Source organism: Phaseolus vulgaris, chromosome 11, assembly GCF_000499845.2.
Source record: "Phaseolus vulgaris cultivar G19833 chromosome 11, P. vulgaris v2.0, whole genome shotgun sequence".
NCBI classification, from domain to species: domain Eukaryota; kingdom Viridiplantae; phylum Streptophyta; class Magnoliopsida; order Fabales; family Fabaceae; genus Phaseolus; species Phaseolus vulgaris.
Window position 1 is genome coordinate 21,428,589 of NC_023749.2, and position 72,089 is coordinate 21,500,677.

The window sequence follows — 72,089 nt, forward strand, 5'->3', positions numbered from 1 at the left end:
CTGCCGCCTGATCTGTCGGTGGTAACTTGGTTACTGACCACCGATCACCTCTCTTGGCGATCGTCCCCCCGACCTCTCTGCCACCTGGTCCACGTGTCACCCTGCGAGTGGTCCACGTGGTTCTCTGATGCTGACGTCATCGACTACCGATGACCGATCGGATCACAAGCCCCCTAGTCTCGAGTCGAGAACTCGTTCTCAGCGAAGAGACTAAGTGGTCGTGCCTTCAGTCCACGTGGCAAGTGGGGCCGCCTCACGTGCCACCTCACGTGCTGCTTCTTTAACGTTTGGACTCCCTCTCTTAATCTCGCGACACGTGGCGCCATCAACGGCCAGCGTTGTGCGTCGCTAGCGCTTCTCTTATTCAAATTGGCGCGCCCTTCCACTGTTCCTTCATCTTCTTCATTCGACTCCCAGACTCTCTGCGAACTTTCTTCTGCGCACCCATCCTTCTCCAAATTCTCTGCTTCCCAATCTCCTGCGATCATTCAAAGGTATGGTTTTTCTTTCTTCTGGCCCCTTTTTGGTCATCTTTACCGATTGCGTTTATCATTCTAGTTATCATGCATTCATCTTTCCCATTTCCCTCTCTCGAACCCGCGCTAGGGTTTTTTCGGGCTCTTACTCTGGCTTCTGCTTCTTCTTCTTCTTCTTTTCATCTGGGCATCTCCTTTTCCTTTCTCTTTTCTGTTTTCACCGAAACATTCATCATTCCTCCTCCTCCCATTTATTCTGACTTTTCGTTTTTCCTCCATTTTCAGCTATCTCACGATGGCTCGCTTGAAACAAACTGCGCGCGTCATTGCTTCTTCTTCTGGTGCACAGCCTTCCGCGAGTGCGCCAGCTCCACCACCGCCTGTGGCTACCTCCTACCACGACAATGCCAGGGTCTACCAATGGGCTCCCCTGGCCTTGCTCGCCGAAACCTCCACTCTACTGCCCGAGGGCCATCTCAAGTCCCTGTTAAGTCACAACCCCAATGAGCCTTCCTGCTCCATCGACAGGGAGAACGACTTCAACATTCAAATCCGCATCCCTCCTCGAGAGATGCCTATCTGCGTAGATGACAGGGCCACCAATGGGGTGCCCTTTGTCTTCATCTACTCCGCCATTTTCGAAAGACTAAAGCTGCGCCTCCCTTTCACTTTCTTCGAAAAGGAGCTGATGATGGAGTTAAACGTCGCGCCCTGCCAACTCCATCCAAATGCCTGGGCCTTCATCCGGGCGTTTCAAATCCTCTGCAGTCATTTCGGGCACAACGCCTCCGTGGACGTGTTCCTTTACTTCTTCGAAGCGAAGAACCCTGGGGACAGGTCCTGGGTGAGCCTGAACGGGGTTGCTGGACGGGTGCTCCTGGGCCTGTACCAGCAATCCTTCAAAGACTGGAAGGGCAGATTCTACATGATATCTGCTACCCCTCAAAGTCCAAGCCTGCTCGAGGGGTACCCCCTCTACTGGGTTCCTGGAGTCGAGTTCAAGAAATCCAGGGACCTCGAAGCTATGGCCCCCTATGAGCGCGAGCTGTGTGGGCTGCTCCTGGGGGCCAAGTACAACTCTGCCCGCCTCATCAAAGATGAATTTGATGTGGTGGCTCTGAAAAAATATATAGGTAGCTCTTCTTGCACCTCTTAGGATACTTGTCTCTTCTCATGCATGTGTTTTATGTGCTTTTTGGTTTACCTGCATAACTTGGCCATCTAACCTTTCCTTTTTCCATGTATGCAGACTCGATGACGGGAAAAGATAGGAAGTTGGCCCTGCTGGAGCTTGCCAAACGTAGGGGAGCCAAGGGCACTGGCTCCTCTTCTTCCACAACAGAGCCCATCGCAGCCCCTCCACTCTCGGTCGCACCAGCTGAAGGCCCCGAGCCAGGGAAGAAAAGGAAGAGGCTGGTGAGGGCTTCCGCTTCAACCGCTGCTGCTACTGCTGCTTCAACTGAAGAGGAGAGCTCAGGCTCTCCTCTGGTGCACCGCCAAAGGAAAAGGTGAGCAGTTGAGGGGGCCTCAACTCTCCAGCCTGGGGAGATTGAGGTGGTGGAAGTAGAGGAAGGGTCTTCCCCTCCTCCCTGCGCTCAAACTGCCTCAGAGCCTACCAACCTTCCTTCTCCAGGCCAGCAGTTGCCTCCAACTTCCCAACTGCCATCTTCCCCCCCAGCAGGCCAATCACCTGGTCCACCTGCTCATCTTGCTGGGGGTCCACCACCGCCACTGCCAATCCCCACCGCCACTGCTGAAGGTGGGGGGTCCAGCTTGCGCCCAAGCACTTCTGGGGCCAACCACGAAAACTTCAGCAGGGTCATCACCCTGGTCCGACAACTCATAAGCAACCGGGAGCTTGTTGAGTGGAGTGGTGATGAGGTGGATATGCACCTGGCCAAGCAGGTGGTGCTCTCTCTGGAGTTTTCCACCCAGCATCGCAAGCAACTAGCCCTGGAGAAGAGGGTGAAGGATCTTGAGCATGACAAGGAGTCACTGCGAAGTGACTTTGAAGCTGCCCAAGGATCTGTGGAGTTGATGCGGGGCATGGTGGAGAAAGCTAGGAGGGAGTACCTAGCGCAGGTCCAAGAGACCATCAAGACAGAGATCTTGATGGGGGAAGCTGTTAGCTCCTTGGACTGCACGGCGGTGGAGCTTAAGGCCGAGACTTCCTCCCTGCGCCAACAGAACACTCAGCTGTTGGGGGAGCTCGAGTCCGCCAAAGAAGCAGCTGCTGCTGGGGAGAAAAGACTTGAGGAGGTGGTGGGCAAACTGTCTGAGGCTGCCTCCTCCCTTTTTGCCGTCACCACTGAGAGGGATGCTGCGGAGGCTTCAAAGCAAGAACTGGAGGTGGAGAAGGCCGATTTGATGAACGTGGGTGCTGATGCCCTTACAGACGGATTCGAGCTAGCACTCGAGCAAATCAAATGCGTTCTCCCGGACCTGGACCTCTCGCAGTTCAGCATCTACCATGAAGTGGTGGATGGAAAGCTCATCCCCCCTGCTCCTTAAACCCTTCTTTTCTCTGTAAATTTAATTTATGCACAATTTTCTTATCACACTGAAATTTGTATAAGACTTGACTGTGAATACAAACTTCCCATGCTTCTCTTGTTGCATAAGTTTCTTCCCTTGTATTCTCTTTGAACTTCACTTATCTTTATGTGCGCGACTAACTGCTAGCTAGCTTAGGTTCAACGCGATCTTGGGCTTTACCTTTCCTTTCGCACACAACTAAGTGTTAACCAGCTCAGGCTTAGCGCGATCTTGGGCTTCGTCTTTCACTTTGCGCACGACTAAGTGTTAACTAGCTTAGGCTTAGCGCGATCTGCTTCTCTTACTCTTTGCGCACGACTAAGTGTTAACCAGCTTAGGCTTAGCGCGATCTGCTTCTCTTACTCTTTTGCTTCTACTTGATCACGACTGGCTATTCCCTCAGCTTGGTGTTTAACAGTCCTCGTGCGCTGCTTTGCACTACTAGCCAATTACTGAAGACTCATCAGTGATCGCTCTTTAGTCTTCACTTAGCTTTTTCTGTCGCTCTAGCGCTAAGTGCATAAAGGACTTTGACATCGATCGCTCAAGGTGATGCCTCGTCTTAGGGAAAGAAAAGTGTTTCTCGCTAACCCCTCTTACTTTCCCCAAGGTCATCACCCCTTGGCGGGTTGAGTCGCTCATTCCCTGTCTCACTCCTGGGGTGAGAAGGGTTTCGGACTAAGAGTCTTACTAGGCCAATATTGGTGTATGCCAAGTGGGTAAGGACGTTTTGTCAAACCCTTTCCTTTCCCTCCCTTGGTCTTACTAGCACCCCTGGCTTTCTGTGGCTTTCCTTGCCCTCCACGCGGCCTGGGTGGTGCAGCACTTCCTCTCTTCTCAGAAACCTGTGTTTCTGCCACTATGTGCGCCACCGCACGTCGTCGAATCTCTGCAAAGGTGCTGGGATGGCTCCTGATGAGAGACTCGCTGAATGGGCTAGGCAGCACACCCTTCTTAAACGCGTGCACCAGCATATCTTCATCTTTGCTAGGCAGTCTAACCACTTGTGCCCCAAAGCGGTTGAGGTAGTCCTTCAGCGACTCACCTTGGTACTGGCGCACGTCGAACAGATCGTAGGACACCACTGCAGGTGCCTTGTTGACGATGTATTGTTCAGTGAAGAGCTTCGAGAACTGAGAGAAAGACGTGATATGCCCTTCTGGTAAACTCACGAACCACTCCATGGCGATTCCGCTCAATGTGCTCATGAACATCTTGCAGTACACAGCGTCTGAGCCCCCAGACAACATCATCTGGGTGTGGAATGCCGTCAGATGCGCCTCCGGGTCTTCTACCCCCTTGAACGACGCTTTTACCCCCACCAGGTTGGGAGGCACCATGGTTCCCATGATCTCAGGGGAGAATGGCATGGGAAATGCCCTTGGAGGTGAGGGCTGCCTAGACACCCTTTCGTCAACAACGTGCTCCCTCTGCGCCTGCAGCGTCCTTCTCAACTCTTCGTTGACACGATTCAGCTCATCGTTCCTGCTTTGCGACGCAGCCAACTCCGTCTGCATCCTTTCTTGTTCAACTTTCGACGCTGCAGCGTTATCCTGCAGCGTGCACACCATTTCCAGGACCTGCGCCATTGTCACAGCTCCTTCGTCAGCGGATGGCGCAGGTGATGGTTGTCTGTTTCTAGGAATCCTTCTCTATCAAAGAAACTGATTAAACTCTGGTAAGCTTTAAAACTGTGGTATATATGGGACAACGATTCACTCGGGTCCCACGGTGGGCGCCAAATGATCCTGCCGGCAACTCGAACGTGGACGAATCGCTTCGTAGCACTCTCTGCCCTGTCTACGCGACTGCGTCTTCTGCAGAATCACCCTCAGGACCTTCTCTTGCTGTTCCAAACGTGACCTGCAAAATACACAGACGGCGCCTCTAGCGGCCGTTTGCACTCCGACGATCAAGTTAGTCCAACAGAACCACCAGAAACTGGAAACTAGTAATGTGTGTGTGAGAAAAAACTTGCACTCTGTTTTTCGTCTCTCTTTTTTTTCCTCTTCACTCTCACTCTGATTCTCCCTTTTATCTCTCTTTCCCTGCTTCTGGGCATAACAGAATTCTGTTATGCTTTTCTGGCATGTGTCAGAACCCTGTTATGCTTTTCAGAGAAAGCGTACCTTCAGAATGAGCAATGGGGAGCGTGAGAGTCTGCGCATGTCTGCGCTTGGCTGCGCCTGTCTGTACCTTTAGTGGTACGGAGTGCTCTTTTGTCTGGACCGCACCCCTCTCAGATGATGACACGTGAAGGCCTGCAACTCACATCTAACCACACACGTGTCACTTACTGGAAGGGCTCTAGCGCCTCTCTTTGTCTACCTAAGTTACGCCCTTGCGGAGTAACTTGGGATGCTTCTCTTATCTGGGTAAATCGCATACTCTTAGGAGAACGTCGGGTGTGGCTGGTCTAGGCACACTCACCAAAAGTTACTCTCTGCGTAGGCGACTTACCCTTCACGATGCCACGCACGTAATGGGTTGAGGGAATCACCAATCACCGACTGGCTTACTAGTTCCCTCAGGCCACTCTCGTGCATGATTCCTTGAGGTGTGCTCATGCGAGGTCCATGCGTAATGCTCTCGCTGGGAACCTTAGTCCCAGTTTAACTGCGTGTAACACGAGACCCCGATGACTGATCAGTGTTTATTCGCTTATCGCGCTCTGCCTCCAAGCGCGAGTCTAGGAACTGATCTGCTGGTGGTCACTTGGCTACTGACCACCGATCACCATTCTGGGTGATCTATCCCCCGACCTCTCTGCCGCCTGATCTGTCGGTGGTAACTTGGTTACTGACCACCGATCACCTCTCTTGGCGATCGTCCCCCCGACCACTCTGCCACCTGGTCCACGTGTCACCCTGCGAGTGGTCCACGTGGTTCTCTGATGCTGACGTCATCGACTACCGATGACCGATCGGATCATATCCCAAAGACAAATACGAGTCCAAAGTGTGGCCAAAGCCTTGGTGAAACTCGCACCAGGCACCTGGCTTTGACCCCTGCACCTTGTCGCCCACCTTCTCAGGCGCTTTTAGCCTAGCAGATATGTTAGGAATGGCGATCAGATCCGCCAGTCCCATGACAAACTTGTGCTTAGGCGGGCGATTGTATTCCCGGCGTGCTGGTTGCTGGCGCGCTTGGCTCCTTCCCTTGTTTCTCCTATCGTAGGGATGGCGAGTCCTCTGGTCCTTCCTGGCCGCCGCCACTGTTTCCAGCACCCTCTGCGGCTGGATCCTGGTCTGGGCGCGTGGCCTGGCGGGAGCCACGCTGCCTCTCTTCTCGGCGACTTCACTCTCGTCGGCGATGTAAGCCACCGCAAGTCGCCTGACTTCAGCAAACGTCGCGGGGTGAGCCCTGATCAAGGCCTCGCAGAATGGTCCTGGCTGCACGTCCTTCTTGAAGGCATAGACCAACATTTCTTCATCCTTGGCCGGCGATCTGATCATCTGCGCTCCAAAGCGATTCAGGTAGTCTCTGAGGGACTCTCCCTGGTACTGCCTTATATCAAACAGATCATAAGACACCCTGGGTGGTGCCTTATTCACGATGTACTGCTCAACAAAGATCTTCGAGAACTGTTGAAAATTGGTTATGTGGCCGTTAGGCAGGCTCACAAACCACTCCATCGCCGTTCCCTGGAGCGTACTCACGAACATCTTGCAGTAGACGGCGTCTGACCCTCCCGACAGCATCATCTGCGTATGGAACGTGGTTAGATGAGCCTCTGGATCCTCCACGCCGGTAAAGACAGCCTTGACCGGAACCACGCTCGTGGGAATAGGCGTGTCAGTAATCGCCTGAACAAAAGGCATTGGGAAAACACGAGGTGGCGTCGACGGTGCCACCTCTTCAGCAGAAGAACGCCCTTGCTGCTCCTGAAGAGCTCGACGCAGCTCCTCAGTCACCTTGCTGAGCTCCTCGTTCCTGGCGCGAGAGGCGACCAGATCCTCATGCATTCTCGCCTGCTCTACGCGTGAGGCTTCCACAGTTGCCTGCAACGAACGCATCATCTCTGCCATCTGCGCCATGGTCATGGCGGCGGCGCCTTCGTCAGCAACGGGCGCAACTGGACTTGAACGATTGCTTCTCATTTTTCTCATGAACTCAACGAATCTCAGAGAGCAGCGAACGACACTTCAACCACGATCGAATCAGCGATCAATCGGAGAAAACAGTGCGAAACTGCGCAAGAAAACTCAAGAACACCGTAAGCCTTCAAAGAAAACCACAACTTCACCAGAAACCGCCGCTTCCCTGCGGACAACCAAACGAGCGAAAGAACTCGAACTTCCACCAAACAGATTACGTGTAAACAGCAGGAAACCTCACTCCACCGATCGAAAAGCCAAACGAACGGTATAAAACGCGAATTCACCGAACGAAACTCAAGCAAACAGCGAACGATGGTTGCACCAGCACACAACCACGCAGAAAACTTCGAAAACTTCCAAGAACTCACGCTGTGGATGGGAGCAAGTTTTACACGGCCCCACGGTGGGCGCCTGATGATCCTGCCTGTTGACCAGAACGCTGGAAACTGCCTCGTCAAAGGATCGACGTGTGCACCGCTTCGAACCTCCGTTCCTCTTCGAGATCCACCTCAAGAACCTGCAAAGAAACAGAGCGGCGCCGCTGCGGCCGATCGCACTCCAACGCCCAAGTCAGTGACAGTATCACCAAATACTAAGAGAACAAGAACCGTGCAAATCCTCTCTCACAGTAAGCTCTATAACTCGCAAGCGTAAAGAGTATAATCTGAACGTGCGTACCTCAGAAAGTTGGTTGAGAACTCTTATATACCTGGTTGTTTTCTCTCTCCTGGCAGTTACAGACCTAGACACGTGGCTCGCATCCAGTCGTACACGTGCCATCCTCTGGAGCCTCCTTGACTTGGCGCTGCTTCTACTCTCATTTTGGCTAAGTTACTTATGCATGGTACTGCCTAGTGCATAGCTAACTTGGGAGTGCGATCTCTACTGGAACTGGCGAGTTAGGGGCCTTCATACACCTTCCCTGTGGTCTCGCCGGCCGCCTTCATAATCTGCTTCTCTTTCATCTTTGGTGATGTGCTTGCTCTGGCGATCTCCAATGATCAGGTCGCCTGAATCTACACCTGGCGACTTCATCTTTAACCTGGTGATCGCCGATTCTGGTAAGCTGGAAATCGGAACACGCCAATATGACAACTGGAGACTAAACGAGCCCCCCGACTTCCTTCCCTTTTGCCAAAATGGCGCCTTGCTAACACGCCTATACTGTAGCAGGATGCCACGTCATCACTCCCGACCACCAGGGCGGTACACTTAGCATGAAAATACTTGAAACTAGGTTTTTTGTGGTAGTTGCATGAATATATTGTATATATTTGAAACATGTGTCTTTAGATAGTTTATAATAGTGATAGACATTGATTTACAAGAAATTACAATGAAAAGACTCGAAACTAGTTTTTTTTATGTAGCTGCATGAATTTATTGTATAAATTTGATAGATGAGTCTCACTAGTAGTCATAAACATTGGTTTTCAAGTAATTAGGAAGAAAAGAGTTGAAACCAGTTTTTTATTGGTAGTTGCATGAATTTATTGATATATTTCATAGATGACTCTCTACAGTAGTGATAGACATTGGTTTTCAAGAAATTAGCATGAAAAGAATTGAAACTAGTTTTTTTGTGGTAGTTGCATGCATTTATTGTATATATTTGATAGATAAGTCTCTACAGTAGTTATAGATATTGGTTTTCAAGAAATTAACATGAAGAAAAGACTTGAAACTAGTTTTTTTGTGGTAGTTGCATGATTTTATTGTATGAGTCTCTATGGTAGTGATAGACATTGGTTTTCAAGAAATTAGCATGAAAAGACTTGAAACTAGTTTTTTTTGTGGTAGTTGCATGCATTTATTGTACATATTTGATAGATGAGTCTCTACAGTAGTGATAGATATTGGTTTTGAAGAAATTAGCATGACGAAAAGAAATTAGGAAGAAAAGAGTTGAAACCAGTTTTTTATTGGTAGTTGCATGAATTTATTGATATATTTCATAGATGACTCTCTACAGTAGTGATAGACATTGGTTTTCAAGAAATTAGCATGAAAAGACTTGAAACTAGTTTTTTTGTGGTCGTTGCATGAATTTATAGTATATATTCGATAGATGAGTCTCTATAGTAGTGATAGATATTGGTTTTCAAGAAATTATCATGAAAATACTTGACACTAGGTTTTTTGTGGTAGTTGCATGAATATATTGTATATATTTGACACATGTGTCTTTAGATAGTTTATAAAAGTGATAGACATTGATTTACAAGAAATTACCATGAAAAGACTCGAAACTAGTTTTTTTTATGTAGCTGCATGAATTTATTGTATAAATTTGATAGATGAGTCTCACTAGTAGTCATAAACATTGGTTTTCAAGTAATTAGGAAGAAAAGAGTTGAAACCAGTTTTTTATTGGTAGTTTCATGAATTTATTGATATATTTCAGAGATGACTCTCTACAGTAGTGATAGACATTGGTTTTCAAGAAATTAGCATGAAAAGAATTGACACTAGTTTTTTTGTGGTAGTTGCATGCATTTATTGTATATATTTGATAGATGAGTCTCTACAGTAGTGATAGATATTGGTTTTGAAGAAATTAGCATGAAGAAAAAGTCTTGAAAGTAGTTTTTTTGTGGTAGTTGCATGAATTTATTGTATGAGTCTCTATGATAGTGATAGACATTGGTTTTCAAGAAATTAGCATGAAAAGACTTGATGAAACTAGTTTTTTTTTGTGGTAGTTGCATGCATTTATTGTATATATTTGATAGATGAGTCTCTACAGTAGTGATAGATATTGGTTTTCAAGAAATTAGCATGAAATGAGATGAAACTAGTTTTTTTGTGGTAGTTGCTTGAATTTATAGTATATATTCGATAGATGAGTCTGTGTAGTAGTGATAGATATTGGTTTTCAAGAACTAAGCATGAAAATACGTGAAACTAGGTTTTTTGTGGTAGTTGCATGAATATATTGTATATATTTGACACATGTGTCTTTAGATAGTTTATAGTAGTGATAGACATTGATTTACAAGAAATTACCATGAAATGACTCGAAACTAGTTTTTTTTATGTAGCTGCATGAATTTATTGTATAAATTTGATAGATGAGTCTCACTAGTAGTCATAAACATTGGTTTTCAAGTAATTAGGAAGAAAAGAGTTGAAACCAGTTTTTTATTGGTAGTTGAATGAATTTATTGATATATTTCATAGATGACTCTCTACAGTAGTGATAGACATTGGTTTTCAAGAAATTAGCATGAAAAGAATTGAAACTAGTTTTTTTGTGGTAGTTGCATGCATTTAATGTATATATTTGATAGATAAGTCTCTACAGTAGTTATAGATATTGGTTTTCAAGAAATTAACATGAAGAAAAGACTTGAAACTAGTTTTTTTGTGGTAGTTGCATGAATTTATTGTATGAGTCTCTATGGTAGTGATAGACATTGGTTTTCAAGAAATTAGCATGAAAAGACTTGAAACTAGTTTTTTTTGGGGTAGTTGCATGCATTTATTGTACATATTTGATAGATGAGTCTCTACAGTAGTGATAGATATTTGGTTTTCAAGAAATTAGCATGAAGAAAAGACTTGAAACTAGTTTTGTTTTGGTAGTTGCATGAATTTATAGTATATATTCGATAAATGAGTCTCTATAGTAGTGATAGATATTGGTTTTCAAGAAATTAGCATGAAAATACTTGACACTAGGTTTTTTGTGGTAGTTGCATGAATATATTTTATATATTTGACACATGTGTCTTCAGATAGTTTATAAAAGTGATAGACATTGATTTACAAGAACTTACCATGAAAAGACTCGAAACTAGCTTTTTTTCTGTAGCTGCATGAATTTATTGTATAAATTTGATAGATGAGTCTCACAAGTAGTGATAAACATTGGTTTTCAAGTAATTAGGAAGAAAAGAGTTGAAACCAGTTTTTTATTGGTAGTTCCATGAATTTATTGATATATTTCATAGATGACTCTCTACAGTAGTGATAGACATTGGTTTTCAAGAAATTAGCATGAAAAGAATTGAAACTAGTTTTTTTGTGGTAGTTGCATGCATTTATTGTATATATTTGATAGGTAAGTCTCTACAGTAGTTATAGATATTGGTTTTCAAGAAATTAACATGAAGAAAAGACTTGAAACTAGTTTTTTTGTGGTAGTTGCATGATTTTATTGTATGAGTCTCTATGGTAGTGATAGACATTGGTTTTCAAGAAATTAGCATGAAAAGACTTGAAACTAGTTTTTTTTGTGGTAGTTGCATGCATTTATTGTACATATTTGATAGATGAGTCTCTACAGTAGTGATAGATATTGGTTTTGAAGAAATTAGCATGACGAAAAGACTTGAAACTAGTTTTTTTGTGGTCGTTGCATGAATTTATAGTATATATTCGATAGATGAGTCTCTATAGTAGTGATAGATATTGGTTTTCAAGAAATTATCATGAAAATACTTGACACTAGGTTTTTTGTGGTAGTTGCATGAATATATTGTATATATTTGACACATGTGTCTTTAGATAGTTTATAAAAGTGATAGACATTGATTTACAAGAAATAACCATGAAAAGACTCAAAACTAGTTTTTTTTATGTAGCTGCATGAATTTATTGTATAAATTTGATAGATGAGTCTCACAAGTAATGATAAACATTGGTTTTCAAGTAATTAGGAAGAAAAGAGTTGAAACCAGTTTTTTATTGGTAGTTCCATGAATTTATTGATATATTTCATAGATGACTCTCTACAGTAGTGATAGACATTGGTTTTCAAGAAATTAGCATGAAAAGAATTGAAAATAGTTTTTTTGTGGTAGTTGCATGCATTTATTGTATATATTTGATAGATAAGTCTCTACAGTAGTTATAGATATTGGTTTGCAAGAAATTAACATGGAGAAAAGACTTGAAACTAGTTTTTTTGTGGTAGTTGCATGAATTTATTGTATGAGTCTCTATGGTAGTGATAGACATTGGTTTTCAAGAAATTAGCATGAAAAGACTTGAAACTAGTATTTTTTTTGGTAGTTGCATGCATTTATTGTACATATTTGATAGATGAGTCTCTACAGTAGTGATTGATATTGGTTTTCAAGAAATTAGCATGAAGAAAAGACTTGAAACTAGTTTTTTTGGGGTAGTTGCATGAATTTATAGTATACATTCAATAGATGAGTCTCTATAGTAGTGATAGATATTGGTTTTCAAGAAATTAGCATGAAAACTCCTGAAACTAGGTTTTTTGTGGTAGTTGCATGAATATATTGTATATATTTGACACATGTGTCTTTAGATAGTTTATAATAGTGATTGACATTGATTTACAAGAAAAGACTCGAAACTAGTTTTTTTTATGTAGCTGCATGAATTTTTGTAGAAAATTGATAGTTGAGTCTCACTAGTAGTGATAAACATTGGTTTTCAAGTAATTAGGAAGAAAAGAGTTGAAACTAGTTTTTTATTGGTAGTTCCATGAATTTATTGATATATTTCATAGATGACTCTCTACAGTAGTGTTAGACAATGGTTTTCAAGAAATTAGCATTAACAGAATTGAAACTAGTTTTTTTGTGGTAGTTCCATGCATTTATTGTATATATTTGATAGATGAGTCTATACAGTAGTGATAGATATTGGTTTTCAAGAAATTAGCATGAAGAAAAGACTTGAAACTAGTTTTTTTGTGGTAGTTGCATGAATTTATTGTATGAGTCTCTATGGTAGTGATAGACATTGGTTTTTAAGAAATTAGCATGAAGAAAAGATTTGAAACTAGTTTTTTTGTGGTAGTTGCATGAATTTAATGCATGAGTCTCTATGGTAGTGATAGACATTGGTTTTCAAGAAATTAGCATGAAAAGGCTTGAAACTAGTTTTTTTTGTGGTAGTTGCATGCATTTATTGTATATATTTGATAGATGAGTCTCTACAGTAGTGATAGATATTGGTTTTCAAGAAATTAGCATGAAAATTCCTGAAACTAGGTTTTTTGTGGTAGTTGCATGAATATATTGTATATATTTGACACATGTGTCTTTAGATAGTTTATAATAGTGATAGACATTGATTTATAAGAAATTACAATGAAAAGACTCGAAACTAGTTTTTTTTATGTAGCTGCATGAATTTTTGGAGAAAATTGATAAATGAGTCTCACTAGTAGTGATAAACATTGGTTTTCAAGTAATTAGGAAGAAAAAGGTTGAAACTAGTTTTTTATTGGTAGTTGCATGAATTTATTGATATATTTAATAGATGACTCTTTACAGTAGTGATAGACATTGGTTTTCAAGAAATTAGCATGAAGAAAAGACTTGAAACTAGTTTTTTTGTGGTAGTGGCATGAATTTATTGTATGAGTCTCTATAGTAGTGATAGACATTGGTTTTCAAGAAATTAGCATGAAAAGACTTGAAACTAGTTTTTTTTTTTTGTGGTAGTTGATGGAGGAGGGCCAAGCACATCTAGCCATGGGAGCCAAAGCCCAAACCATGAAAAGCGTCTAGACCAAGGAGAGCGTCTAGCTCCAAGGAGTGAGCGTCTAGGACGTGAAGAAAGGAAGCTATCCATGGAGCGTCTAGATGTGAACCTAGACCGTCTAGGTCCTCTCACAAGATCAATGGCTAAGCATGTACAAGCACAAGTGGATGAAGCTACGGATGGAAGAGAGAAAGCCTTGTATATGTTGCATAAAGGCCCAATAGGGGTACTTAGTAATTATAGTAGTGTAGAAAGTATTTTGAGTGAAACTTTCTAGAACCTTGCTAGGTGTGACCGGTCATGGCACATGGTCTAGGCTTTGCATTTCATTTGGTTTACATTTCATTATGTATTAGCTTAGGTCTTACGTCCCAAATAGCCTATAAATAGGGAGGCTAACTCATGTATTTTCCAAGTTTATTGTGAGTAAAGTTATGCTGCCAATTTGTGCTCAACTTTGCTTCTCCCTAGAATCCTAGGCTCTAAACTTCAATTCCTTCATCTTTTCCCTGGAGCTGGCCAAACCACTCAATACCCATACTTATCATGCACCTACAAGATCAACACCACTCTTAGGAGGATCTTGCTCACTCTCATTCATTGCTTCCGCCCCATACTCTACATGGATTCAAGAAGAACTTCATGAAAATGCCATCATTTGGTATCATGAGCTTTGGTTCTTCAAGATGAGTAGCTTCTTGTCTTTTCAATTTTAGTTCTTCTTTATTTCATATTGTCATTTACTTTCCATACTTGTCTTGCTGTTTTTTACATTTTAATTTTGTTCGTGGTGTGCTTTGTGGAAGATCCAACCGAAGCACTCTTTTTCAATTGATCTTGAACAAGTTCTTGTGCAATTTGTCATAGGATTCCATACACCTTTGAGTTGCTATTTTCTTTTAGGCTTTTGAGTCTTTATTGCTTTCATTATTTGGTTCATATTATGCTTTGAGTCTTTAATTTTCTGAATCTATACATGTTTTGTCAAGTCATGTTCATCCATATTGTCAACAATTCATAGTAGTCCTTTTATTTGGCTTGATTGTTTCTTGATTTTGGGTCTCTTTATTTTGCTTGAATCTGCTGTTCTTTGCTCCTTTGGTGCCTTTTAATTTTTAGTTTGAGTTCATATTGTGTTTAGATTCTACACAATTCTATTTCACAAATTTCCATTGTGTCTAAACTTTGGTATCTTGCTGTTTTTTGTTTCCAGTTTTCAGATTCCCCTGTTTCACCTTCTCTGTTTTGGCTGTTTTAACCCAGAAAAATATTTCCACTCATAGGAAAATTTTGATTCTCTGGAAAATGCAAGTTTAAAGTGTTATAGAAAGGACAAAAAAAGAATTAGGTCAAAAGAAGCAACAGAAAAAAAATGATAAATCTTTTAAAATCAGAGTGCAAATCTGAAGCGCTCCAGCTGGCCTAACCGAACACCAAAATTGCAAAATTTATTAAAAACAAATGGTGCATGTGTTTTGAGTGATTCCAAAGTCAGATTTTATATAAGATCCTGAATCTCTTGCATATCAAATTTCAGAGTCAAATTTTAAAAATACAGCTCAGCATAAATCGGGGAACAAACACGTTTCTGGCCCACAACATTTTCCAGTGGTGCTGTTTTTTTTTATTTGGTCATCTAATCTAGTGCTTTTCTTTAGGAATTCTTTTGTGTGCCAACCTTTAATTGAGTACCTTTATTTGTTTGCTTTAATTACTTGACTCTCTTTCTAGTTGTCACAATCTAAATCCTTTTGGTGGTACTGTTTTATTCAATTAAATTTGTTTCTTGCTTTTGTTCTTTGACCTCTAATTTGGGTGCTGGAATTTAATTCTTCTTTGGTGCTTATGTGAATGGGAACTTGATTTGGTTAAGGTTTAGCTCTTTGCTAGGTGCTGGAAATTGGAGAATTAAAGACCATCATTCTAAGGAGAAGACAAGGCCAAGGCCGAAACAAGCATTCTTGAAATAAACACTACAAACACTTGGAAGATCAACAAGCAAAGACAACAAAGAAGTGCACTAACCAAAAGAGGATCAACAAAGGGAGTTCTCTTATTTCCTTTGCAACTTGGTTTATTGTTAATTACGTTTTAGACGGTGAGTGTGTCTTCAAGGGCTCAAAGTGTCCAAGAAGCCTCACCTAGGGCCGAATAGTATAGCATTCTTGTTTAGTAATTGTTACTTGTTTGTAATTGCTTTTCTTTTGCTTTCATAGCTACGTTTTGCATGGTTAGTTTTGTTAAATTTGTGTTAAAAACGACTAGTTTTGTTGCATAGATAGCTTACATTGTTTTCTTGCATTTATTTCTCAACTTATTTGTGTTCTAAGTGTTTCACTAAGAGAAAGTCTTGTGTGAAGATATTGGAGGATAGTTTTTGGCAAGGAAAAGGCTTGGTACTTAAGTAGTCCTTTGTGACTTGTACCGCCCTGGTGGTCGGGTGTGATGACGTGGCATCCTGCTACAGTATAGGCGTGTTGACAAGGCGCCAGGTTGACAGTTGGGAAGGAAGTCGGGAGGCACGTGTAGTCGCCGATAGTTAAGTTGGCGTGTTCCGATCTCCAGCTTACCAGAATAGGCGATCGCCAGGTTGGGGATGAAGTCACCAGATGCGGACTCAGGCGACCAGGCAGTCGGAGATCGCCAGAACAAGCACATCGCCGAAGTTAAAGGAGAAGCAGATTATGAAGGCGGCCGGCGAGACCACAGGGAAGGTGTATGAAGGCCCTACCTCGCCAGTTTTAGTAGAGATCGCACTCCTGAGTTAGCTATGCACTGGGCAGCACCATGCATAGGTAACTTAGCCAAAATGAGAGTAGAAGCAGCGCCAAGTCAGGGAGCCTCCAGATGATGGCACGTGTACAGTTGGATACGAGCCACGTGTCCAAGTCTGTAACTGCCAGGAGAGAGAAAACCACCAGGTATATAAGAGTTCCTAACAGATTTTCTAAGGTACGCACGTTCAGTTCATACACTTTACGCTTGCGAGTGACAGAGCCGTTTGTGAGAGAGATTTGCACGGTTCCAGTTCTTAGTATTTGGTGATACCGTCACTGACTTGAGCGTCAGAGTGCGATCGGCCGCAGCGGCGCCGTATCGTTTCTTTGCAGGTTCTTGAGATAGATCCAGAGGAGGAACGGAGGTGAAAAGCGGCGCGCACGTCGATCCTTTGACGAGGCATTCTCCAGCGCTCCGGTCAACAGGCAGGATCATCAGGCGCCCACCGTGGGGCCGTGTAAAGCGTGCTCCCATCCACAGCGTGAGTTCGTGGAGGTTTTCGAGGTTTTCTGCGCGGTTGTGTGCTGGTGCAACCGTCGTTCTTGGTTTCTTTGAGTTTCGTTCGGTGAAGTTTGTGTTTTAAACCGTTCGTTTGGCTTTTCGATCGGCGGATTCGAGTTCTTTCGAGTGGTTGTTTGGTTCGCGGGGAAACGGTGGTTTTTGGTGAAGCTGCGATTTTCTTCGAAGGTTCGCGGTGTTCTTGAAGTTCTTACGCAGTTTCTTGAATCTTCTCCGATCGGTCGCTGATTCGTTCGTGGTTGAAGTGTTATTTGCTGTACTTCTGTGGTTCGCTGAAGTTAATGAGAAAGATGAGAAGCAATCGTTCCAGTCCCGTGGCTCCCGTCGCAGCTGAAGGCGACGCCGCTATGACCATGGCGCAGATGGCAGAAATGATGCGCTCATTGCAGGCCACTGTAGAAGCCTCGCGCGTCGAGCAGGCAAGGATACATGAAGACCTGGTCGCCTCTCGCGCCAGGAACGAGAAGCTCAGCAAGGTAGCTGAGGAGCTACGTCGAGCTCTTCAGGAGCAGCAGGTTCGTTCTTCTGCTGAAGAGGTGGCACCGTCGACGCCGCCTCGTGTTTTCCCAATGCCTTTCATTCAGGCGATTACCGACACGCCAATTCCCACGAGCGTGGTCCCGGTTAAAGCTGTTTTTACTGGCGTGGAAGATCCAGAGGCTCATCTGACCACGTTCCACACACAGATGATGCTGTCAGGAGGGTCGGATGCTGTCTATTGTAAGATGTTCGTGAGCACGCTCCAGGGAACGACGATGGAGTGGTTTGTGAGCCTGCCTAATTTTCAGCAATTCTCGAAAATCTTTGTCGAGCAGTATATTGTGAACAAGGCACCGCCCAGGGTGTCCTATGACCTGTTTGATATAAGGCAGTACCATGGGGAGTCCCTCAGAGACTACCTCAATCGCTTCGGAGCGCAGATGGTCAGATCGCCGGCCAAGGATGAAGAAATGCTAGTTTATGCCTTCAAGAAGGGCGTGCAGCCAGGGCCGTTCTGCGAAGCCTTGATCAGGGCTCATCCAGCGACGTTTGCTGAAGTCAGGCGACTTGCGGTGGCTCACATCGCCGACGAGAGTGAGGTCGCCGAGAAGAGAGGCAGTGTGGCTCCCGTTAGGCCACGCGCCCAGACCAGGATCCAGCCACAGAGGGTGCTGGAAACGGCAGCGGCGGCCAGAAAGGATCAAAGGACTCACTATCCTTACGATAGGAGAAACAAGGGAAGAAGCCAAGCGCGCCAACCGCCAGCACGCCAACAACCAGCACGCCGGGAATACAATCGCCCGCCTAAGCACAAATTCGTCATGGGACTAGCGGACCTGATTGCTATCCCTAACATATCTGCTAGGTTGAAGGCGCCCGAGAAGGTGGGCGACAAGGTGTTAGGGTCGAAGCCGGATGTCTGGTGCGAGTTCCACCAGTGCTTTGGCCACAACCTGGACTCGTGTTTGTCTTTAGGGTACCAGCTCGACGATCTGGTTAAGAGCGGGTTCCTAAACGACTATCTGCTGGACAGAAGGACCGGAGGAGCGTCGAGTTCCCAGCCGGCAGGGGGAGAAGCTCAGCAACATGAGATGCCTATCCATGGGGAGATCCACACCATTGCAGGGGGTTTCTCAGGTGGTGGATGCACCGCATCGCAGAGGAAAAAATACGCGCGATCGGTGATGTCGGTGGACATGTTTGAAGACCACTCGCCCGAAGTGGACATTACGTTCACCAAGCAGGATCTTCGGGACGTTGTGCCTCACGACAACGATCCCATTGTTATTTCGTTGATCACGGCGGGAAGGAAGGTTCACCGAGTTCTGGTGGACCAAGGAAGTTCGGCAGATGTGATGTTCTGGCCGACTTTCACGCAGCTAGAATTGCCCCTCGACCAGCTGAGGCCCTATGGAGGGTGCTTGTACGGGTTCGCTGGCGACCAGGTGGAAGTCAGGGGGTACATTGAGCTGAGAACCACGTTTACCGATGAGGCTGGGTCGAGGACGGAGAAAATCAAGTACCTCATCGTAAACGCCCCTTCAGCATATAACATCCTGCTGGGAAGGCCCACCCTTAACAGGATAGGCGCAATTCCATCGACTCGGCACATGAAGGTGAAGCTGCCGTCCATGGAAGGGGTGGTAATCACGATAAAGTCTGGTCAGAAGGAAGCGAAAAAGTGCTATGAGAATAGCCTGAAAAATAAAAGATCATTGAGCTATGTCACAACCACCCCACCGCCCGGTGTGAAGCCCAGACCGCCGATAATGGAGGAGGCCGCCGGAAGGGACGTAGAGATGGTAGATGCTGAGCTGGGGGAGAGGAATGCTGGCCTGGAGGAAGAAGAGGCGCGGAATCGCCCGGAGGAAGCAAGGGAACTCGGAATTGCCAAGGCGGTGATCGCCAGAGAATCAAGGCCCAAGCCCGTCGAGCAGTGGCTCGAGAAGGAGATCGGGGGGAAAGTTTTCAAGCTCGGAAGATCTCTGGAGGTCGATCTCCAGGACCAGATCGCCAAGGTGATTGAACGGCATCTGGACGCGTTTGCCTAGTCCGCTTCGGACATGCCCGGGATCGATCCCGACTTCTGGTGCCATCATCTGGCGATGGACAACATGGTGAGACCGGTGCGGCAAAGAAGGAGGAAATTTAATGAAGAGAGGAGGCAGGCGATCAAGGATGAGACCCAGAAATTCCTCGCTGCAGGCCACATCAGGGAAGTCCAGTACCCTGAGTGGTTGGCAAATGTCGTGCTGGTGAAGAAGAGCAACGGGAAATGGCGCATGTGCGTCGATTTCACCGATCTGAATAAGGCTTGCCCAAAGGATTCGTATCCTTTGCCAAGCATTGATGCCCTGGTTGATAGTGCCGCAGGGTGCAAGCTGCTAAGTTTCCTGGATGCCTTCTCGGGCTATAATCAGATCAAGATGCATCCCATGGATGAAGAAAAAACAGCCTTCATGACGGAGAGGTCGTGCTACTGCTATAAGGTGATGCCGTTTGGGCTGAAGAATGCGGGGGCCACGTACCAGAGGCTGATGGACCGAGTACTTGCACCAATGCTGGGAAGGAACGTGCAAGCTTACGTCGATGACATGGTCGTGACCTCGCAGGAGAAAAGCAAGCACGTTGCAGACTTGGAAGAATTGTTCACGACGATCGCCAAGTTTAAGTTGAAGCTCAACCCGGAGAAGTGCATTTTCGGCGTGGAGGCTGGGAAGTTCTTGGGCTTTCTTTTAACTGAAAGAGGAATAGAGGCCAACCCGGACAAGTGTGCCGCCATCTTGGCGATGAGAAGCCCGACTACAGTGAAAGAAGTCCACCAGCTGACGGGTCGGATGGCGGCCCTATCCCGCTTCGTGTCAGCGAGCGGAGAAAAGGGACATCCCTATTTCCAGTGTCTGCGGCGCAATAATAAGTTCGCTTGGACGAAAGAGTGCGAGGAGGCTTTCGTCAAGCTGAAGGAATATTTGGCGAGCCCGCCGGTTCTGTGCAAACCACTGGCGGGAATCCCTCTCAGGTTGTATTTCGCTGTGACTGAGAGGGCGGTGAGTGCGGTGCTCGCCCAGGACCAGGATCAGGCTCAGAAGCCTATTTATTTCGTGAGTAAAGTGTTGCAGGGCCCAGAAACGAGGTATCAGGCCCTGGAGAAGGCTGCGCTGGCTGTGGTGTTTTCGGCGAGGAGGTTGCGCCACTACTTCCACAGCTTCACAATACTGGTGATGACTGACCTGCCCATCCAGAAGGTCTTAAAGAAACCTGACGTTGCAGGAAGAATGGTGAAGTGGGCAGTCGAATTGTCAGAATTTGACATTAAATATGAGCCTCGAGGCCCGATCAAAGGGCAAATCTTTGCAGATTTTGTAGTTGAGCTCTCTTCAGAGGCGACGCGGGTTGAAGGAGACGATTTTCGTTGGGTGCTCTCGGTGGATGGATCGTCAAACCAGCAGGGTAGCGGTGCTGGAGTCATATTGGAAGGACCCAACGGCGTGCTGATCGAACAATCGTTGAGATTCGCCTTCAAAGCCAGCAACAATCAAGCAGAGTATGAGGCGCTGATCGCCGGGATTCTGCTGGCTAAGGAAATGGGAGCCAGAGTGCTGATGGCTAAGAGTGACTCGCTGCTAGTCACAGGGCAAGTAACAGGCGAGTTCCAGGCTAAAGATCCACAAATGGCGGCTTACTTGGCGTATGTGCAGGAATTGAAGAGTTCCTTTGCCTCTTTTGAAGTGGTGCATGTGCCCCGAGAACAGAATGCCCGAGCTGACTTGCTCGCTAAGCTCGCCAGCTCAGGCAAGGGGGGTAGGCAGAGGACAGTGATTCAAGAAACTTTGAAGACGCCGAGGGCATTTGTAGCAGATCACCTAGTCCTTCAGATAAGCAGGTCGACGGAGAGAGCAGCGAGAAGCCATAAGTCTTTGACGCAAGAAACTCTGAGATCGCCGAGAATTAGAGCATGTCGAGGAGGGAAAGTGGACGTGATGCAGGTCTGTGCCACCCATGAGCCAGACACTTGGATAACACAGTACAAGCGGTGCCTGGCGGATGGCCTCCTCCCGCTAGATCCAACAGAAGCTAGGAAGGTAAAGAAAAATTCCAGCAAGTATACATTGATTGATGGCGATCTGTACAGGTTTGGATTCACTCACCCACTCCTGGAATGTATACACGGCGAGAAGTGCACGAGGATTATGGCAGAGCTCCACGAAGGTATATGTGGAAGTCACGTCGGGGGTCGAGCTCTGGCCGCGAGGACTCTCCGTGCAGGCTACTACTGGCCATCCATGAGAGAAGATTGCAAGAAGTATGCCCAGTGCTGCAAACAATGCCAGCAGCACGCCGATTGGCACAAGGCACCTCCCGAGGAGTTGAAGTCGATCTATAGCCCTTGGCCGTTTCATACTTGGGGAATCGACATCCTGGGACCTTTTCCACTGGCGATCAGGCAGATGAAGTACTTGGTGCTGGCGATTGAGTATTTCACCAAGTGGATTGAAGCAGAACCAGTGGCCCAGATCACCGCGCACAAGATCGAAGGCTTTGTATGGAAGAATATTGTGTGCCGGTTTGGAGTGCCTAAGCGCCTGGTATCAGATAATGGGACTCAGTTTGCGAGCCACCTGTTGAAGAAGCTTTGTGAAGGGGTTGGAATTCAGCAAGTGTTCGCATCCGTCGAGCACCCTTTGACGAATGGCCAGGTGGAATCAGCTAATCGGGTGTTGCTGAGAGGTTTGAAGAGAAGGCTCGAGAAAGCCAAGGGAAGTTGGGCTGAGGAGGTACCCCGTATAGTTTGGGCGTACCACACCACCGAGCAGTCAGGAACCCACGAGACCCCGTTTAGCTTGGTCTATGGGTGTGATGCCATGATTCCAGTCGAGATTCAGGAGAGCTCGCCGAGATTCCAGAACTTTGTAGAGGAAGACTCGAATGAAGAGAGAAGGCTGAACCTGGATCTGCTGGACGAAGTCAGGGAGGAGGCAAGGCTGAAGGCTGAGGCGGTGAAGAGAAGGGTCGAGCGAAGGTACAACTCGAAGGTGATGCCAAGGCAGTTTAGAGAAGGCAATTTGGTGATGAGGAAGGCCCACCAGTACGAGATGGAGAATAAGCTATCACCCAAGTGGACTGGACCGTTCAGAATAACCGAGGCACTCGGGAACGGAGCCTATCGCTTGGAGACGCTGGAAGGGGGGGCGATCCCTCGTACCTGGAACGCCACACACCTGAAGTTGTACTATAGCTAAGAACTTTGTAAGTAAAGACAAACACAAGTGTTATATTGCAATGTTTCTGTTAAAACAGTTTCAAGGGGGCACTCTTTTTTCCCTAAGGAGGGTTTTTAATGAGGCCACCCAATAAGAGAAGAGTTTTCGAAGTATAAGGTGTTTTCAGATTGCATATGTGTTATTCCCAAAAGTTTCGAAGAAAGACCTTGTCATTCGTACATGATTTAAGGCACGAAAAGATATGTCGCGTGTTTTCTAAAGTTTTAAAGTCCTCATCGTTTTTCGGCGATTAGAGGCACCAGCTAAGTTTTTAAAAAGTCCTCATCGTTTTTCGGCGATTAGAGGCACCAGTTAAGTTTTTAAGTCCTCATCGTTTATCGGCGATCGGAGGCACCAGTTAAAGACCTCCTCGCCGTCGAGCGAGCGCAGGCGAGAAAGAGGAAAAGTCCTCCGTGTTTCTGGGAGCGAGAAGATGTAACTCCCGGGGCAACGTAGAGGCAAGTTAAAGACCTCCTCGTCGTCGAGCGAGTGCAGGCGAGAAAGGTCCTCAGTGCATCCAGGGGGGAGGAGATGTACGCCCTGGGCAAGTTGAGGCACCGGATAAAGTCCTTATCGCCGTTGTGCGAACTAAGGCCCATCAAAGACCTCCTCGCCGTCGAGCGAGTGCAGGCGTGAGAAAGAAAAGGTCCTCAGTGCATCTAGGGGGGAGGAGATGTACACCCTGGGCAAGTTGAGGCACCAGACAAAGTCCTTCTCGTCGTCGAGCGAGTTAAGGCCGTTTGAAGTCCTTCTCGCCGATGAACGAGTTCAGGCGAGTAAAAGTCCTTCTCGCCGATGAGCGAGTTCAGGCGAGTTAAAAGACCTTCTCGTTTGTGTGCGAGTATAGGCGAGATAAAATCCTTCTCGTCTTGAACGAGTTCAGGTATGGCGAAGAGGGTGGAAGAAGCTTGAAAGGCGGCTAAGGTAGGTTCGAAGAGAACGCCTGGCCAGCCGGTCTCTAGCTCTGAAGTTCAGGGAGGTAAAGGAAGATCCCAAAGGGCATTTCTGCCTCAGATAAGGAAATGACTGCCAAAGCATGAGGCTGGAAAAAGCTGGTGTTACCAAGAGGTCTAGGAGATCGCGAAAAGTTCAAACACGGCGAGAAGGTTGAAAGACTTGTTTGATAAAGCGGGTCAAGTGGGACGTTGTTTGAACCAATGATTGAATCACAGTTCGTTGCTTGAAACTTTTCTTACGATCAGATTAGTGCCTCAGGGGTACAAGTTGTTTAAAGCGATTATTGCTTAAGTTTGAATCGGCTCGAAGCAGTTACGCCAAAGGTCATGTTTGCAGAATCGCTAAGTTAAACGCAGCAGAGTTAAACATACAAAGAAAGTAAAGCGCTCAAAAGGAGTCAGAAGAAATGTCCAAGTTTCGCTATTGAAATAAGTAGCTGTTCAAAATACGTGTGCAAGGGTTTTTACAAGGTAAATACAAGTGAATTCATAAAGAAGCAGATGGGGTAGAATTGGTTGAGCCTTCGGCGGGAACGACCTTCCCATCTACTACTTCGTTGTCTAACGACACCAGGCTAAGGTCAAGATCGGGGAATAGGCATGCGAACTGTTCTCGAGCGGCATCAAACCCGACAACCAGAATCTGAGCGGAGCTTAGCTTAAGTTCTTCAATTTGCTTTTGAAATCCTTCAACCTGCTGCTTAAGCTCCTTGTTCTGCTGCTCCAGCTCTTCGACCTGTTTTCGGAGTTGTTTGTTGGTCTCTTGAGTTTGAAGAAGGTCGTCAGCCACCTTCTTGGATTCTGTTTGAGCTTGGGCCAACTCGGCAGCCATCTTCACCCTCTCTTTGTTTGCCTCGGAGAAATCAGCCATGGCGTCGTCTCTTGCTTTCTCTACTTGTCCAAGTAGCTTCTCGCGGTCGATCGACCTTTGCTCCAGCTTCTGTACCTTATCGGCGTTGGCTTGAATTTGAGCCTCCAGGTCGCTCGCCTTGGTGCGCAGAGGCACGATTCTGCTTTCAAGTTCGACCTTTTCTTGGGCAAGTTCATGGACTTTGCGGCGAAGGTCAACAGCTTCCTTGCGCGCAAGCCTAAGCTCGGTGTTTAGGGCATCCTCCACTCGAGAATGTTCCATTTCCGCGAGCGTTAGGCTGAATGATACCTTCTCCACCTCGACCTTCATTGTGCTGTTCTCGGTCTTGAGGTTGTAGATATCATCCTGTAGCCGCCTGGTGGAGCTCTCCACAACTCTCGTTATGATTGAAGGGATATCCTCTGCAATGGTTTTGAGTTTAGCAGTCAGAGGTTCCCACATCCTCGTGACCTCGAGGGAAAGATTTGCAGCTTGGAGAGGCGCCAGGGGGGCTTGTTGAGGGTTCTCGTCGCCGCCTTCCTTAACAATATTTTCGGTGGTTGCTTCTTGGCGTGGCGACGCAATCGGGGATTCGGTGATTAGGATTGGAGAGGTGTGAGCGACCTCATCCCCGATTGGAACGATTCCTGCAGCTGAAGTATTGGAAGGAGGGCCCCCTCCTACTGATATATGTGGTGTAGAGGCGCTCGGGGGGTCCTCTAAGAAGTTTGGCTCTTGGGCCCCAGTTGCAGGTGGCGCAGTGGCCAATGGAACTGCTTGGACTGGTGGTGAAGGGGCTTGTGGTGCTGGTGGTGAAGGAGGAGGAGCGGGTGTTGATGGTGGTGTTGAAGCTGGAAGAGGAGGCGGGGCAGGTGGAGAAGATGGTGCCACTCTCTTCCTTTTCGTGACAAGGCCATCCTCTGTGACCTCGTCGTCCTCTTCCTCATCCTCTTGGACAACTTGGGGGGCCTTCCGCTTTGGCCTCTTAAGGACCAGTTTCTTTCGTTGGGTGGGCGCCTTAGGCGGTGATCGCCCCTGGATGATGGCCTTCTCGACCGCTGAGTTGGGAACCGTCTGGGAGCCGGTCGCCAACCCGTGGTTGCGGGCGAGCGCCTTTAAATCGGCGAGCATGTTCTTACCCAACATGGTGTCTACATGAAATGAAAGTGCATAAGTTAGCTCAAAGGAGAAAGGGGTAAGTGTACAAGACAATAAGACAGCAAAAGCAGGCATATGCAGAAAAGATAAAACCAAAGTCTTGTGTGTATCGCACAAGACGCCCAGAAACAATATCAGAAGCAATGTCAAGACAAAGATGTAGCGTCCTAACCTATTTGAAATTCCAACTGGTCCTCAAAGAACTCGAAGGAAATCAGGGTGGGGGTCAAGAATGTTATGTGGGCATCTGCCACCCTCTTCCAGAAGAGACAAAGGTCTCTGTCCAAAGCTCCCATGCTATCAGGACTTCTGGGCCTCCTGAAGCAGCTCTTGGACTCCTTTTTCCCCTTGTCCACCCAGTACAAGGGGAAACCGTCGAGGAGGGAAGGGTCTTTGTCGTTTGCGCGAACTTGGATGAACTTCCCCTTCTAATCCTTGTACGACTGCTGGAAGATGGTGAAAATGGACCTCCCAGCAATGGCGTTCAGGCTGACCCACAGGCGATCTCCTGGGTGCTTGGCCTCAAACAAGAATAAAAACACGTCCACTGACGCGGGCAACCCCAGGTGGGCGCACGTTACCTCAAAAGCTCGGACAAACGCCCAGCTGTTGGGGTGAAGCTGGGCGGCAGCGATGTTGAGCTCGGTTAAGAGTTCCCTCTCAAATCGAGTAAGAGGGAACCTGAGTTTAACCTTTTTGAAGAGAGTGGTGTAGACGAAGCAGAAGGGCCCGTCGGCGCTCACTTTATCATCGGCGCACACTGGCAGAGTGGCTGGGCAAGGCAGCACCATCATTCTCTCATCGTGCTCCTTGTGGAATGATTGGTGGGCCTCGTCCCCATTGGTCAATCGCAGAACCGCTCCCGCGGTGTTCACCGACGACGTTTCCTTTAAGAGGGTTGAGTTAGCCCATGAGTATAACGTCTTGAAGTCTGGTAGTGGGGTGGGGGCTCCTCCAGCGTTTGGTGGAGTCGCCTGGGCCAGAGTGGTTTGAGAAGACGCGGGCCTCACAGCCTACGAAGAGGGGGCACCACGAACTTGCGTAGAGTCATGTGCTTGAGAAGGAGGGTTTCGCGCTGACGGAGGGGGGTTCGGGGTGATCTTCGTGCGAGTCATGGTAGCAACTGCAAACGAAGGAGGAAGGAAAAATAATCAGGAGGGTTACAAAGGTTGACTCGATCATGAATGGAAGGTGAAAGACGAACGAATGTGAGTTCGTTGCGACGATCGACAAAGCCCTAAGTCACGCAGAAGGAGAAATGGAAAAACAGCCCACAGCGTATGCACCAGACAGTTACAGGATGATGCAAATCGGTGAAAATGCGAGAAAACACAGCAGATGAGGGAAAGTAGTTACCTTTCGATGATCGGGAGAATGTTGGAGGGAGGTGGTGATCTAGAGCGTCGAGGAACGTCGAGAGCTTTCGCAGAAGGAAATGAGAGCGTATGCAAGTGTGAAGAAAGTGATGGAACAGTAGGAGCGTAAGGGGTTTAAGGGTTTTCGAAACGGTTTGGGGAAGCGCTAACGGCAGATGAAGATAGCCGTTGATGAGAGCCACGTGTCGAACGATGCGCGAAGGGTTTGGTGGAGCGTCAGAGCAGCAGAAAGTACTATCGCTTGGAATTCTGCGCCCATGCCACGTAGACCGGTGTTAACGAAGGCTTCTTCAGTCTTTTCGCTAGACAAGTCTTCGCTTAAGACTGGGGGGCTTGTGTACCGCCCTGGTGGTCGGGTGTGATGACGTGGCATCCTGCTACAGTATAGGCGTGTTGACAAGGCGCCAGGTTGACAGTTGGGAAGGAAGTCGGGAGGCACGTGTAGTCGCCGATAGTTAAGTTGGCGTGTTCCGATCTCCAACTTACCAGAATAGGCGATCGCCAGGTTGGGGATGAAGTCGCCAGATGCGGACTCAGGCAACCAGGCAGTCGGAGATCGCCAGAACAAGCACATCGCCGAAGTTAAAGGAGAAGCAGATTATGAAGGCGGCCGGCGAGACCACAGGGAAGGTGTATGAAGGCCCTACCTCGCCAGTTTCAGTAGAGATCGCACTCCTGAGTTAGCTATGCACTGGGCAGCACCATGCATAGGTAACTTAGCCAAAATGAGAGTAGAAGCAGCGCCAAGTCAGGGAGCCTCCAGATGATGGCACGTGTACAGTTGGATACGAGCCACGTGTCCAAGTCTGTAACTGCCAGGAGAGAGAAAACCACCAGGTATATAAGAGTTCCTAACAGATTTTCTAAGGTACGCACGTTCAGTTCATACACTTTACGCTTGCGAGTGACAGAGCTGTTTGTGAGAGAGATTTGCACGGTTCCAGTTCTTAGTATTTGGTGATACCGTCACTGACTTGAGCGTCGGAGTGCGATCAGCCGCAGCGGCGCCGTATCGTTTCTTTGCAGGTTCTTGAGATAGATCCAGAGGAGGAACGGAGGTGAAAAGCGGCGCGCACGTCGATCCTTTGACGAGGCATTCTCCAGCGCTCCGGTCAACAGGCAGGATCATGACTCACCTCCCTTACCTGGAAAACTACCTTCTTTAACTTTCCTAAACTTTCTCAAAGTAAAACACCTATATACACAAAGTTTTAGCCATGTCTTCTTCTTTTCACTCTCCAAAGTCTATAGAAAGTGAAGTAAAATCTTTGAAAACTCTTTTAAAAGAAGTATCCCAAGCGGTACAATTGATATCTTTTAGACAATTGGAGAATGAGAACAAAATCAATGAGTTGGCTAAAGCTCAAGAAGAGAAATCACAAAAAAACACAAAAATAAAAAAAAACGCTTACTCATGCATCTCAAAGTATTGAGTCTCTAGGGGAGGGAAGCCGTAGAATCAATGATTATTACCAACCACCCCCTAGAAGAACTAGGCAAAGGGAACAAGAGGTGCCAAGGGAAACTAGAGTAGACCTACCTCATTTTCATGGTAAGGAAAATGTAGAAATATATCTAGATTGGGAGATGAAGGTAGAGCAACTCTTTGCTTGCCATAGGGTAAGTGAGGAACGAAAGGTACCCTTAGCCACCCTTAGTTTCCAAGGGAACGCCATGTATTGGTGGACCTCTCTCGAAAAAGAAAGACGTCTTCATAGGGAACCTTCCATCACATATTGGAATGACCTTAGGGGAGCCCTAAGACGTCGACATATACCTTCCTACTACCATAGGGAGTTGATGGACAAGCTCCAAAGACTCCAACAAAAGAACATGAGTGTGGAAGAGTATAGGCAAAAAATGGAGCTCTACATGATGAGAGCCTCCATTAGAGAAGAGGAGGAAACCACCATAGCTAGGTTCCTTAGTGGCCTATCACTTGAGATAAGAGACAGAGTAGAGCTCTTACCTTATCAAGACTTGAATGATTTGGTTCAACTTTGCATTAAAGTTGAGCAACAAAACTTGCGTAAAACATCAAGTCTAAAGGTGAGCCCCTATTCTAGCTTTTATCCCAAGAAGGAGTTTAGAAGGGAGGGTAGTACATCCAAGGAAAAACCAAAAGAGCCTACCAAGCCCTTCACCAAAGAAACCTCAACCCCACCCATCCGAGCTAGAGATGTTAAGTGTTTTAAGTGCTATGGTAGAGGGCATGTGCAAGCACAATGTCCAAACCAAAGGACTTTGTTTCTTAAAGGTGTAGATGAGTACACTAGTGGCGAGGATGAGCCTAGTGAGAGAGAGGAAGGGGGAGAGGATGAGAGGGTAGCTCCACTAGAGGGCGAATTGTTTATGATTAGGAGAACCCTCAACAATCACCCTAGCACATCCATTGAAACACAAAGAGAGAACATATTTCATACAAGGTGCAATGTTTTAGAAAACATATGCTCTCTCATTGTGGATAGTGGGTCTAGTTGTAATTGTTGTAGTGCTAGGATGGTTGAAAAGCTTAAGCTACAAGTGGTTCCTCACCCAAAACCTTACAAACTTCAATGGCTTAATGAAAATGGGGAACTACATGTAGACAAGCAAGTGGAAATCAAGTTTTCCATAGGGAACTACAAGGACAAAGTTTTATGTGATGTAGTGCCTATGGAAGCTTGTCATATTTTATTAGGGAGACCATGGCAATTTGATAAGAAAACCTTGCATGATGGTCTCACTAACGAAATTTCATTCACCCATAAGTATAAAAAGTTTGTACTTAGTCCTTTACCACATTCTCAAGTGGTAAAAGACCAAATACAAATGAAGCAAAAGAGGGATGAGGAAAACAAAAAAAAAAAAGCGCTAGAAAAAGAGAAAATCCTTAGGGATAGGAAGGCGTGGGAGAAGAGTGTTCCTTCCCACAACGTTGGTCAACAAGAAAAGCCTCTTGAAAACGTTTTTGAAAATTTGCTTCTTGTTGAACAACCAAGCCTTATCTTTTGTAAAGGAGCACTTACATGCACTGCCACAAGTAGTGAACTTATGAATTTACCTCCTCAAATCGAAAATCTTTTGAGTGAATTTGAAGATCTATTCTCACAAGAGGGACCCATTGGGCTTCCTCCTCTAAGGGGAATAGAACATCAAATTGACTTTATTCCGGGGGCAAGCCTACCAAATAGGCCTGCTTATAGAACCAACCCCGAGGAAACTAAGGAGATAGAATCACAAGTTCAAGACTTGTTGGAGAAGGGTTGGGTTCAAAAGAGCCTAAGCCCTTGTGCTGTACCTGTCTTGTTGGTGCCAAAAAAAGATGGAAAATGGCGCATGTGTTGTGATTGTCGAGCAATCAACAACATCACCATCAAGTATAGGCATCCAATTCCAAGGCTTGATGATATGCTTGATGAATTGCATGGGTCAACTCTATTCTCCAAAATTGACCTTAAAAGTGGATATCACCAAATTCGAATCAAGGAGGGTGATGAGTGGAAAACCGCTTTTAAGACCAAATTTGGATTTTACGAGTGGTTGGTGATGCCCTTTGGGCTTACTAATGCCCCAAGTACATTCATGAGGCTTATGAATCACACCTTGAGGGATTGTATAGGTAAATATGTAGTAGTTTACTTTGATGATATTTTAGTATATAGTAAAACCCTAGAAGACCATCTAAGTCACCTTAGGGAAGTTCTTCTAGTTCTTAGGAAAAATAGTCTTTTTGCAAATAGGGATAAGTGTACCTTTTGTGTAGATAGTGTAGTCTTCTTAGGCTTCATAGTAAACAATAAGGGGGTGCATGTAGATCCCGAGAAAATCAAAGCCATCCGCGAGTGGCCAACTCCACAAAATGTAAGTGATGTGAGAAGTTTTCATGGGTTAGCTAGCTTCTATAGAAGGTTTGTGCCTAATTTTTCTAGCCTAGCATCTCCTTTGAATGAACTTGTTAAAAAAGATGTTGCATTTTGTTGGAATGAAAAGCATGAGCAAGCCTTTCAAAGGCTAAAAGCTCAACTCACCAATGCACCCATCCTATCTCTTCCAAATTTTTCCAAAACTTTTGAGATAGAGTGTGATGCATCGGGGGTAGGCATAGGTGCGGTTTTGTTGCAAGGTGGACACCCCATTGCTTATTTTAGTGAAAAACTCCATGGTGCCACCCTCAACTACCCCACCTATGACAAATGTACCGCCCTGGTAGTCGGAAGTGATGACGTGGCATCCCGCTACAGTATAGGCGTGTTGACAAGGCGCCAGGTTGGCAGAAGGGAAGGAAGTCGGGGGGCTCGTGAAGTCGCCAGTTATTAAGTTGGCGTGTTCCGATCTCCAGCATACCAGAACCGGCGATCACCAGGTTAGAGATGAAGTCGCCAGATGTAAACTCAGGCGACCTTGAGATTGGAGATCGCCAGAGAAAGCACATCGCCAGAGATGAAGGTGGTGCAGATTATGAAGGCGGCCGGCGAGACCACAGGGAAGGTGTACGAAGGCACCCTAACTCGCCAGTTCCAGTAGAGATCGCACTCCCAAGTTAGCTATGTACTGGGCAGTACCATGCATAGGTAACTTAGCAAAACGAGAGTAGAAGCAGCGCCCAAGTCAAGGAGGCTCCAGATGAAGGCACGTGTACGACTGGATGCGAGCCACGTGTCCAGCTGCGTAACTGCCAGGAGAGAGAAAGTAACCAGGTATAAAAGGGTTTCCCAACGAACTTTCTGAGGTACGCACGTTCAGATTATACTCTTTACGCTTGCGAGTCCTAGAGCACACTGTGAGAGAGAATTTGCACGGTTCTTGTTCTCTTAGTATTTGGTGGTTCGGCTACTGACTTGGGCGTTGGAGTGCGATCGGCCGCAGCGGCGCCGCTCTGTTCTTTTGCAGGTTCTTGAAGTGGATCTCGGAGAGGGACGGACGTTGGAAGCGGTGCGCAAGTCGATCCTATGACGAGGCAAGCTCCTACGTTCTGGTCAACAGGCAGGATCAACAAAGAGCTCTATGCTCTTGTGCGAGCCCTAAAGACTTGGGAACACTACCTTGTGTCCAAAGAATTTGTCATCCATAGTGATCACGAGTCTTTAAAATATTTAAAGGGCCAACAGAAGCTCAACAAGAGACATGCTAAATGGATGGAATTTCTTGAGCAATTTCCTTATGTAATCAAATACAAGAAAGGAAGCACCAATATAGTGGCCGATGCTCTTTCAAGACGGCATACACTCTTTTCAAAATTGGGTGCCCAAATTCTTGGATTTGACCACATAAGAGAGCTTTACCAAGACGATCAAGAACTCTCATCCATCTATGCCCAATGTCTACATAGAGCGCAAGGAGGTTACTATGTGTCCGAGGGATATCTTTTTAAAGAAGGAAAACTTTGCATTCCCCAAGGAACACATAGGAAACTCCTTGTCAAAGAATCACATGAGGGGGGACTCATGGGCCACTTTGGAGTTGATAAAACTCTAGATCTTTTAAAAGCAAAATTTTGTTGGCCACACATGAGGAAAGATGTCCAACGACATTGTTCTAGATGCATCTCATGTTTAAAAGCAAAATCTAGAACAATGCCGCATGGACTCTACACCCCTTTGCCGATTGCAAATGCTCCTTGGGAAGACATTAGCATGGATTTCATTTTAGGACTTCCTAGGACTGCAAGAGGCCATGACTCTATCTTTGTGGTAGTGGACCGTTTTAGCAAAATGTCCCATTTTATTCCATGCCACAAAGTAGATGATGCTCAAAATATTTCTAAACTTTTCTTTAGAGAAGTGGTGAGACTACATGGTCTCCCTAGAAGTATAGTGTCCGATAGAGATCCCAAGTTTATCAGCCACTTTTGGAAAACTCTTTGGGGTAAACTTGGAACAAGACTACAATTTTCAACTTCTTGTCATCCTCAAACAGATGGACAAACCGAAGTAGTCAATAGATCTCTTGGAACTATGCTTAGGGCTATCATGAAGGGCAGCCACAAATCTTGGGATGAGTACCTTCCCCATATTGAATTTGCTTACAATAGAGTAGTTCACAAGACTACTAATGCTTCTCCTTTTGAAGTAGTATATGGCTTTAATCCTCTCACACCCATGGATTTGATACCCCTTCCTAATCCACAAGATTTTGTGCATAAGGAAGGCGTAATCAAAGCTGATTTTGTAAAGAAAATGCATGAGAAGATTAAACTCCAAATACAACAACAAAATGAGAAGTACACAAAATACAACAATAAAGGGAAGAGAGAAATAATTTTTGAGGAGGGAGACTTAGTTTGGCTTCACCTTCGCAAAGATAGATTTCCAACTCAAAGGAAGTCCAAACTAAGTCCCCGAGGAGATGGACCTTTCCAAGTTCTCAAGCGAGTCAACAACAATGCATATAAATTGGACCTACCTCTTGAATATGGAGTACATGACACTTTTAATGTAATTGATCTTTCTCCATTTGTAGGTACCAATGACGATGACGAGCTGGATTTGAGGACAAATCCTTTCCAAGGGGGAGGGGATGATGGAGGAGGGCCAAGCACATCTAGCCATGGTAGCCAAAGCCCAAACCATGAAAAGCGTTTAGACCAAGGAGAGCGTCTAGCTCCAAGGAGTGAGCGTCTAGGACGTGAAGAAAGGAAGCTATCCATGGAGCGTCTAGATGTGAACCTAGACCGTCTAGGTCCTCTCACAAGATCAATGGCTAAGCATGTACAAGCACAAGTGGATGAAGCTACGGATGGAAGAGAGAAAGCCTTGTATATGTTGCATAAAGGCCCAATAGGGGTACTTAGTAATTAGAGTAGTGTAGAAAGTATTTTGAGTGAAACTTTCTAGAACCTTGCTAGGTGTGACCGGTCATGGCACATGGCCTAGGCTTTGCATTTCATTTGGTTTACATTTCATTATGTATTAGCTTAGGTCTTACGTCCCAAATAGCCTATAAATAGGGAGGCTAACTCATGTATTTTCCAAGTTTATTGTGAGTAAAGTTATGCTGCCAATTTGTGCTCAACTTTGCTTCTCCCTAGAATCCTAGGCACTAAACTTCAATTCCTTCATCTTTTCCCTTGAGCTGGCCGAACCACTCAATACCCATACTTATCATGCACCTACAAGTTCAACACCACTCTTAGGAGGATCTTGCTCACTCTCATTCATTGCTTCCGCCCCATACTCTACATTGATTCAAGAAGAACTTCATGAAAATGCCATCAGTAGTTGCATGCATTTATTGTATATATTTGATACATGAGTCGCTACAGTAGTGATATAGATATTGGTTTTCAAGAAATTAGCATGAAATGAGATGAAACTAGTTTTTTTTGGTAGTTGCATGAATTTATAGTATATATTCGATAGATGAGTCTCTATAGTAGTGATAGATATTGGTTTTCCAGAAATTAGCATGAAAATACTTGAAACTAGGTTTTTTGTGGTAGTTGCATGAATATATTGTATATATTTGACACATGTGTCTTTAGATAGTTTATAATAGTGATAGATATTGATTTACAAGAAATTACCATGAAAAGACTCGAAACTAGTTTTTTTTTGTAGCTGCATGAATTTATTAATATATTTCATAGATGACTCTCTACAGTAGTGATAGACATTGGTTTTCAAGAAATTAGCATGAAAAGAACTGAAACTAGTTTTTTTGTGGTAGTTGCATGGATTTATTGTATATATTTGATAGATCAGTCTCTACAGTAGTGATAGATATTGGTTTTCAAGAAATTTGCATGACGAAAAGACTTGAAACTAGTTTTTTTGTGGTAGTTGCATGAATTTATTGTATGAGTCTCTATGGTAGTGATAGACATTGGTTTTCTAGAAATTAGCATGAAAAGACTTGAAACTAGGTTTTTTTTGTGGTAGTTGCATGCATTTATTGTATATATTTGATAAACGAGTCTCTACAGTAGTGATAGATATTGGTTTTCAAGAAATTAGCATGAAGAAAAGACTTGAAACAAGTTTTTTTTTGTGGTAGTTGCATGAATTTGTTGTATGAGTCTCTATGGTAGTGATAGATATTGGTTTTCAAGAAATTAGCATGAAAAGACTTGAAACTAGTTTTTTTTGTCGTAGTTGCATGCATTTATTGTATATATTTGATAGATGAGTCTCTACAGTAGTGATAGATATTGGTTTTCAAGAAATTAGCATGAAATGAGATGAAACTAGTTTTTTTGGGTAGTTGCATGAATTTATAGTATATATTTGATAGATGAGTCTCTACAGTAGTGATAAATATTGGTTTTCAAGAAATTAGCATGAAAATACTTGAAACTAGGTTTTTTGTGGTAGTTGCATGAATATATTGTAAATATTTGACTCATGTGTCTTTAGATAGTTTATAATAGTGATAGATATTGATTTACAAGAAATTACCATGAAAAGATTCGAAACTAGTTTTTTTTATGTAGCTGCATGAATTTATTGTATAAATTTGATAGATGAGGCTCACTAGTAGTGATAAACATTGGTTTTCAAGTAATTAGGGAGAAAACACTTGAAACTAGTTTTTTTGTGGTAGTTGCATGAGTCTCTATGGTAGTGATAGACATTGGTTTTCAAGAAATTAGCATGAAAAGAATTGAAACTAGTTTTTTTGTGGTAGTTGCATGTATTTATTGAATATATTTGATAGATGAGTGTCTACAGTAGTGATAGACATTGGTTTTCAAGAAATTATCATGAAGAAAAGACTTGAAACTAGTTTTTTTGTGGTAGTTGCATGAATTTATTGTACGAGTCTCTATGGTAGTGATAGACATTGGTTTTCCAGAAATTACCATGAAAAGACTTGAAACTAGTTTTTGTTGTGGTAGTTGCATGCATTTATTGTATATATTTGATAGATGAGTCTCTACAGTAGTGATAGATATTGGTTTTCAAGAAATTAGCATGAAAATACTTGAAACTTGGTTTTTTGTGGTAGTTGCATGAATATATAGTATATATTTGACACATGTGTCTTTAGATAGTTTATAATACTGATAGATGTTGATTTACAAGAAATTACCATGAAAAGACTCAAAACTAGTTTTTTTTTATGTAGTTGCACGAATTTATTGTATAAATTTGATTGATGAGTCTCACTAGTAGTGATAAACATTGGTTTTCAAGAAATTAGCATGTAAAGCATTGAAAATAGTTTTTTTGTGGTAGTTGCATGCATTTATTGTATATATTTGATAGATAAGTCTCTACAGTAGTGATAGACATTGGTTTTCAAGAAATTAGCATAAAGAAAAGACTTGAAACTAGTTTTTTTGTGGTAGTTGCATGAATTTATTGTATGAGTCTCTATGGTAGTGATAAACATTGGTTTTCAAGAAATTAGCATGAAAAGACTTGAAACTAGTGTTTTTTTTGGTATTTATTGTATATATTTGATAGATGAGTCTCTACAGTAGTGATAGATATTGGTTTTCAAGAAATTAGAATGAAGAAAAGACTTTAAACTAGTTTTTTTGTGGTAGTTGCATGAATTTATTGTATGAGTCTCTATGGTAGTGATAAACATTGGTTTTCAAGAAATTAGCATGAAAAGACTTGAAACTTGTCTTTTTTGTGGTATTTATTGTATATATTTGATAGATGAGTCTCTACAGTAGTGATAGATATTGGTTTTCAAGAAATTAGTATGAAATGAGATGAAACTAGTTATTTTGTGGTAGTTGCATGAATTTATAATATATATTCGATAGATAAATCTCTACAGTAGTGATAGATATTGGTTTTCAAGAAATTCGCATGAAAATACTTGAAACTAGGTTTTTTGTGGTAGTTGCATGAATATATTGTATATATTTGTCACATGTGTCTTTAGATAGTTTATAATAGTGATAGACATTGATTTACAAGAAATTACCACGAAAAGACTCGAAACTAGTTTTTTTTTTTGTAGCTACATGAATTTATTAATATATTTCATAGATGACTCTCTACAGTAGTGATAGACATTTGTTTTCAAGAAATTAGCATGAAAAGAACTGAAACTAGTTTTTTTGTGGTGGTTGCATGGATTTATTGTATATATTTGATAGATCAGTCTCTACAGTAGTGATAGACATTGGTTTTCAAGAAATTTGCATGAAGAAAAGACTTGAAACTAGTTTTTTTGTGGTAGTTGCATGAATTTATTGTATATATTTGATAGATGAGTCTCTGCAGTAGTGATAGACATTGGTTTTCAAGAAATTAGCATGTAAAGAATTGAAACTAGTTTTTTTGTGGTAGTTGGATGCATTTATTGTATATATTTCATAGATGAGTCTCTACAGTAGTGATAGACATTGGTTTTCAAGAAATTAGCATGAAAAGAATTGAAACTAGTTTTTTTGTGGTAGTTGCATGCATTTATTGTATATATTTGATAGATGAGTCTCTACAGTAGTGATAGATATTGGTTTTCAAGAAATTAGCATGAAAATACTTGAAACTTGGTTTTTTGTGGTAGTTGCATGAATATATAGTATATATTTGACACATGTGTCTTTAGATAGTTTATAATACTGATAGATGTTGATTTACAAGAAATTACCATGAAAAGACTCAAAACTAGTTTTTTTTTATGTAGTTGCACGAATTTATTGTATAAATTTGATTGATGAGTCTCACTAGTAGTGATAAACATTGGTTTTCAAGAAATTAGCATGTAAAGCATTGAAAATAGTTTTTTTGTGGTAGTTGCATGCATTTATTGTATATATTTGATAGATAAGTCTCTACAGTAGTGATAGACATTGGTTTTCAAGAAATTAGCATAAAGAAAAGACTTGAAACTAGTTTTTTTGTGGTAGTTGCATGAATTTATTGTATGAGTCTCTATGGTAGTGATAAACATTGGTTTTCAAGAAATTAGCATGAAAAGACTTGAAACTAGTGTTTTTTTTGGTATTTATTGTATATATTTGATAGATGAGTCTCTACAGTAGTGATAGATATTGGTTTTCAAGAAATTAGAATGAAGAAAAGACTTTAAACTAGTTTTTTTGTGGTAGTTGCATGAATTTATTGTATGAGTCTCTATGGTAGTGATAAACATTGGTTTTCAAGAAATTAGCATGAAAAGACTTGAAACTTGTCTTTTTTGTGGTATTTATTGTATATATTTGATAGATGAGTCTCTACAGTAGTGATAGATATTGGTTTTCAAGAAATTAGTATGAAATGAGATGAAACTAGTTATTTTGTGGTAGTTGCATGAATTTATAATATATATTCGATAGATAAATCTCTACAGTAGTGATAGATATTGGTTTTCAAGAAATTCGCATGAAAATACTTGAAACTAGGTTTTTTGTGGTAGTTGCATGAATATATTGTATATATTTGTCACATGTGTCTTTAGATAGTTTATAATAGTGATAGACATTGATTTACAAGAAATTACCACGAAAAGACTCGAAACTAGTTTTTTTTTTTGTAGCTACATGAATTTATTAATATATTTCATAGATGACTCTCTACAGTAGTGATAGACATTTGTTTTCAAGAAATTAGCATGAAAAGAACTGAAACTAGTTTTTTTGTGGTGGTTGCATGGATTTATTGTATATATTTGATAGATCAGTCTCTACAGTAGTGATAGACATTGGTTTTCAAGAAATTTGCATGAAGAAAAGACTTGAAACTAGTTTTTTTGTGGTAGTTGCATGAATTTATTGTATATATTTGATAGATGAGTCTCTGCAGTAGTGATAGACATTGGTTTTCAAGAAATTAGCATGTAAAGAATTGAAACTAGTTTTTTTGTGGTAGTTGGATGCATTTATTGTATATATTTCATAGATGAGTCTCTACAGTAGTGATAGACATTGGTTTTCAAGAAATTAGCATGAAAAGAATTGAAACTAGTTTTTTTGTGGTAGTTGCATGCATTTATTGTATATATTTGATAGATGAGTCTCTACAGTAGTGATAGATATTGGTTTTCAAGAAATTAGCATGAAAATACTTGAAACTTGGTTTTTTGTGGTAGTTGCATGAATATATAATATATATTTGACACATGTGTCTTTAGATAGTTTATAATACTGATAGATGTCGATTTACAAGAAATTACCATGAAAAGACTCGAAACTAGTTTTTTTTATGTAGTTGCACGAATTTATTGTATAAATTTGATTGATGAGTCTCACTAGTAGTGATAAACATTGGTTTTCAAGTAATTAGGAAGAAAATAGTTGAAACTAGCTTTTTATTGGTAGTTGCATGAATTTATTGATATATTTCATAGATGACTCTCTACAGTAGTGATAGACATTGGTTTTCAAGAAATTTGCATGAAGAAAAGACTTGAAACTAGTTTTTTTGTGGTAGTTGCATGAATTTATTGTATATATTTGATAGATGAGTCTCTACAGTAGTGATAGACATTGGTTTTCAAGAAATTAGCATGTAAAGAATTGAAACTAGTATTTTTGTGGTAGTTGGATGCATTTATTGTATATATTTCATATATGAGTCTCTACAGTAGTGATAGACATTGGTTTTCGAGAAATTAGCATGAAAAGAATTGAAACTAGTTTTTTTGTGGTAGTTGCGTGCATTTATTAGATATATTTGATAGATGAGTCTCTACAGTAGTGATAGATATTGGTTTTCAAGAAATTAGCATAAAGAAAAGAATTGAAACTAGTTTTTTTGTGATAGTTGCATGAGTCTCTATGGTAGTGATAGACATTGGTTTTCAAGAAATTAGCATGAAAAGAATTGAAACTAGTTTTTTTGTGGTAGGTGCATGCATTTATTGTATATATTTGATAGATGAGTCTCTACAGTAGTGATAGATATTGGTTTTCATGAAATTAGCATGAAATGAGATGAAACTAGTTTTTTTTGTGGTAGTTGCATGAATTTATTGATATATTTCATAGATGATTCTCTACAGTAGTGATAGACATTGGTTTTCAAGAAATTAGCATGAAAAGACTCGAAACTAGTTTTTTTTTTGTGGTAGTTGCATGCATTTATTGTACATATTTGAAACACGGGTCTCCATAGTAATGATAGATATTGGTTTTCAAGAAATTAGCATGAAATGAGATGAAACTAGTTTTTTTGTGGTAGTTGCATGAATTTATTGTATATATTCGATAGATGACTCTCTATAATAGTGATACACATTGGTTTTCAAGAAATTAGCATTAAAATACTTCAAACTATGTTTTTTGTGGTAGTTGCATGAATATATTGTATATATTTGAGACATGTGTCTTTAGATAATTTATAATAGTGATAGACATTGATTTACAAGAAATTACCATGAAAAGACTCGAAACTAGTTTTTTTTTATGTAGTTGCATGAATTTATTGTATAAATTTGATAGATGAATCTCACTAGTAGTGATAAACATTGGTTTTCAAGTAATTGGGAAGAAAAGACTTGAAACTAGTTTTTTATTGGTAGTTGCATGAATTTATTGATATATTTCATAGTTGACTCTCTACAGTAGTGATAGACATTGGTTTTCAAGAAATTAGTATGAAAAGTATTGAAACTAGTTTTTTTGTGGTAGTTGCATGCTTTTATTGTATATATTTGATAGATGACTCTGTACAGTACTGATAGATATTGGTTTTCAAGAAACTAGCATGAAGAAAAGACATGAAACTAGTTTTTTTGTGGTATTTGCATGAATTTATTGTATGAGTCTCTATGGTAGTGATAAACTTTGGTTTTCAAAAAATTAGCATGAAAAGACTTGAAACTAGTTTTTTTTTTGTGGTAGTTGCATGCATTTATTGTATAAATTTGATAGATGAGTCTCTACAGTAGTGATAGATATTGGTTTTCAAGAAATTAGCATGAAATGAGATGAAACTAGTTTTTTTTGTGGTAGTTGCATGAATTTATAGTATATATTCGATAGATGAGTCTCTATAGTAGTGATAGATATTGATTTTCAAGAAATTAGCATGAAAACACTTGAAACTAGGTTTTTTGTGGTAGTTGCATGCATTTATTGTATATATTTGATAGATGAGTCTCGACAGTAGTGATAGATATTGGTTTTCAAGAAATTAGCATGAAATGAGATGAAACTAGTTTTCTTGTGGTAGTTGCATGAATTTATAGTATATACTCGATAGATGAGTCTCTATAGTGGTGATAGATATTGATTTTCAAGAAATTAGCATGAAAATACTTGAAACTAATTTTTTTTTTGGTAGTTGCATGAATTTATTGTATGATTCTCTATGGTAGTGATAGACATTGGTTTTCAAGAAATTAGCATGAAAAGACTTGAAACTAGTTTTTTTTTTGTGGTAGTTGCAAGCATTTAGTGTATATATTTGATAGATGAGTCTCGATAGTAGTGATAAATATTGGTTTTCCAGAAATTAGCACGAAGAAAAGACATGAAACTAGTTTTTTTGTGGTAGTTGCATGAATTTATTGTATGAGTCTCTATGGTAGTGATAGACATTGGTTTTCAAGAAATTAGCATTAAAAAACTTGAAACTAGTTTTTTTTTTGTGTTAGTTGCATGCATTTATTGTATATATTTGATAGATGAGTCTCTATAGTAGCGATAGATATTGGTTTTCAAGAAATTAGCATGAAATGAGATGAAACTACTTTTTTTTTTGTAGTTGCATGAATATATAGTATATACTCGATATAGGAGTCTCTATAGTAGTGATAGATATTGCTTTTCAAGAAATTAGCATGAAAATACTTGAAACTAGGTTTTTGGTGGTAGTTGCATGAATTAATTGTATGATTCTCTATGGTAGTGATAGACATTGGTTTTCAAGAAATTAGCATGAAAAGACTTGAATCTAGTTTTTTTTTGTGGTAGTTGCATGTATTAATTGTATATATTTGATAGATGAGTCTCTATAGTAGTGATAGATATTGGTTTTCAAGAAATTAGCATGAAGAAAAGACTTGAAACTAGTTTTTTTGTGGTAGTTGCATGAATTTATTGTATGAGTCTCTATGGTAGTGATAAACATTGGTTTTCAAGAAATTAGCATGAAAAGACTTGAAACTAGTCTTTTTTGTGGTATTTATTGTATATATTCGATAGATGAGTCTCTACAGTAGTGATAGATATTGGTTTTCAAGAAATTAGCATGAAATGAGATGAAACTAGTTTTTTTGTGGTAGTTGCATGAATTTATAGTATATATTCGATAGATAAATCTCTACAGTAGTGATAGATATTGGTTTTCAAGAAATTAGCATGAAAAGACTCTAAACTAGGTTTTTTTATGTAGCTGCATGAATTTATTGTATAAATTTGATAGATGAGTCTCACTAGTAGTGATAAACATTGGTTTCCAAGTAATTAGGAAGAAAAGAGTTGAAACTAGTTTTTTATTGGTAGTTGCATGAATTTATTGATATATTTAATAGATGACTCTCTACAGTAGTGATAGACATTAGTATGAAAATACTTGAAACTAGTTTTTTTGTGGTAGATGCATGAATTTATTGTATATATTTGGCTCATGTGTCTTTAGATAGTGTATAACAGTGATAGACATTGATTTACAAGAAATTACCATGAAAAGACTCGAAACTAGTTTTTTTTATGTAGCTGCATGAATTTATTGTATAAATTTGACCCAACATGTTATCTGCATAGAGCGAAAATGCATGGGTTAACTCAGAGAGAAAATAAGTGCATAAGGCAGGATGCAGCAAAGCAGATGATCGGTGGGCTTAAATAAAACCAAAGTCTTGCGCATAACGCACAAGACGCTCAGAAACAGTTAAACAGAAGCAGTACTAAAACAACAGTTTAAATGTTCTAACCTATTCGAATTTCGAGTTGGTCCTCGTAGAATTCGAAGCAGATCAGGGTGGTGGTGAGGAAAATGATGTTGGCCTCCGCCACGCTTTTCCAAAAGAGGCAGAGATCCCTGTCCAACGCTCCCATGCTATCAGGACTTCTGGGCCTCCTGAAGCAGCTCTTGGACTCTTTTTTCCCCTTGTCCACCCAGTACAAGGGGAAGCCGTCGAGTAGGGAGGCGTCTTTGTCGTTAGGGCGCACTTGGACGAACTTCCCCTTCCAGTCTTTATAGGATTGCTGGAAGATGGAGAAGATCGACCTCCCAGCGATCCCATTCAAGCTAACCCACAGGCGGTCTCCCGGGTGCTTGGCCTCGAAGAGAAACAGAAATACATCTACGGATGCGGGCAACCCCAGATGGTCGCACATCACTTGGAACGCTCGCACAAACGCCCAACTGTTGGGATGGAGCTGGGCGGCGGCGATGTTGAGCTCGGTAAGGAGCTCCCTTTCAAAACGGGTGAAAGGGAACTTGAGCTTCACCTTCTTGAATAAGGTTGTGTAGACGAAGCAGAAGGGCCCGTCAGCGCTCACCTTATCGTCGGCACAAACGGGCAGATCGGGGGGGCAAGGTAGCACTATCATCTTTTCATCGTGCTCCTTATGAAATGTTTGGTGAGGCTCATCCCCCTTAGTCAATCGCAAGACTGCTCCAGCAGTGTTCACGGAAGACGTTTCCCTCAACAGGGTTGAGTTGGCCCAGGGGTAGAGTTCTTTGAAGTCTGGCAGGGGAACGGGGGCTCCTCCGGCGATAGGTGGAGTCGCCTGGGCCAGGTTGGGGCGGGAAGGTGCAGGCCTCTCAGCCTGGGAAGATGAAGCACCGCGTGCTCGCGGTGGGATGAGTGCTTGAGAAGAGGGGTGTCGTGATGAAGGAGGAGGATTCGGGGTGATCTTTGAGCGGGTCATTCTCGAAGCTGCAAAGGAAGAAGAAAAGGAAAAATGATCAGGGTTCGCAGAGGCTGACTCGATCGTGGGAGAAGGGTGAAAAGCGAACGAACGAAGGTTCGTTGCGACGATTGACGAAGCCCTAAGTTACGTAGAAGGAGAAATGGAAAAAGCAACCCACAGCGTATGCACCAGACAGTTACAGGATGATGCGAATCGGTTAAAATGCAAGAAAAACCAGCAGAAGAAGGAAAGTAGGTACCTTTTGATGATCAGGAAGACGACGAAGGATGATGGTGATTCAGAATGTTGGAGAGCGCTGAGAGTTTTTTGCAGGAGGAAGTTAGAGCGTTTGTGAATACGAAGAAAAGTGATGGAACAGTGTGGAGTGAAAATGGGTTTAAGAGTTTTTTCGAAATGGGTTTGGGAAGCGCAAACGGTAACTGAAGGTAAGCGTTGATGAAGCCACGTGTCGAACGATGGGTGAGGGGTTTGGTGGAGCGTCAGAGACGTAGAAGGTACAACCGCTTGGAATTCTGCGTCAGTGCCACGTAGACCGGTGTTGACGTGACTCTTCTAGTCTTTTCGCTGGACAAGTCTTTGCTTAAGACTGGGGGGCTTGTGTACCGCCCTGGTAGTCGGAAGTGATGACGTGGCATCCAGCTACAGTATAGGCGTGTTGACAAGGCGCCAGGTTGGCAGAAGGGAAGGAAGTCGGGGGGCTCGTGAAGTCGCCAGTTATTAAGTTGGCGTGTTCCGATCTCCAGCATACCAGAATCGGCGATCACCGGGTTAAAGATGAAGTCGCCAGATGTAAACTCAGGCGACCTAGTGATTGGAGATCGCCAGAGCAAGCACATCGCCAGAGATGAAGGTGGTGCAGATTATGAAGGCGGCCGGCGAGACCACAGGGAAGGTGTACGAAGGCACCCTAACTCGCCAATTCCAGTAGAGATCGCGCTCCCAAGGATCAGTTACGAAGAAGGAGAAACAGCAAAAACAACCCACAACGTATGCACCAGACAGTTAAAGGATGATGCGAATCGGTTAAAATGCAGGAAAACCCAGCAGAAGAAGGAAAAGAAGTACCTTTTTATGATTGGAAGAGTGATGAAAGAAGTTGGTGATTCAGGAGGTTGAAGAACGTTGAGAGCTTTTTTGCAGAAGAGAGTTGGAGTGTCTGAGAATACGAAGAAAGTGATGGAACAGTGGAGCGAAATGGGTTTAAGGATTTTTCGAAATGGGTTTGGGAAGCGCAAACGTTAACTGAAGGTAACCGTTGATGAAGCCACGTGTCGAGCGATGGGTGAGGTGTTTGGTGGAGCGTCAGAGAAGCAGAAAGTACAACCGCTTGAAATTCTGCGCCAGTGCCACGTAGATCGGTATTGACGTGACTCTTTTAGTCTTTTCGCTGGACAAGTCTTCGCTTAAGACTGGGGGGCTTGTGTACCGCCCTGGTAGTCGGAAGTGATGACGTGGCATCAAGTTACAGTATAAGCGTGTTGACGAGACGCCAGGTTGGCAGAAGGGAAGGAAGTCGGGGGGCTCGTGAAGTCGCCAGTTATGAAGTTGGCGTGCTCCGATCTCCAAAATACCAGAACCGGCGATCACCGGGTTAAAGATGAAATCGCCAGATGTAAACTCAGGCGACCAAGTGATTGGAGATCGCCAGAGCAAGCGCATCGCCGAAGATGAAGGTGGTGCAGATTATGAAGGCGGCCGGCGAGACCACAGGGAAGGTGTACGAAGGCACCCTAACTCGCCAATTCTAGTAGAGATCGCGCTCCCAAGTTAGTTATGCACTGGGCAGTACCATGCATAAGTAACTTAGCCAAAAGAGAGTCAGAAGCAGCGCCCAAGTCAAGGGGCTCCAGATGATGGCACGTGTACGACTGCATGCGAGCCACTTGTCCAGGTGCGTAACTGCCAGGAGAGAGAAAGTGACCAGGTATAAAAGGGTTCCCCAACGAACTTCTGAGGTACGCACGTTCAGATTGTATTCTTTACGCTTGCGAGTTCTTGAGCATACTGTGAGAGAGAACATTGCACGGTTCCTTGAGAGTTCTTGAGTGTTTGCTCTTGAAGTATTTGGTGGTTCAGTCACTGACTTGGGCGTTGGACTGCGATCGGCCGCAGCGGCGCCGCTCTGTTCTTTTGCAGGTTCTTGAGGTGGATCGTGACGAAGGACGGAGGTTGAAGCGGTGCGCACGTCGATCCAAGTTTGACGAGGCAAGTTCCAACGTTCTGGTCAACAGGCAGGATCAGTAGTGATAGGCATTGGTTTTCAAGAAATTAGCATGAAAAGAATTGAAACAAGTTTTTTTGTGGTAGTTGCATGCATTTATTGTATATATTTGATAGATGAGTCTCTACGGTAGTGATATATATTGGTTTTCAAGAAATTAGCACGAAGAAAAGACTTGAAACTAGTTTTTTTGTGGTAGTTGCATGAATTTATTGTATGAGTCTCTATGGTAGTGATAGACATTGGTTTTCAAGAAATTAGCATGAAAAGACTTGAAACTAGTTTTTTTTGTGGTAGTTGCATGCATTTATTATATATATTTGATAGATGAGTCTCCACAGTAGTGATAGATATTGGTTTTGAAGAAATTAGCATGGAATGAGATGAAACTAGTTTTTTTTGTGGTAGTTGCATGAATTTATAGTATATATTCGATAGATGAGTCTCTATAGTAGTGATAGATATTGGTTTTCAAGAAATTAGCATGAAAATACTTGAAACTAGGTTTTTTGTGGTAGTTGCATGAATATATTGTATATATTTGACACATGTGTCTTTAGATAGTTTATAACAGTGATAGACATTGATTTACAAGAAATTACCATGAAAAGACTCGAAACTAGTTTTTTTTTATGTAGCTGCATGAATTTATTGTATAAATTTGATAGATGAGTCTCACTAGTAGTGATAAACATTGGTTTTCAAGTAATTACGAAGAAAAGAGTTGAAACTAGTTTTTTATTGGTAGTTGCATGAATTTTTTGATATATTTCATAGATGACTCTCTACAGTAGTGATAGACATTTGTTTTCAAGAAATTAGCATGAAAAGAATTGAAACTAGTTTTTTTGTGGTAGTTGCATGCATTTATTATATATATTTGATAGATGAGTCTCTACGGTAGTGATAGATATTGGTTTTCAAGAAATTAGCATGAAAATACTTGAAACTAAGTTTTTTGTGGTAGTTGCATGAATTTATTGTATGAGTCTCTATGGTAGTGATAGGCATTGGTTTTCAAGAAATTAGCATGAAAAGACTTGAAACTAGTTTTTTTTGTTGGTAGTTGCATGCATTTATTGTATATATTTGATAGATGAGTCTCTACAATAGTGATAGATATTGGTTTTCAAGAAATTAGCATGAAAATACTTGAAACTAGGTTATTTGTGGTAGTTGCATGAATTTATTGTATGAGTCTCTATGGTAGTGATAGGCATTGGTTTTCAAGAAATTAGCATGAAAAGACTTGAAACTAGTTTTTTTGTGTGGTAGTTGCATGCATTTATTGTATATATTTGATAGATGAGTCTCTACAATAGTGATAGATATTGGTTTTCAAGAAATTAGCATGAAATGAGATGAAACTAGTTTTTTTGTGGTACTTGCATGAATTTATAGTATCTATTCGATAGATCAGTCTCTATAGTAGTGATAGATCTTGGATTTCAAGAAATTATCATGAAAATACTTGAAACTAGGTTTTTTGTGGTAGTTGCATGAATTTATTGTATGAGTCTCTATGGTAGTGATAGGCATTGGTTTTCAAGAAATTAGCATGAAAAGAATTGAAACTAGTTTTTTTGTGGTAGTTGCATGCATTTATTGGATATATTTGATAGATGAGTCTCTACGGTAGTGATAGCTATTGGTTTTCAAGAAATTAGCATGAAGAAAAGACTTGAAACTAGTTTTTTTGTGGTAGTTGCATGAATTTATTGTATGAGTCTCTATGGTAGTGATAGGCATTGGTTTTCAAGAAATTCGCATGAAAAGAATTGAAACTAGTTTTTTTGTGGTAGTTGCATGCATTTATTGTATATATTTGATAGATGAGTCTCTACGGTAGTGATAGATATTGGTTTTCAAGAAACTAGCATGAAGAAAAGACTTGAAACTAGTTTTTTTGCGGTAGTTGCATGAATTTATTGTATGAGTCTCTAGGGTAGTGATAGGCATTGGTTTTCAAGAAATTAGCATGAAAAGACTTGAAACTAGTTTTTTTTGTGGTAGTTGCATGCATTTATTGTATATATTTGATAGATGACTCTCTACAGTAGTGATAGATATTGGTTTTCAAGAAATTAGCATGAAGAAAAGACTTGAAACTAATTTTTTTGTGGTAGTTGCATGAATTTATTGTATGAGTCTCTATGGTAGTGATAGATAGACATTGGTTTTCAAGAAATTAGCATGAAAAGACTTGAAACTAGTTTTTTTTGTGGTAGTTGCATGCATTTATTGTATATATTTGATAGATGAGTCTATACAGTGGTGATAGGTATTGGTTTTCAAGAAATTAGCATGAAGAAAAGACTTGAAACTAGTTTTTTTGTGGTAGTTGCATGAATTTATTGTATGAGTCTCTATGGTAGTGATAGACATTGGTTTTCAAGAAATTATCATGAAAAGACTTGAAACTAGTTTTTTTTGTGGTAATTGCATGCATTTATTGTATATATTTGATAGATGAGTCTCCACAGTAGTTATAGATATTGGTTTTCAAGAAATTAGCATGAAATGAGATGACACTAGTTTTTTGTGGTAGTTGCATGAATTTATAGTATATACTCGATAGATGAGTCTCTATAGTAGTGATAGATATTGGTTTTCAAGAAATTAGCATGAAAATACTTGAAACTAGGTTTTTTGTGGTAGTTGTATGAATATATTGTATATATTTGACACATGTGTCTGTAGATAGTTTATAACAGTGATAGATATTGATTTACAAGAAATTACCATGAAAAGACTCGAAACTAGTTTTTTTTTATGTAACTGCATGAATTTATTGAATAAATTTGATAGATGAGTCTCACTAGTAGTGATAAACATTGGTTTTCAAGTAATTACGAAGAAAAGAGTTGAAACTAGTTTTTTATTGGTAGTTGCATGAATTTGTTGATATATTTCATAGATGACTCTCTACAGTAGTGATAGATATTGGTTTTGAAGAAATTAGCATGAAAAGAATTGAAACTAGTTTTTTTGTGGTAGTTGCATGCATTTATTGTATATTTTTGATAGATGAGTCTCTACGGTAGTGATAGATATTGGTTTTCAAGAAATTAGCATGAAGAAAAGACTTGAAACTAGGTTTTATATAGTAGTTGCATGAATGTATTGTATGAGTCTCTATGGTAGTGATAGACATTGGTTTTCAAGAAATTAGCATGAAAAGACTTGAAACTAGTTTTTTTTGTGGTAGTTGCATGCATTTATTGTATATATTTGATAGATGAGTCTCTACAGTAGTGATAGATATTGGTTTTCAAGAAATTAGCATGAAATGAGTTGAAACTAGTTTTTTGTGGTAGTTGCATGAATTTATAGTATATATTCGATAGATGAGTCTCTATAGTAGTGATAGGTATTGGTTTTCAAGAAATTAGCATGAAAATACTTGAAACTAGGTTTTTTGTGGTAGTTGCATGAATTTATTGTATGAGTCTCTATGGTAGTGATAGGCATTGGTTTTCAAGAAATTAGCATGAAACTAGGTTTTTTGTGGTAGTTGCATGAATATATTGTGGTAGTTTATAACAGTGATAGACATTGATTTACAAGAAATTACCATGAAAAGACTCGAAACTAGCTTTTTTATTTATGTAGCTGCATGAATTTATTGTATAAATTTGATAGATGAGTCCCACTAGTAGTGATAAACATTGGTTTTCAAGTAATTAGGAAGAAAAGAGTTGAAACTAGCTTTTTATTGGTAGTTGCATAAATTTGTTGATATATTTCATAGATGACTCTCTACAGTAGTGATAGACATTGGTTTTCAAGAAATTAGCATGAAAATACTTGAAACTAGATTTTTTGTGGTAGTTGCATGAATATATTGTATATATTTGACACATGTGTCTTTAGATAGTTTATAACAGTGATAGACATTGATTTACAAGAAATTACCATTGAAAGACTCGAAACTAGTTTTTTTTTATGTAACTGCATGAATTTATTGTATAAATTTGATAGATGAGTCTCACTAGTAGTGATAAACATTGGTTTTCAAGTAATTACGAAGAAAAGAGTTGAAACTAGTTTTTTATTGGTAGTTGCATGAATTTGTTGATATATTTCATAGATGACTCTCTACAGTAGTGATAGATATTGGTTTTCAAGAAATTAGCATGAAAAGAATTGAAACTAGTTTTTTTGTGGTAGTTGCATGCATTTATTGTATATTTTTGATAGATGAGTCTCTACGGTAGTGATAGATATTGGTTTTCAAGAAATTAGCATGAAGAAAAGACTTGAAACTAGTTTTTATGTGGTAGTTGCATGAATTTATTGTATGAGTCTCTATGGTAGTGATAGACATTGGTTTTCAAGAAATTAGCATGAAAAGACTTGAAACTAGTTTTTTTTGTGGTAGTTGCATGCATTTATTGTATATATTTGATAGATGAGTCTCTACAGTAGTGATAGATATTGGTTTTCAAGAAATTAGCATGAAATGAGTTGAAACTAGTTTTTTGTGGTAGTTGCATGAATTTATAGTATATATTCGATAGATGAGTCTCTATAGTAGTGATAGGTATTGGTTTTCAAGAAATTAGCAAGAAAATACTTGAAACTAGGTTTTTTGTGGTAGTTGCATGAATTTATTGTATGAGTCTCTATGGTAGTGATAGGCATTGGTTTTTAAGAAATTAGCATGAAACTAGGTTTTTTGTGGTAGTTGCATGAATATGTTGTGGTAGTTTATAACAGTGATAGACATTGATTTACAAGAAATTACCATGAAAAGACTCGAAACTAGCTTTTTTATTTATGTAGCTGCATGAATTTATTGTATAAATTTGATAGATGAGTCCCACTAGTAGTGATAAACATTGGTTTTCAAGTAATTAGGAAGAAAAGAGTTGAAACTAGCTTTTTATTGGTAGTTGCATAAATTTGTTGATATATTTCATAGATGACTCTCTACAGTAGTGATAGACATTGGTTTTCAAGAAATTAGCATGAAAAGAATTGAAACTAGTTTTTTTATGGTAGTTGCATGAATTTATTGTACGAGTCTCTATGGTAGTGATAGGCATTGGTTTTCAAGAAATTAGCATGAAAAGACTTGAAACTAGTTTTTTTTTGTGGTAGTTGCATGCATTTATTGTATATATTTGATAGATGAGTCTCTACAGTAGTGATAGATATTAGTTTTCAAGAAATTAGCATGAAAATACTTGAAACTAGGTTATTTGTGGTAGTTGCATGAATTTATTGTATGAGTCTCTATGGTAGTGATAGGCATTGGTTTTCAAGAAATTAGCATGAAAAGACTTGAAACTAGTTTTTTTGTGTGGTAGTTGCATGCATTTATTGTATATATTTGATAGATGAGTCTCTACAATAGTGATAGATATTGGTTTTCAAGAAATTAGCATGAAATGAGATGAAACTAGTTTTTTTGTGGTACTTGCATGAATTTATAGTATCTATTCGATAGATCAGTCTCTATAGTAGTGATAGATATTGGTTTTCAAGAAATTAGCATGAAAATACTTGAAACTAGGTTTTTTGTGGTAGTTGCATGAATTTATTGTATGAGTCTCTATGGTAGTGATAGGCATTGGTTTTCAAGAAATTAGCATGAAAAGACTTGAAACTAGTTTTTTTTGTGGTAGTTGCATGTATTTATTGTATATATTTGATAGATGAGTCTCTACAGTAGTGATAGATATTGATTTTCAAGAAATTAGCATGAAATGAGATGAAACTAGTTTTTTTGTGGTAGTTGCATGAATTTATAGTATCTATTCGATAGATCAGTCTCTATAGTGGTGATAGATATTGTTTTTCAAGAAATTAGCATGAAAATACTTGAAACTAGGTTTTTTGTGGTAGTTGCATGAATTTATTGTATGAGTCTCTATGGTAGTGATAGACATTGGTTTTCAAGAAATTAGCATGAAAAGACTTGAAACTAGTTTTTTTTTGTGGCAGTTGCATGCATTTATTGTATATATTTGATAGATGAGTCTCTACAGTAGTGATAGATATTGGTTTTCAAGAAATTAGCATGAAATGAGATGAAACTAGTTTTTTAGTGGTAGTTGCATGAATTTATAGTATATATTCGATAGATGAGTCTCTATAGTAGTGATAGATATTGGTTTTCAAGAAATTAGCATGAAAATACTTGAAACTAGGTTTTTTGTGGTAGTTGCATGAATTTATTGTATGAGTCTCTATGGTAGTGATAGGCATTGGTTTTCAAGAAATTAGCATGAAAAGACTTGAAACTAGTTTTTTTTGTGGTAGTTGCATGCATTTATTGTATATATTTGATAGATGAGTCTCTACAGTAGTGATAGATATTGGTTTTCAAGAAATTAGCATGAAATGAGATGAAACTAGTTTTTTAGTGGTAGTTGCATGAATTTATAGTATATATTCGATAGATGAGTCTGTATAGTAGTGATAGATATTGGTTTTCAAGAAATTAGCATGAAAATATTTGAAACTAGGTTTTTTGTGGTAGTTTCATGAATATATTGTATATATTTGACACATTTGTCTTTAGATAGTTTATGATCCTGCCTGTTGACCAAGACGCTGGAGCCTTGCCTCGTCAAACCTGGATCGACTTCTGCGCCGTGTTAGCCTCCGTCCTTCTCCGTGATTCACCTCAAGAACCTGCAAAGACAGAACGGCGCCGCTGCGGCCGATCACGCAACGACCTTACCACCAAATACTAAGAGAAAACTCAAGAACTCTAAGGAACCGTGCAAAAGTTCTCTCTCCGCGTACTCAAAACTCGCAAGCGTAAAGAAGTAATCTGAACATGCGTACCTCAGAAGATCGTTAGAATCTCTTATATACCTGTGCACTTTCTCTCTCCTGACAGTTACACATCTGGACACGTGGCTCGCATCCAGCAGTACACGTGTCACCATCTGGAGCTTCCTTGACTTGGGCGCCACTTCTCATTCTTCAGGTTTTTGGCTAAGTTACTTATGCATGACACAACTCAGCGCATAGCTACCTTGGAGCGTGATCCCTTCTGCGTGGCGAGTTCGGGTGCCTTCATACACACCTTCCCTGTGGTCTCGCCGGCCGCCTTCATGATCTACTTCACTTGCTTCACCGTGTATGTTCGGGTAAGCTGTCTCCCGAGCTCATCCTCTGGCCAGCTAGGAAATAACTATCTGACTTCATCTTCGGCGATGTCCTTGTTTCGGCGATCTCTAATCACTTGGTCGCCTGGGTTCACATCTGGCGACTTCATCTCAAACCCGGTGACCGCCGGTTTAGGTATGCCAGAGATTGGAGCACGCCAACTTAATAACTGGCGACTACACGAGCCTCCCGACTTCCTCCCCTTCTGCCAGCCATGGGCCCTACTCAACACGCCTGCATAATAGCTCGATGCCACGTCATCACTTTCGACTACCAGGGCGGTACACAAACCCCCCAGTCTTAAGCGAAGACTTGTCCAGCGAAAAGACTAAAGGAGTCACGTCACTACCGATCTACGTGGCGCTGGCGCAGAATTCCAAACGTTCGTACTTTCTGCTTCCCTGACGCTCCACCAAACACTTTCCCAATCGCCCGACACGTGGCTTCATCAACGGTCATCTTTAGCTGTCGTTTACGCTTCCAAATATCATTTGAAAAACCCTTAAACCCATTTCATTTCTACTGTTCCATCATCTCTTTGCCTTCTCAAACGCTCTGAGTTTCTTCTGCAAAACCCACGACGCTCTTCAACTCTCTGAATCCCCAACTTCCTTCAGCGTTCGTCTGATCATCGAAAGGTACTCCCTTTACTTCTTCTGTTGATATCTGCTGCATTTTAACCGATTCGCATCATCCATTAACTGCCTGGTGCATACGTTGTGGGTTGTTGCTTCTTCTTCTCCCTTTTCGCACTTAGGGCTTCGTCTTCCATTTCTCCCATCATAACGAACTTTCGTCCGTTCGTCTTTTTCATCCTTCGTTCACAATCAATTTGACCTTTGCGACCTTCGCTCACCTTTCTTTTCTTTTTTCCTTTGCAGTTCCTGCAATGGCTCGAACAAAGACCACCGCGAATCCTCCTCCCTCGTCACGAAACCCTCCATCTCAAGCTCATAACCCACCGCGAGCACCTGGTGCTTCCTCCTCCCAGGCTGAGAGGCCTGCAACCTCTCACCCCAACCTTGCTCAGGAAACTCCACCCATCGCCGGAGGTGCCTCCATTCCTTCCCCAGACTACAAGAAGTTATACCCATGGGCCACTTCAACTTTACTGAAGGAGACCTCCTCAGTAAACTCTGCTGTGGCAGTGCTTCGATTGAAGAAAGGGGGCGAGCCCAACCTTTCGTTCCATAAGGAGCACGATGACAAACTGACAGTGCTGCCTTGCCCCCCCGACGTGCCAGTTTGCGCAGATGACAAAGGGAACAACGGCGAGTTGTTCTGCTTTGTGTACACCACCTTATTCAAGAAGGTGAAACTTAGGTTCCCCCTTACCCGTTTCGAACGGGAACTACTAACCGAGCTCGACATCGCCGCCGCCCAGCTCCATCCCAACAGCTGGGCATTCGTGCGGGTGTTTCAAATTATATGCGCACATTTGGGACTACCGGCCTCGGTAGACGTGTTCCTCTTCCTGTTCGAGGCCAAGAACCCTGGAGATCGCCTTTGGGTGAGCCTGAATGGAATCGCTAGGAGGTCGATCCTTTCTATCTTCCAGCAGTCTTATAAGGATTGGAAAGGAAAATTCGTCCAAGTGTGCCAGAATGATCGGGGCACTTCGCTGCTCGACGGCTTTCCCTTGTACTGGGTAAACAAGGGAAATAAAGACTCCAAGGGAAGCTTTAGAAAACCCAGAAGCCCCGACAACATGGGCGCTTTGGACAAGGACCTGTGCCTCTTCTGGAAGAGCGTGGCAGCCGCGAACATTACCTTTCTCACTTCTGCGATCATTTCCTTTGAGTTCTTCGAGGGCCAACTCGAGGCTCGCATAGGTTAGTGCTTACCTTAACATCTAAGTTATTGCCCTGTGCTGCACCTCTGTTATCTGTTACTGGGCGTCTTGTCTATTGCGCACTAGACTTGGTCTTTATTTTCTGCACCACTTGTTTGTCTCATTTGCATACTTACCCATGTGTTTATCTTTGTCTTTGAGTTGACCTGTATACCTTCGCATTATGCAGATGTCATGTTGGGTAAAGGCAAACTAGCCGAATTGAGGGTGCTCGCCCGAGCTCATGGGTTGGCGTCGGGCTCCCAGACTGTGCCCAACTCAGTGGTGGAGATCGCCGCTGCTCAGGGCAGATCGCCCCCTCAAGGCCCAGCTCCTTCAGAAGCCTTGCCCTCCCAACAACGCAAGAAACTCATCCTCAGGAAGCCAAAGAGGAAAACTCCTCAGGTGGTAAGTGATGAAGAAGAGGATGATGAGGCAACTGAGGATGGCCTCATCACCAAAAGGAGAAGGGTGGCACCTTCTTCACCACCTGCTCCACCTCCTCTTCCAACACCAACACTGCCTTCTCCACCAGCTCCAATTCCAACACCGCCTACTCCCCCAACTGCGACTCCGCTAGTTCAAGCAGTACCCTTGGCGGCTGCATTTCCCGCGGTTGAGGCTACTGAGCCCAACTTCATGGAGAACCCTCCGAGTGCCTCCACGCCATTCATATCCGCTGGAGAGGGTCCTCCTTCAACTGTCTCAATTGCGGAAACTGCACCAGGCGGGGACGAAGGTGCTCACAACTCGCCAATCATCATCACTGAGTCCCCCTCGTCACCACCACGCCAAGAAGCTCCAACTCAACAACCAATCCAAGAGGGCGGTGGTGAGAGCCAGCACCAGGCTCCTTCAGCGCCTCCACAAACAGCGGTTGCAACCCTTCCCCTCGCGGCTAAGGGAATCTGGGAACCCTTCACGGCCAAACTCAGAATGATGGCAGAGGACCTCCCCTCCATCATATCAAAGGCTGTGGAGAGTTCAAGCAAGAAACTTTAGGACAACATCTTCGTGCTCCAAGAGGAGAATCGCCTAATAAGGATCGAGGCGGAGAAGTTGTCTTGCAACCTTATGCTGGCAGAGATCGACCATTCGAGAGTGGAGGACGCTATGAGCACTGAGCTGAGGGTGGCGCGCAAGGAGGCCACCGATCTACGCCATAGGGTGCACCTCTTAGCTCAAGAGAAAATTGAGCTGGAGAGCAAACTGGTCCCCTACCGTCTCAAGGTGGCTGACCTGGAGGCGTCGATCAAAGCAGATGTAGCCAAGGTAGAAAGCCTTGAGAAGAGGTCAGTAGATCGGGAGGTCCTCTTGGGAAAAGTTGAAAAAGAGAGAGATGACACCATGGCTAAGCTTGCTGAGGCCAAAAAGGAAAATAAAAAGATCGCCGCAGAGCTGGCCCAGGCGCAGGCGGAAAACAAGAAGGTTACTGAAGACCTCCTTCAAGCTCGTGAAACAACTGAAGAACTAAAGAAACAAGCTAATGAGTTAGAGCAGTAGACCGAGGGGCTCAAGAAGCAAACTGAAGAGCTCGAGCTGAGCTCCGCCCAAATCCTCGTTGCTGGGTTTGACGCCGCCCTGGAGCAATTTGCCTGCCAATACCTTGATTTGGATCTCTCCATGGTGTCGCTAAACAATGAAGTGGTGGATGGGAAGATCGTTCCTTCTGAAGACTAGCTGCTTCCCTCCATCACTTATTCATCTGTTTTCTCTCTTACACACACTTACTTGTAATAATTTTTCCCTTTTTGGTACATGTATTTTGAACTGACGCCACGGTGTTATGACATTTCCTGCTTCTTTATATAATCTCCCCGTTAGCTTTATTTCTTCTTGTATAAATCGCTTAAACGAAATTGACTTAGCAATTCTGCGAGCGAGACTGTTCACTAACTGCTTCAAACTACCAACTTTCGAACGATAGTCTTCTAACAACTTGTGGACTTTTAAGATAATGAACCTCAGCGCGAAACCACTTTCCAAACAACGAGTTTCAACCCAACTAATAGTTTAAAACATAGCTCACCCGATCTGCCTTATCAAAACGGGCCTTAACTCTTGCCATCGCTTGAATTTCTTCTGATCGCCAAAGAGTCTTAGCGATACCAGCTTTCTCTTGCCTTCATAGCTTGGCCATTGCTCCCTCATCTGGGGGTAGAGGCGCCTTTCGGATCCTTCTCTACCTTCCCTGACTTTCAGAACAGTAAGCTGGATAGCTAAGTGTTCTCTTCGAACCTACCTTAGCTATCCTTTAAACTTCTTCCACCCTCCACACCGTACCTGAACTCGTTCGAGACGAGAAGGACTTTATCTTGCCTGAACTCGCTCATCGGCGAGAAGGTCTTTAACTCGTGCCTCTACATTGCCCCAGGGGCTACATCTTCTCTCCCCTGGAAACACTGAGGACTTTTTACTGGTGCCTCTACATTGCTCCAGAGGCTACATCTTCTCTCCCCTGGAAACACTGAGGACTTTTCACTGGTGCCTCTACATTGCTCCAGAGGCTACATCTTCTCTCCCCTGGAAACACTGAGGACTTTTCACTGGTGCCTCTGCATTGCTCCAGAGGCTACATCTCCTCTCCCCTGGAAGCACTGAGGACTTTTTACTCTTTCTCGCCTGCACTCGCTTGAAGGCGAGGAGGTCTTTATCTCTTTCTCGCCTCAGGACGCGCGAGGGCGTTGAGGTCTTTTAACTGGTGCCTCCGATCGCCGAAAGACGATGAGGACTTTTAAAACTTTAACTGATGCTGCTAATCGCCGAAAAGCGACAGGGACTCAAAACTCTTTAGAAAGCATGCAACATAACTTCAACTCGCCTTAAATCACATATAAGCGACAAGGTCTTTCTTCAAAACTTTTCGGAAAAACAACAAGCATGAAATCTAAAACACTTCAAACTTTGAAAACTCTTCTTTATTGGGTGGCCTCATTAAAAACCCTCCTTAGGGAAAAAAGAGTGCCCCCTTCAAACTGTTTTAACAGAAAGCTTGCAAAACTCCTCATGTTTGTTCTTACTTACAAAGCTTTTAACTGTAATATAACTTCAGGTGCGCGGCGTTCCAGGTGCGAGGAATCACCCCTCCTTCCAACGTTTCTAAGCGGTAGGCGCCGTTCCCGAGCGCCTCGGTTATCCTGAACGGTCCCGTCCACTTAGGCGACAGCTTGTTCTCCATCTCGTACTGGTGGGCCTTCCTCATCACCAGGTCGCCTTCTCTGAACTGCCTTGGCATCACCTTCGAGTTATACCTTCGTTCAATCCTTCTTTTCACTGCCTCAGCCTTCACTCTTGCCTCCTCCCTAACCTCATCCAGCAAATCCAGATTCAGCCTTCTTTCCTCGTTCGAGTCTTCCGCTACAAAGTTCTGGAATCTCGGCGAGCTCTCCTGGATTTCCACTGGAATCATTGCGTCGCATCCATAGACCAGGCTAAACGGGGTCTCATGGGTTCCTGACTGCTCGGTGGTGTGGTACGCCCAAACTATACGGGGTACCTCCTCAGCCCAACTTCCTTTAGCTTTCTCTAGTCTTCTCTTCAAACCTCTCAGCAATACCCGATTGGCTGACTCTACTTGGCCATTCGTCTGAGGGTGCTCGACGGATGCAAATACTTGATGAAATCCCACCCCTTCGCACAGCTTTTTCAACAGGTGACTTGCAAACTGAGTCCCGTTATCTGACACCAGGCGCTTGGGCACACCGAATCGGCACACGATGTTCTTCCACACAAAGCTCTCGATCTTGTGCGCGGTGATCTGGGCCACTGGTTCTGCTTCGATCCACTTGGTGAAATATTCAATTGCCACCACCAAGTACTTCATCTGCCTGATCGCCAATGGAAAAGGTCCCAGAATGTCGATCCCCCATGTATGAAACGGCCAAGGGCTGTAAATCGACTTCAACTCCTCGGGAGGCGCCTTGTGCCAATCGGCGTGCTGCTGACATTGCTTGCAACACTGTGCATACTTCTTGCAGTCCTCCCTCATTGTAGGCCAATAGTAACCTGCACGGAGGGTCCTTGCGACCAGAGCTCGACCCCCGACGTGACTTCCGCAGATCCCTTCATGGAGCTCGGCCATGATTCTCGTACATTTCTCTCCGTGCACACATTCCAGGAGTGGGTGTGTGAACCCAAACCTATAGAACTCGCCATCAATCATCGTGAACTTGGTGGAGTTCTTCTTTATCTTCCTGGCCTCCGTCGGATCCAGCGGGAGAAGGCCATCCGCCAGGCATCTCTTGTACTGTGTTACCCAGGTGTCTGGCTCATGGGTAGCGCAGACCTGTGCCACGTTTACCTTCTCCTCCCGGCACACCCTTATTCTCGGCGATCTCAAGGTCTCCTGGGTTAAAGACCTGTGACTCCTCGCCGCTTTCTCTGTCGATTTGCTTATCTGAAGAACCAGGTGATCTGCCACAAACGCTCTGGGCGTCTTCAGAGTTTCTTGGATCACCGTCCTCTGTCTACCCCCCTTGCCTGAACTGGCGAGCTTGGCTAGCAAGTCAGCTCGGGCATTCTGCTCCCTGGGCACATGCACCACTTCAAAGGAGATAAAGGAACTCTTCAACTCCTGCACATACTCCAGGTAAGCCGCCATTTGTGGATCTTTAGCCTGGAACTCGCCTGTTACTTGTCCCGTGACTAACAGCGAGTCACTCTTAGCCATTAGCACCCTAGCTCCCATCTCCTTGGCCAGCAAGATCCCGGCGATCAGCACCTCATACTCTGCTTGGTTGTTGTTGGCCTTGAAGGCAAACCTTAGGGATTGCTCAATCAGCACGCCGTTGGGACCTTCCAAGATGACTCTAGCACCGCTACCTTGCTGGTTTGACGATCCGTCCACCGAAAGCACCCAACGAAAATCATCCCCCTCAACTCGTGTCGCTTCTGACGAGAGCTCGACCACGAAATCTGCGAAAATCTGCCCCTTGATCGGACCTCGGGGCTCATACTTGATATCGAACTCCGACAGCTCCACCGCCCACTTCACCATCCTCCCAGCTACATCGGGCTTCTTCAGAACCTTCTGGATGGGCAAGTCGGTCATCACCAGTATTGTGAAGCTGTGGAAATAGTGGCGTAACCTTCTCGCCGAAAAAACCACTGCCAGTGCAGCTTTCTCCAAGGCCTGATATCTCACTTCGGGGCCCTGCAGCACCTTGCTGACAAAATAAATAGGCTTTTGGGCCTGATCTTGGTCTTGGGCGAGCACCGCACTCATCGCCCTCTCAGTCACAGCAAAATACAATCTGAGAGGGGTGCCTACCAGCGGTTTGCAGAAAACCGGCGGGCTCGCCAAGTACTTTTTAAGCTTGACGAAGGCCTCTTCACACTCCTTCGTCCAGGAAAATTTGTTGTTTCGCCTTAAACACTGAAAATACGGGTGGCCCTTCTCTCCGCTGGCTGACACGAAACGAGACAGGGCGGCCATCCGACCTGTAAGTTGCCGCACTTCCTTCACGATAGCTGGGCTCCTCATCGCCAAGATGGCAGCACACTTATCAGGATTGGCTTCTATTCCTCTTTCAGTCAAGAGAAACCCCAAGAACTTTCCCGCCTCCACGCCAAAGATGCACTTCTCGGGATTCAGCTTTAACCTAAACTTGGCGATCGTAGTGAACAACTCCTCCAAGTCCGCAACGTGCTTGCTTTTCTTCGGCGAGGTCACGACCATGTCATCCACGTACGCTTGCACATTCCTTCCCAGCATTGGTGCAAGTACCCGATCCATCAACCTCTGGTACGTGGCCCCCACGTTCTTAAGCCCAAATGGCATCACCTTGTAGCAGTAGCACGATCTCTCGGTCATGAAGGCGGTCTTCTCTTCATCCATGGGATGCATCTTTATCTGGTTGTACCCCGAGAAGGCATCCAGAAAACTCAGCAACTTACACCCTGCAGCACTGTCAACCAGGGCGTCTATGCTTGGTAAAGGGTACAAATCCTTTGGGCAAGCCTTGTTCAGATCAGTGAAATCGACGCACATGCGCCATTTGCCATTGCTCTTCTTCACCAGTACGACATTGGCCAGCCACTCAGGGTACTGGACCTCCCTGATATGGCCTGCAGCGAGGAGCTTCTGGGTTTCATCCCTGATCGCCTGTCTTCTCTCCTCGTTGAATTTCCTTCTTCTCTGTCGCACCGGTCTGACCCGCTTGTCCATTGCTAGATGATGGCACAAGAAGTCGGGGTCAATTCCCGACATGTCTGAAGCAGACCATGCAAAAGCATCCAGATGCCGCTCTATCACCTTGGCAATCTGGTCTTGGAGCTCAGCCTCCAAGGATCTTCCCAACTTGAAGACCTTTCCCCTGATCTCCCTTTCGAGCCATTCCTCGACGGGCTTTGGTCTAGCTTCCCTGGCGATCACCGCCCTAGCGATCACCGCCCTGGCGATTCCCAACTCCCTCGCTTCCTCAGGGCGATTCCTCGTCTCTTCTTCCCGCTCGGCATTCTCTCCCTCAGCCTCAGCATCCATCATGGCGACGTCTTCCCCGGCGGCCACCCCCATCGCTGCACCAACAACCCGCCACTCAGTTGGCTTGGGCTTCACACCGGGAGGCGACGTCGTTGTGATGTAACTCACTGACCTCTTGTTCTTCAGGCTATTCTTATAGCACTTCTTTGCTTCCTTCTGGTCAGATTTGATGGTGATCACCACCCCTTCCATCGATGGCAACTTCACCTTCATGTGCCTGGTCGAAGGCACAGCTCCTATTCTGTTGAGTGTTGGTCTTCCCAACAAAATGTTATATGCTGAGGGAGCGTTCACGACGAGGTACTTGATTTTCTCCGTTCTTGAGCCCGCCTCATCCGTGAAGGTAGTTCTCAACTCTATATACCCCCTGACCTCCACCTGATCGCCAGCGAAACCATACAAACACCCTCCATAGGGCCTCAGCTGGTCGAGGGGGCAACTGCAACTGTGTGAAAGTCGGCCAGAACATCACATCTGTCGAGCTTCCTTGGTCCACCAGTACTCTGTGGACCTTCCTCCCTGCCGTGACAAGCGAGATGACTATTAGATCGTTGTCATGAGGCACAATGTCCCTGAGATCTACCCTTGTGAACGTGATGTCCACGTCTGGTGAGTGGTCCTCGAACATGTCCACCGTCATCATAGACCTCGCATACTTCTTCCTCTGTGATGCGGTGCATCCACCACCCGAGAAACCTCCTGCAATGGTGTGGATCTCTCCGTGGGTAGGCATCTCGTGCTGCTGAGCCTCACCACCTGCTGGTTGGGAGCTCGACGCGCCCGCCGTCCTTCTATCCAGCAAGTAATCATTTAGGAACCCGCTCTTGACCAGGTCGTCGAGCTGGTATCCTAAAGCCAAACATGAGTCCACGGTGTGGCCAAAGCCCTGGTGGAATTCGCACCAGGCGTCTGGCTTTGGTCCCAACACCTTGTCGCCCACCTTCTCGGTCGCCTTCAGCCTGGCTGCTATATTGGGAATGGCAATCAGGTCCGCCAACCCCATGACAAACTTATGCCTCGGCGGGCGATTGTACTCCCGACGTGCTAGTTGAGGGCGCCCTGGGCCCCTGCCCTTGTTCTTCCTTGGATCATAAGGATGGCGAGTCCTCTGATCCCTCTTAGCCGCCGCTGTCTCCAGCACCCTCTGCGGCTAGATCCTGGTCTGGGCACGTGGCCTAGCGGGGGCCACGCTCCCCCTCTTCGCGGCGACCTCACTTTCATCGGCGATGTGGGCCACCGCAAGTCGCCTAACCTCAGCAAACGTGGTGGGGTGAGCCCTAATCAACGCCTCGCAGAAGGGTCCCGGCAGCACGCCCTTCTTGAAGGCATAGACCAACATCTCTTCATCCTTGGCCGGCGAGCGGACCATCTGCGCCCCAAAACGATTCAAGTAGTCCCTGAGGGACTCTCCCTGGTACTGCCTTATGTCGAACAGATCGTAAGACACCCTAGGCGGCGCCTTGTTCACTATGTACTGCTCGACGAAGATCTTCGAAAACTGCTGGAAATTGGTTATGTGACCTGTAGGTAGGCTCACAAACCATTCCAGCGCCGTCCCCTGGAGTTTGCTCACAAACATCTTGCAATACACAGCATCCGATCCTCCTGACAGCATCATCTGCGTGTGAAACATGGTGAGATGTGCCTCAGGATCCTCCTCGCCGGTAAAAACAGCTTTCACGGGTACTACACTCAGAGGGATAGGCGTGTCCGTAATCGCCTGAGCGAAAGGCATGGGGAAAACGCGAGGCGGCGTTGATGGCGCAACCTCTTCAGTGACTGGGCGCCCTCGCTGCTCCTGAAGATCTTGGCGCAATTCCTCAGTAACTCTGCTAAGCTCTTCATTCCTGGCCTGAGAGGCGACCAGGTCCTTGTGCATTTTTGCCTGCTCTATGCGCGAGGCTTCCACATTCGCCTGCAGCGAACGCATGATTTCCACCATTTGCGCCATAGTCATGGCGCCTTCAGCAGCTACGGGCGCAACTGGACTTGAACGGTTGCTTCTCATCTTTCTCATGAAAATTTGACAGATCACAAAGAGCGACGAACAACACCTTCTTCAGCGACGATCGATTCAGCGATCAATCGGTCAGAACTTCGCAAAACTCTGAAGAACTTCAAGAACACGACCTCAACATCAATCCTTCGCAGAAACTCACGAATCCACCACAAACCACCGTTTCTTCCACAAAAATCCAAACGAGCGGCGAAACTCAGATCTCACCGATTAAAACTTGCGTAAGCAGCGAAAAACTTCACCTCACCGAACAAGAACTCAAACGAACGGTGGAAAACACGAAACTACCGAACAAAGCTTAAATGAACGGCGAAAAATGGTTGCACCAGCACACAACCACACAAAAACTGCAGAAACTTCCAAGAACTCACGCTGTGGATGGGAACAGGTTTTACACGGCCCCACGGTGGGCGCCTGATGGTCCTGCCTGTTGACCAAGACGCTGGAGCCTTGCCTCGTCAAACCTGGATCGACTTCTGCGCCGTGTTAGCCTCCGTCCATCTCCGTGATTCACCTCAAGAACCTGCAAAGACAGAACGGCGCCGCTGCGGCCGATCACGCTCCGACGCCCAAGTCAGTGACTGAACCACCAAATACTAAGAGAAAACTCAAGAACTCTAAGGAACCGTGCAAAAGTTCTCTCTCCGCGTACTCAAAACTCGCAAGCGTAAAGAAGTAATCTAAACGTGCGTACCTCAGAAGTTCGTTAGAATCTCTTATATACCTGTGCACTTTCTCTCTCCTGACAGTTACACATCTGGACACGTGGCTCGCATCCAGCAGTACACGTGTCACCATCTGGAGCTTCCTTGACTTGGGCGCCACTTCTTATTCTTCAGGTTTTTGGCTAAGTTATTTCTGCATGACACAACTCAGCGCATAGCTGCCTTGGAGTGTGATCCCTTCTGCGTGGCGAGTTCGGATGCCTTCATACACACCTTCCCTGTGGTCTCGCCGGCCGCCTTCATGATCTACTTCACTTGCTTCACCGTGTATGTTCAGGTAAGCTGTCTCCCGAGCTCATCCTCTGGCCAGCTAGGAAATAACTATCTGACTTCATCTTCGGCGATGTCCTTGTTTCGGCGATCTTTAATCACTTGGTCGCCTGGGTTCACATCTGGCGACTTCATCTCAAACCCGGTGACCGTCGGTTTAGGTATGCTAGAGATCGGAGCACGCCAACTTAATAACTGGCGACTACACGACCCTCCGACTTCCTCCCCTTCTGCCAGCCATAGGCCCTACTGAACACGCTTGCATAATAGCTCGATGCCACGTCATCACATCCGACTACCAGGGCGGTACAGTTTATAACAGTGATAGACAGTGATTTACAAGAAATTACCATGAAAAGACTCGAAACTAGTTTTTTTTTATGTAGCTGCATGAATTTAATGTATAAATTTGATAGATGAGTCTCACTAGTATTAATAAACATTGGTTTTCAAGTAATTACGAAGAAAAGAGTTGAAACTAGTTTTTTATTGGTAGTTGCATGAATTTGTTGATATATTTCACAGATGACTCTCTACAGTAGTGATAGACATTGGTTTTCAAGAAATTAGCATGAAAAGAATTGAAACTAGTTTTTTTGTGGTAGTTGCATGCATTTATTGTATATATTTGATAGATGAGTATCTGCGGTAGTGATAGATATTGGTTTTCAAGAAAGTAGCATGAAAATACTTGAAACTAGGTTTTTTGTGGTAATTGCATGAATATATTGTATATATTTGACACATGTGTCTTTAGATAGTTTATAACAGTGATAGACAATGATTTAGAAGAAATTACCATGAAAAGACTCGAACCTAGTTTTTTTTTTATGTAGCTGCATGAATTTATTCAATAAATTTGATAGATGAGTCTCACTAGTAGTGATCAACATTGGTTTTCAAGTAATTAGGAAGAAAAGAGTTGAAACTAGTTTTTTATTGGTAGTTGCATGAATTTGTTGATATATTTCATAGATGACTCTCTACAGTAGTGATAGACATTGGTTTTCAAGAAATTAGCATGAAAAAAATTGAAACTAGTTTTTTTGTGGTAGTTGCATGCATTTATTGTATATATTTGATAGATGAGTCTCTACGGTAGTGATAGATATTGGTTTTCAAGAAATTAGCATGAAAATACTTGAAACTAGGTTTTTTTTGGTAATTGCATGAATATGTTGTATATATTTGACACATGTGTCTTTAGATAGTTTATAACAGTGATTTAGAAGAAATTACCATGAAAAGACTCGAAATTAGTTTTTTTTTATGTAGCTGCATGAATTTATTCTATGAATTTGATAGATGAGTCTCACTAGTAGTGATAAACATTGGTTTTCAAGTAATTAGGAAGAAAAGAGTTGAAACTAGTTTTTTATTGGTAGTTGCATGAATTTGTTGATATATTTCACAGATGACTCTCTACAGTAGTGATAGACATTGGTTTTCAAGAAATTAGGATGAAAAGAATTGAAACTAGTTTTTTTGTGGTAGTTGCATGCATTTATTGTATATATTTGATAGATGAGTCTCTACGGTAGTGATAGATATTGGTTTTCAAGAAATTAGCATGAAAATACTTGAAACTAGGTTTTTTGTGGTAATTCCATGAATATACTGTATTTATTTGACACATGTGTCTTTAGATAGTTTATAACAGTGATAGACAGTGATTTAGAAGAAATTACCAAGAAAAGACTCGAAACTAGTTTTTTTTATGTAGCTGCATGAATTTATTGTATAAATTTGATAGATGAGTCTCACTAGTAGTGATAAACATTGGTTTTTAAGTAATTAGGAAGAAAAGAGTTGAAACTAGTTTTTTATTGGTAGTTGCATGAATTTGTTGATATATTTCACAGATGACTCTCTACAGTAGTGATAGACATTGGTTTTCAAGAAATTAGCATGAAAAGAATTGAAACTAGTTTTTTTGTGGTAGTTGCATGCATTTATTGTATATATTTGATAGATGAGTCTCTACAGTAGTGATAGATATTGGTTTTCAAGAAATTAGCATGAAGAAAAGACTTGAAACTAGTTTTTTTGTGGTAGTTGCATGAATTTATTGTATGAGTCTTGTACCCCCATGGTGGTCGGGTATGATGACGTGGCACCCTGCTACGGTATAGGCGTGTTGACAAGGCGCCAGGTTGGCAGTTAGGAAGGAAGTCGGGAGGCACGTGTAGTCGCCGATTGTTCAGTTGGCGTGTTCCGATCTCCAGCTTACCAGAATAGGCGATCGCCAGGCTGAGGATGAAGTCGCCAGATGCAGACTCAGGCGACCAAGCAGTCGGAGATCGCCAGAACCAGCACATCGCCGAAGATGAAGGAGAAGCAGATTATGAAGGCGGCCGGCGAGACCACAGGGAAGGCATATGAAGGCCCTAACTCGCCAGTTCCAGTAGAGATCGCACTCCTGAGTTAGCTATGCACTGGGCAGTACCATGCATAGGTAACTTAGCCAAAATGAGAGTAGAAGTAGCGCCAAGTCAGGGAGCCTCCAGATGATGGCACGTGTACAGTTGGATACGAGCCACGTGTCCAAGTCTGTAACTGCCAGGAGAGAGAAAATCACCAGGTATATAAGAGCTCTTAACGAACTTTCTGAGGTACGCACGTTCAGTTCATACACTTTACGCTTGCGAGAGACAGGGCTGTTGTGAGAGAGAGTTTTTGCACGGTTCTAGTTCTTAGTATTTGGTGATACCGTCACTGACTTGAGCGTCGGAGTGCGATCGGCCGCAGCGGCGCCGTGTCGTTTCTTTGCAGGTTCTTGAAGTAGATCCAGAGGAGGAACGAAGGTGATAAGCGGTGCGCACGTCGATCCTTTGACGAGGCATTCTCCAGCGCTCCGGTCAACAGGCAGGATCATCAGGTGCCCACCGTGGGGCCGTGTAAAACGTGCTCCCATCCACAGCGTGAGTTCGTGGAAGTTTTCGAGGTTTTCTGCGCGGTTGTGTGCTGGTGCAACCGTCGTGTGCAGTTTCTTTGAGTTTCGTTCGATGAGTTCGTGTTTTGTACCGTTTGTTTGGCTTTCAATCGGTGGAGTGAGGTCTTTTGTTGCTTGCGCGCAATCTGTCTGGGGGAAGTTCGAGTTCTTTTGTGGTTTTCTGCGAAGGTTTGCGGTGTTCGTGGTTTCTTGCGCAGTTTCTTGAGTTTTCTCCGATTGATCGCTGTTTCGATCGTGGTTGAAGTGTTGTTTGCTGTATTCTTGTGGTTCGCTGAAGTTGATGAGAAAGATGAGAAGCAATCGTTCCAGTCCTGTGGCTCCCGTCGCTGCTGAAGGCGACGCCGCCATGACCATGGCGCAGATGGCGGAAATGATGCGCTCGTTGCAGGCAACCGTGGAAGCCTCGCGCGTAGAGCAGGCAAGGATACATGAGGACCTGGTCGCCTCTCGCGCCAGGAACGAGGAGCTCAGCAAGGTAGCTGAGGAGCTGCGTCGAGCTCTTCAGGAGCAGCAGGGACGTTCTTCTGCTGAAGAGGTGGCACCGTCGACGCCACCTCGTGTGTTCCCAATGCCTTTTATTCAGGCGATTACCGACACGCCAATTCCCACGAGCGTGGTTCCAGTTAAAGCTGTTTTTACCGGCGTGGAGGATCCAGAAGCTCATCTGACCACGTTCCACACACAGATGATGCTGTCGGGAGGGTCGGACGCCGTCTACTGTAAGATGTTCGTGAGCACGCTCCAGGGAACGGCGATGGAGTGGTTTGTGAGCCTGCCTAATGGCCACATAACCAATTTTCAACAGTTCTCGAAAATCTTTGTCGAGCAGTACATTGTGAATAAGGCACCACCCAGGGTGTCCTATGATCTGTTTGATATAAGGCAGTACCATGGGGAGTCCCTCAGAGACTACCTCAATCGCTTTGGAGCGCAGATGGTCAGATCGCCGGCTAAGGATGAAGAAATGCTGGTCTATGCCTTCAAGAAGGGCGTGCAGCCAGGGCCATTCTGCGAGGCCTTGATCAGGGCTCATCCAGCGACGTTTGCTGAAGTCAGGCGACTTGCGGTGGCCCACATCGCCGACGAGAGTGAAGTCGCCGAGAAGAGAGGCAGCGTGGCTCCCGCCAGGCCACGCGCCCAGACCAGGATCCAGCCACAGAGGGTGCTGGAAACGGCGGCGGCGGCCAGAAAAGACCAAAGGACTCGCTATCCTTACGATAGGAGAAATAAGGGAAGAAGCCAAGCGCGCCAACCACCAGCACGCGAACAACCAGCACGCCGAGAGTACAATCGCCCGCCTAAGCACAAATTCGTCATGGGACTAGCGGACCTGATCGCTATCCCTAACATATCTGCTAGGTTGAAGGCGCCCGAGAAGGTGGGCGACAAGGTGCTGGGGTCAAAGCCGGACGTTTGGTGCGAGTTCCACCAGTGCTTTGGCCACAACCTGGACTCGTGTTTGTCTTTAGGATACCAGCTCGACGATCTGGTTAAGAGCGGGTTCCTAAACGACTATCTGCTGGACAGAAGGACCGGAGGAGCGTCGAGTTCCCAGCCGGCAGGTGGAGAAGCCCAGCAACACGAGATGCCTATCCATGGGGAGATCCACACCATTGCAGGGGGTTTCTCAGGTGGTGGATGCACCGCATCGCAGAGGAAAAAGTATGCGCGATCGGTGATGTCAGTGGACATGTTTGAAGATCACTCGCCGGAAGTGGACATTACGTTCACCAAGCAGGATCTTCGGGACGTTGTGCCTCATGACAACGATCCCATTGTTATTTCGTTGATCACGGCGGGAAGGAAGGTCCACAGAGTTCTGGTGGACCAAGGAAGCTCGGCAGACGTAATGTTCTGGCCGACTTTCACGCAGCTGGAATTGCCCCTTGACCAGCTAAGGCCCTATGGAGGGTGCTTGTATGGGTTCGCTGGCGACCAGGTGGAGGTCAGGGGGTACATTGAGCTGAGAACCACGTTTACCGATGAGGCTGGGTCGAGGACGGAGAAAATCAAGTACGTCATCGTAAACGCCCCCTCAGCGTATAACATCCTGTTGGGAAGGCCCACTCTTAACAGGATAGGTGCCATCCCGTCGACACGGCACATGAAGGTGAAGTTGCCATCGATGGAAGGGGTGGTGATCACGATAAAATCTGATCAGAAAGAAGCGAAAAAGTGCTATGAGAATAGCCTGAAAAATAAAAGATCAGTGAGCTATGTAACGACCACCCCGCCTCCCGGTGTGAAGGCCAGACCGCCGGTAACAGAGGAGGCCGCCGGAAGGGATGTAGAGATGGTAGATGCTGAGATGGGGGAGAGGAATGCTGGCCTGGAGGAAGAAGAGGCGTGGAATCGCCCTGAGGAAGCAAGGGAACAGGGAATCGCCAGGGCGGTGATCGCCAGAGAATCCAGGCCCAAACCTGTCGAGCAGTGGCTCGAAAAGGAGATCGGAGGGAAAATCTTGAAGCTGGGAAGATCTCTGGAAGTCGATCTCCAAGACCAGATCGCCAGGGTGATTGAGCGGCATCTGGACGCGTTTGCATGGTCCGCCTCGGACATGCCCGGGATCGATCCCGACTTCTTGTGCCATCACCTGGCGATGGACAACATGGTGAGACCGGTGCGACAAAGGAGAAGGAAATTCAACGAGGAGAGGAGGCAGGCAATCAGGGACGAAACCCAGAAACTCCTCGCTGCAGGCCACATCAGGGAAGTCCAGTACCCTGAATGGTTGGCGAATGTCGTACTGGTGAAGAAGAGCAACGGGAAATGGCGCATGTGCGTCGATTTCACCGATCTGAATAAAGCTTGCCCAAAGGATTCATATCCTTTACCAAGCATTGATGCCCTGGTTGATAGTGCTGCAGGGTGCAAGCTGCTGAGCTTCCTGGATGCCTTCTCGGGCTATAATCAGATCAAGATGCATCCCATGGATGAAGAGAAAACAGCCTTCATGACGGAGAGGTCGTGCTACTTATAAGGTGATGCCCTTTGGGCTGAAGAACGCGGGGGCCACGTACCAGAGGCTGATGGATCGAGTACTTGCACCAATGCTGGGAAGGAACGTGCAAGCTTACGTCGATGACATGGTCGTGACCTCGCAGGAGAAGAGCAAGCACGTTGCAGACTTGGAAGAATTGTTCACGACGATCGCCAAGTTCAAGTTGAAGCTTAACCCGCAGAAATGCATTTTCGGCGTGGAGGCTGGAAAATTTTTGGGTTTTCTCTTGACTGAAAGAGGAATAGAAGCTAACCCGGACAAGTGTGCCGCCAGCTTGGCGATGAGAAGCCCGGCTACGGTGAAAGAGGTCCAGCAGCTAACAGGTCGGATGGGAGCCCTATCTCGCTTCGTGTCAGCTAGTGGGGAAAAGGGGCATCCCTATTTTCAGTGTCTGCGGCACAATAACAAATTCGCTTGGACGAAAGAGTGCGAGGAAGCTTTCGACAAGCTGAAGGAGTATCTGGCGAGCCCGCCGGTTTGGCGGGAATTCCTCTCAGGTTGTACTTTGCTGTGACTGAGAGGGCGGTGAGTGCGGTGCTCGCCCAGGATCAAGATCAGGCTCAGAAGCCTATTTATTTCGTGAGCAAGGTGTTGCAGGGCCCAGAAACGAGATATCAGGCCCTGGAGAAGGCTGCGCTGGCTGTGGTGTTTTCGGCGAGGAGGTTGCGCCACTACTTCCACAGTTTCACAATACTGGTAATGACTGACCTGCCCATCCAGAAGGTCTTGAAGAAACCTGACGTTGCGGGAAGAATGGTGAAGTGGGCAGTAGAGTTGTCAGAATTTGACATTAAATATGAGCCCCGGGGCCCGATCAAGGGGCAAATCTTTGCAGATTTTGTAGTCGAGCTCTCATCAGAGGCGACGCGGGTTGAAGGAGATGATTTCCGTTGGGTACTCTCGGTGGATGGATCGTCGAACCAGCAGGGCAGCGGTGCTGGAGTCATACTGGAAGGACCCAACGGCGTGCTGATCGAACAGTCGTTGAGATTTGCCTTCAAAGCCAGCAACAATCAAGCAGAGTACGAGGCGCTGATCGCCAGGATTCTGCTGGCCAAGGAGATGGGAGCTAGAGTGCTGATGGCTAAGAGTGACTCGCTGCTAGTCACAGGGCAAGTGACAGGCGAGTTCCAGGCTAAAGATCCACAAATGGCGGCTTAGTTGGCGTATGTGCAGGAATTGAAGAGTTCCTTTGCCTCTTTTGAGGTGGTACATGTGCCCCGAGAGCAGAATGCCCGAGCTGACTTGCTTGCTAAGCTCGCCAGTTCAGGCAAGGGGGGTAGGCAGAGGACGGTGATTCAAGAAACTCTGAAGACGCCGAGGGCATTTGTAGCAGATCACCTGGTCCTTCAGATAAGCAAGTCGACGGAGAGAGCAGCGAGAAGCCATAAGTCTTTGACGCAAGAAACTCTGAGATCGCCAAGAATTAGAGCATGTCGAGGAGAGAAGGTGGACGTGATGCAGGTCTGCGCCACCCATGAGCCAGACACTTGGATAACGCAATACAAGCGGTGCTTGGCGGATGGCCTCCTCCCGCTGGATCCAACAGAAGCTAGGAAGGTAAAGAAAAATTCCAGCAAGTATACATTGATTGATGGCGATCTGTACAGGTTTGGGTTCACTCACCCACTCCTGGAATGCATACACGGCGAGAAGTGTACGAGAATTATGGCAGAGCTCCACGAAGGAATATGTGGAAGTCACGTCAGAGGTCGAGCTCTGGCCGCGAGGACTCTCCGTGCAGGCTACTATTGGCCATCCATGAGAGAAGATTGCAAGAAGTATGCCCAATGCTGTAAA

The 72,089-nt window shown here is 43.9% G+C and overlaps 1 protein-coding gene across 1 annotated transcript; it reads left to right on the plus strand.

Moving 5' to 3' along the window:
* Positions 1 to 1,730: 1,730 nt before the first annotated feature.
* Positions 1,731 to 55,844, plus strand: LOC137836782 (uncharacterized). The gene is made up of 3 exons (XM_068645513.1): positions 1,731 to 1,964; positions 2,016 to 2,689; positions 55,307 to 55,844. Exons 1-3 carry the CDS (start codon positions 1,731 to 1,733, stop codon positions 55,842 to 55,844), a joined length of 1,446 nt encoding a protein of 481 aa, XP_068501614.1.
* The last annotated feature ends 16,245 nt before the right edge of the window (positions 55,845 to 72,089 follow it).

Bases quoted from the DNA above. Each gene is read 5' to 3' on its own strand.
- LOC137836782 (XM_068645513.1), top strand. From the start codon at position 1,731: ATGACGGGAAAAGATAGGAAGTTGGCCCTGCTGGAGCTTGCCAAACGT. The intron at 1,965-2,015 runs GTGCACCGCCAA...TCAACTCTCCAG, and splicing joins AGAGCTCAGGCTCTCCTCTG to CCTGGGGAGATTGAGGTGGT. The intron at 2,690-55,306 runs GTCCGCCAAAGA...CATCACCAAAAG, and splicing joins CAGCTGTTGGGGGAGCTCGA to GAGAAGGGTGGCACCTTCTT.